This window comes from Lontra canadensis, unplaced genomic scaffold, assembly GCF_010015895.1.
Source record: "Lontra canadensis isolate GAN:19392208 unplaced genomic scaffold, GSC_riverotter_1.0 scaffold19, whole genome shotgun sequence".
NCBI lineage: Eukaryota > Metazoa > Chordata > Mammalia > Carnivora > Mustelidae > Lontra > Lontra canadensis.
Genome location: NW_022631013.1, coordinates 6,888,480 through 6,960,568, shown reverse-complemented (window position 1 = coordinate 6,960,568; position 72,089 = coordinate 6,888,480).

The following is a 72,089-nucleotide window of genomic DNA, read 5'->3' as shown; positions in this document are numbered from 1 at the left end:
TAAAATATACATTTATAGAAAAGAATTATAGAATTTTTATAGAAATTTTATGGACACGTGTAGATAATCTCTGAGCCAACTAAAACTAATCAGAAATTTGATTCTAGAATGAACAAATACATAAGATCATAGAACATAGTTAATAAAAAATTAAAAACATGGCATTCTACCATGAAAAATTCAAAATGAGGTTATAAACTAGTCAGTAAAGTAAAATAAGTATCAAAAATAAAATTTAAAAGTAAATATTACTAAATTATGAGAAGTTATACTAGGCACAGAGTCCTGTTGAGCAACTAACATTTATCATATATACTTTTTTATTTTTTATTTTTTAAAGATCTATTTATTTCAGAGAGAGAAAGCATGAGCAGGGAGGAGGGGTAGAGAGAGGGGGACGTGCAGAGTGCTGAGTGCTGAGCACACCTCCCAAGGGACTCCATCCCAGCACACAGAGATTGTGACTTGAGCCAATGTCAGATGCTTAACCTACTGAGCCAGCTAAGCACTACAGTTTCTTAAGATTTTGGACTTAACTTAATGCCCCCAAATACTGTTCATCTTGATAAACATTCTTTGTACAGTTGAAACTTATGTTTATTTTTTAGTTGTGGATTGTAGTGTTTTATAATAACAGGCATTAGTATTTTTTTTTTTTTAAGATTTTTATTTATTTGACAGAGAGTCACAGCGAGAGAGGGAACAGAAGCAGGGGGAGTGGGAGAGGGAGAAGCAGGCCTCCCGCCAAGCAGGGAGCCCGATGCGGGCCTCGATCCAGAACCCCGGGATCACGACCCGAGCCGAAGGCAGACGCTTAACGACTGAGCCAACCAGGCACCCCAGGCATTAGTATTTTATACTAACATATCTAATATGTCAGGTTCGTTAGTATAACTGTTCAAACCGTCTTTATTCCTAATGATTTTTTTGGTCTACTTGTTCTATCTTTGATATCTTTGATAAGAGTGGGAAGTTAAAATCTCCAACGAGTATGAATGTTTGTGGTTTTGCTTTTATTTATTTTAATTTTTTCTTCATGATTTTGAAGTTCTTTTATTAATTGTATATACACCCACAGTATGTATTTTTGGTGAACTGACCCCTCTTATTTTTGTGAAATTCCTCACTTTATATCAGGTAATAATCTTTCTCTTTTGCACATAATTTTCTGCTTTATTTTTATTTTCAAAATTTTAAAAATCAATTAAATTATTTTTTAGGAAGAGGGAGAGAATGTGAGCATCTGAGCGTGGCCTGACTTCTCATATCTCTGTTGAGCTCTCAGACGCATTGCAGTGACTCCCGGTTTCGTCTTGCCTATTGCCATATGATTTCTGAAACAGTTTCACTGTATATTTTCCTGTCATATGTATTATTTCATTGCAAACCTACAGCTTTAAGAGACATCCTTGCCATGTCACAAAAAGAAGAGCAGCAAAGTGACTCACTGTCGTAGTTATATCCAGTTCAAATACGGCTACCAGGTTTTGAAAAATTCTAGTGGGAATATCGATGCAGTTGCTACTTTGTCACGCTCTAGATGTTTAAGCAGCTGAAAACATGCAAAAGCTGTTGGTAGCTCCTAAGCCTTTAATGGTATCCCATTTTTACATTATAGTAAGCAAAGAGTTTAAAATTATTCAAGTGCCCTCGTTAGTATGGATGTAGATTCTGCTACTTTGTTATATGCCCTTGTAATTGCATTACCAAACAAGATACAGAACGTTACCCCAGAAAGTTCTTTCTATCCCTTTGCAGAAAATTCACACGCATATTAAGTTAATCCTGATCAGATTTATATCACTATTGTATAGTCTTGCATGTGTAGAATTTCATCTTAATGGAATAATAAAATATGTACCCATTTGTGCAAGGGTTATTTCACTTAAAATATGGATTTTGAGATTCATCCATGGTATTGCCTGTTCATTTCTTTTTACAGCTCAGCAGTATTTCATTGTTTGAATAAATCAGTTTGATTAACAACTATCCAGTGATGAACATTTGACTTGGTTCCTATTGTGGGCTATTAAAAGTAAAGCTGATATAAACATTTACATACAAGGTTCCTTTCTTCCTTTCTTTCTTTCTCTCTCTCTCTCTCTTTTTTTTTTTTTTTTTTTTTTTAGTAAGCTTATGTTTGCATTTCTCTTGGGTAAATACCTAAAAGGGGAATTATCTTACCACAGATTTATGCTTAAGTTTTTAAGAAATTGCTAACCTGTTTGCTAACCTAAATTGCTAACCACAGAGTGGTTTTACCTTTTCCTTCCCTACCAGGAATCACATTGTCACAATTACTTTTTATTTGTTTGTTTGTTTGAAGACATCCTTCCGGTGTGAAGTGGCATCTCATTATGATTATAATTTTCCTTTCTCTGATGAGTAAATATATGAAAGATTATGTGCTTGCTGGTAATCTGTATAGCATCTATTATTAAGTTTCTGTTAAAGTTATTTGCACACTTTAAACTTAAAAATCTTTAAATTTTTGAGTTATAGGGGCTCTTTATATATTCTAAATATGAATCCTTTGTCATATGTATGCATATACATTGAACATATATGTGTAGATATGTTATATATAATTACATATATGACACATATATAACATATACATATTTAATTTACATAGTTATATATATGTATATATAATTTTTCCGTTTGCCTTATTTTCTTAATTATTTCTTTGAATAGCAGAAATTTTAAATTTTGATGAATTTCAATTTGCCACTTTTTTTTTCTAAGTACTTTCTGTGTGTTTAAGAAGTCCTTGGTTAGGGCGCCTGTGTGGCTCAGTGGGTTAAGCCTCTGCCTTCAGCTCAGGTCATGGTCTCAGGGTCCTGGGATCGAGTCCCGCATAGGGCTCTCTGCTCAGCAGGGAGTCTGCTCCCGCCCCCCCCACCTCTCTGCCTACTTGTGATCGCTGTCTGTCAAATAAATAAATAAAATCTTTAAAAAAAAAAAAAAAAAAGAAGTCCTTGGTTATACCAGGGTCATGAAGACAGTCTCACATGTTGTCTTCTGAAGTTCTTGTTACTTTAGCTTTCGTAGGGATTCATAGGTTGGTGATTTATCTAAATAAAATGTGTGCATGGTTGATGCAGAGGGTGGAGATTTATCATCTTTCAGTTAAATATCCAATTGTTTCTTCTCTGTTTCTGGAAAGAGAATTCTTTTTTCATTAAGTGACCTCAGTGACCTTGTTGAAAGTTAATTGACCATATGTTTGGATCTATTTCTCAAATTTCTATTCTATTCTACTGATCTAGGTGTTTATGTTTCCACCAATACCAGGCTGCCTTAATTTTAGTTGCTTTATAGTCTTAAAATCAGATGATGTAAATCCTCTCAATATGTTCTTTTTAAAATATTGCCTTAGTTATGTGGGTCACTTGATTTTCTGTATATATATATTTTTTTCATTTTTATTTTATTTTTTTTACCAATTTCTACACCCGATGTGGGGCTTAAACTCATGACCCTGAGATCAAGAGTCACACACTCTTCTGACTGAGCCAACCAGGGGCAGAGAGCCAGATCTGGGACTTGATCCCAGGACGCTGGAATCATGACCTGAGCCTAAGGCAGAGGCTTTAACCCACTGAGCCACCCAGGCACCCCTGGCTTTGCCTTCTAAACACAGGTCTACAAAGAGGGCAATGAAGATTGTAATATTGGCACTTCAAATCTGTAACAGTGGTATATATCTACTCATATTTTGGTATTTTAAAAACCTTATCTCTCTAATGTTTTAAGGTTTTCAGAGTAGAACTCTTGCACATTTCTCTTTGAGTTTATCACTAAGTATTTTATGAAACTGTTATAAAAGGTACTGTTTAAATTTTTTGACCATCTGGATGTCTTCTTTGGGGAATTATCGGTTCATGTCTTCTGCCCATTCTTTAATTGAATTATTTCATTTTTTTGGTGTTGAGATGTAGAATTCTTTATGTATTTTGAATATTAACCCCTATCAGATATGTCTTTTGCAGATGCCTTCTCCCATTCAGTAGATTATCTTTTTGTCTGTTGATGGTTTCCTTCACTGTCCAAAACCTTTTTATTTTGGTGTAATTACAGTAGTTTAATTTTGCTTTGTTTTGCTTTGTTCCCCTTGCCTGAGGTGACATATCTAGAAAACTGTTTCTATGGCTGAAGTCAAAGATATTACTCCTTATCTTTTCTTCTAGGAGTTTTATAGTTTCAGGTCTCATATTTAGGTCTTTAATCCATTTCCAGTTTATGTGTATGGTGTAAGGAAGTGGTTCAGTTTCATTGTTTTGCATGTAGTTATCTGGTTTTCCCAACATCATTGGTTGAACAGATGGTCTTTTCCCCACTGTATGTTCTTTCTTCCTTTGTTGTAGATTAATTGACTATAAAAGTGTGTGTGTTTATTTCTGGGCTATTTTGTTTCATTGATCTATAGGTCTATTTTTGTGCCAGTACCATACTGTTTTGATTACTATGGCTTTGTAGTATACCTTGAAATCTGGGATTATGATACAGCCAGGCGCCCTTACCAGTGGATTTTCTAAGTAAAGCAAACACCAGGCAGATCTGTCTTCCATGGGTTTCACGCATTTTAGAATAGAGCATCTTATTGGAGGGTGTGTTATAAGGTTTTCTGTTTGAAAGTCAAGAAATGCCTTATTATAAGACTTCCTGTTATGTTCTATTTATCAGACCTGGGACAGGGGCAATTGAGTGGCTCAGTCAGTTAAGTGTCAGCCTTGGGCTTGGGTCATGATCCCGGGGTCCTGGGATTGAGCCCCTCAGGTAAGGCTCTCTGCTCAGTGAAGAGCCTGCTTCTCTCTCTCCTCCCCACTTGTGCTCTCTGTCACTATCTCTGACTCTGTCTCCCTCTCTCTCTTTCTCTCTCAAATAAAAAAATAAAATCTTTTAAAAAAAGAACCAAGATGCCCTTCAACAGACGAATAGATAATGAAGTTATGGTCCATATATACGAGGGTATTATGCCTCCATCAGAAAGGATGAATACCCAACTTTTGTATTAACATGGATGGGACTGGAAGATATTAATAATAATAAGTCAAACAGGGAGAGTTAATTATTATATGGTTTCACTTACTTGTGGAGCATAAGGAATAACACAGAGGACATTGGGAGATGGAGAGAAGTGAGTTGGGGCAAATCGGAGGGGGGAGACAAACTATGAGAGACTGTGGACTCTGAGAAATAAACTGAGGGTTTGGAGGGGAGAGGGGTGAAGGGGTGGGTGAGCCTGGTGGTGGGTATTAAGGAGGACACGTATTGCATGGAGCGCTGGGTGTCAGTATAAATAATGACTTATGAATCACTGAAAAAAAATTAAAAAAAAACCATCTAGGACAGGTACTCATTCCTTGAGTTTGGGAGGGGAGTTTTACTTTTCTTGAGCTTGTACAAATAAACATAGCTCCTTTTAGCTAAGATAAAAGGAGAAAATGACAGCCATAGCATTTAATGATTAAACTATAGTGTCTAGAATTCATCTTTAAAGGTTAATTATAGGAGAGTAAAAAGTATTTTCACATTGTCTCTTCTTTTACAAATTAAAAAAATCTATTTTCCAAAATGTATAAATAAATAAATCAGATTTGGTTATATCTCTGAAAATCCTGAAAGTTTTTAAAAGTCCAAAGAGATAAAGCTTGATTAGAGTATAAGATGAAAATTTATGCAATTGGTTGCTTCATATAGCTTATAATAAAAATAAGAGGAATATTCTTTGACTTCTGAGCTAGCATATTTCCAACTTGTTGATTACTAGAAAATTCTTAGGTCATTTAAATTTGTGAGTCTTCTATTTAGTTATTTTAGATACTATACTTTATGAAAATTAGCTATTATACAATTAAAAAATGAATGGCTAGGTTTGTTCTTCTGATTTTCAACATTCCTTTGATGTACTAATGTAAGATAAAAATGTGTGTTACTGTAAAAGTTCACAAGGTCTACAACTGTATATAAATATAAATATGTTTCTTAAAAATATATATAATATAGGGTGCCTGGGTGGCTCAGTGGGTTAAGCCTCTGCCTTTGACTCAGGTCATGATCTCAGAGTCCTGGGATCGAGTCCCACATCCGGCTCTGCTCTGCAGAGAGCCTGCTTCCTCCTCTCTCTCTCTGCCTGCCTCTCTGACTACTTGTGATCTCTCTGTCAAATAAATAAATAAATTCTTAAAAAAATATATATATATATATAATATATTAAAAGTAGAATTTACTAACTTCAAGCAAACTAACCTTGGCTTTCTCCTATTTGATTTCAATCCTAAATATATTTTTAAAATACATGCACAAACTATGTACAACATAAGTTTTATGTAAAGTTAACAAATGAATATACATATACTTCAGTGAAATCACAGAAATAATAAAAATAGAAAATATATTGTTGGTGATTGTTTTTTAACATGATGCTTTATTTTATATCACCAGAATAGTAAATAAGAGAATGATATATGCCACAAAGTGATTTTTGTGAATGAAACTTGATTTAAATTAGGGACTACAAGAAATACAAGAAACATGAAAGCAAAAACAGATAGGATTTGTGACTAGCTGTTTTGTATACAAGAATAAATTGGCCTGTTCAAGCTGTACAGAATATTTTTCATATAAATGATATCACTGTGAATAAGTAATGGTTTTCTAGATAACTTATGCTTTGTATTGCAAATAGCCTGTATTTATAGTGATTATGTATCAAGAGAAATGAAACAGTACATGCACTGTTGGTAAATGTATGCAATTTGGGGCATGAATTCAATTTATTTGTCATATTGACTCACCAGAATATGCTTGGTTTATGCAAAGTCTTTATTAGTCTGGAAGAGAAGCAGAGTAGCTGTGTTCCTCAGAATTTGTTTGGAATTAAAACCTTCTTCTATTGTGATCACTTGTTATCAACCCTGAAATATAAAACTTTGTTTCTTATATCAAATTTAATCTCACCATGAAAAATGTAGAAATAAACCAATATAAAATTATCCAAATTTATTTTGTAAAGGGTGGAAGTAGACTCACATGTATACCTTTAACAACATACGCAAGTTGAAAAAAATTGTTTTCAAAATGTTGTGCTTCTTTTCCCTCTCTTATTTCTTCTTATATATGGTGGCTTACACTTATATTTTTTACAAAGTCATTTTAAAATATAATTCCTTGTAAGGATGGGCTATATCAAGAGGTACCACAAAAGAATTCAAATCTCATCCCTATTAAATTAAAAGAATACTTCGAAGGGTTTTAAATATTTTATTCTGAGTAGATGACAAATTAAGCAGATTGTGAATCATTTAAATTACAACTATGAATATTATCTTTTAATTAATGTTCCAGAAATTAGTTTATAAAGAATATTTTGTTTAAAAATAATCTCTCAAAGTCTATCAATAGAGTGTGAGAGGATTGGAATATGAGGAATAATATATTCAATATAATTTTAAAAGCTTTTAATTCAATTATGGATATTAATCGTAGATAACAAACCTCCATCTGCATTTCAAATGTTATCTGCGAATTTTGCTTCTGGTTTCACTGAGTAGCTCCTATCAAAACAAACTCACTGAAGATAACAACTAAAATTTTGGAGACGGGGGCCTACTTGAAGGCATCAGAGAGTAAAAAACGAACAAACAACAACAACAAAAAAACCAATGGAAGAAACTAAAAGCAAATTGACTCTTGGAAGAAAGGAATGCCACTGGGTAAGTTTCTCATCTTTTATGGCTCAACCTGAGGGCAGGCCCAAACCTACACTATTCAAGGAACTTAAAAGTAATGCACAGCCCACAGTCATGCTGCCTGGAAGAAATAGAAGACAGATGGGAGAGCCATTACAAGAAATCCCAGAAAAGTGAAAGCCCGAGAAGGAGAGAAACAAGCCCTGTGTGTAGTCACTACATGAATATCTGGCTTAGTGCTAGATCATTCGTGAGTAAAATTAATATCAAGCAACTCAGAAAAAAATAATTCAATTGAAATTTGAGCTGCTACCCATCACTGGGGAGATGAGTTTTATAATAAGTCTGATTTCAGTCTGCTTAAAAAAAAATCAATATTTTGGGGAAGACCATCACAGATTCCAGATTTTCTACAGTATACCATTCACGATATGAAAGATACCATGCAAAGCTACACAACATACAGGGAATTTAAAAAAAATCAGGGAAGCATGGCCCATTCTCAACAGAAAAGACAATCAACAAAGACCAATCTTTTGTTAACTGCAATGTTAAATTGAAAAAGGATTGTAAAGCAGCTAATAAAACTGTGCTCAATACCATAAAAGGAAATATGCTTGTAATACATGAAAATAGAGAAAATCTCAGCAGAGCAATAAAAAAATCTATTAAAAAATGGAAATTCTGTTGTTAATATAATATCTAAAATATCAGCTAAGTCTTAAACGTATAAAACCCAGATTAGCAAAACACACAAGACGTGGTGTTCCTTTTACTAACTATAAAGGTAATTCACATGGTCCCAGTCAAAGTTTAACTTGATGACCTTATTCCAAAACTGTGTTCTGGAAATAATGTAGCTGGCATAAAAGATGAATGTGTACTCATTCCCTCTTCACTATTTAGGACAATCTGCCTACCAGTTCCCTGTTCAATTTAAGTTCAAGTGTCCAATAGCTCAGTCAATTGATTAAATCTGTGTTGCTGCAGAAAAAAAATTAATCTAAGTAGATGTCCCCAACAGATATTTCTCTAATACCATTTGCAGGTGATGGATTAGCTATGTTTCTGCTGCAGATCATGGCTTTGCTGAGCATGTCTTCTTATTTTAGGACTCAGTCTAAATGAAAACAAAATAAAATTTTTAAAATTTAAAATACAAAGAGAGGCTGCATGATCAAAAAAGGATATATTAGATACTTGGACTGAAGTAGAACAAGGTAAAAATGAATAAAAACATCAAAGTATGTCAGGGAAATCCCAGGACTCAGAGAGAAAGTGTACCACCAATTATACACTCAGATCATCTTATCAACGTCTGCATGAAGATCTATACACTTAGATAAAGAGGAAATCGATAGTTATTCTCTTAGACGATCCTGTATAGTGCATTGAAATAGGTTTCTAATTGTCATAGCTGCTTATTATGAGCTTCACGTTTATTTTGGTGGTAAGACTGAGATTTTATAAAAGGAAAGAATTGTGATATTGTTATTTCTTTGTGCTGGACTTGACGCAGACTTGGGTTACAAGGCAAATGGAACATCCTAAAATTCAGCTAGGCAAACTGGCCTTTGTCTTCATTATATCTCCAACAACCACCAAGCAAAAGCTGGGGTTATGATGGGTTATATGCTACTTGTAAAGGAACATAAACCTCTCAGATCAGTTTATAAACCTTGCTGAGGTGTCTATTTTAACACCTGCCCTGGATCACAAGCTAATTCAGGGCTTCTCCACATCAAAGTAAAGAAGCAGACAAGCCTACTACTTCTTTGTAGTTCTATCAGAGTTTTTCTACACAGTTGCAGCATGTGACCCCAGGGATTTAAATGAGCCAAGATCCTTTTTCACCACACATCTACTTGAGAAGTTATTGCCTATGTCGCTTGGATTATACTTTCTATACATTTCTTTAATTATTTTTGCAGTTCCTTACACAAAACTGGAAGCTACTCAAGGGAAGAGAGACTTTCATGATTTTTGTAGCTCTGTTAGCTGTAAACAAAGCATTCTATTTAAAGCAGGTTAATAAATGTTTGGAGATTGATTGATTGTTTGATATACACTTGTTTTTTAATGCCCGGATATTGTGTTCCTGCCTGAGTATGAGTCTAGGGGTCTACTCACATTCATGGAACAACACACCAAGAGCCATGTATACATATTAAGCATAAATTTGCATGAAAAAATAACAAAAGGTAGCCTGAATCCATGTATATGAATCAAGATGTAACATCTATAAAGGTTATCATTAGGAAGGTTATATGTCTACTACAACATATGCCAAGTTACAGATTATATATTTTTACTGTAAATTTGTAAAATTTGTAAAATCTTTCCTCCATCCAGCAGCAGACTTTGTCAGTAAAATAATTAAACACCAAGTGGGGATTACATGAAGCTCTCTTAATATAGTCTTTCCCTTTTGGCAAGAAGCAATTAATGGGAATTTCTTGCCTTGCAGCCAGTTTTGGTAGTTTCTATGTGGCTCACAAGTTGGATTAGATACTGAGAAGCATTACAGAACTCAAAAAGTATGTCAGTTTTCACAAAGATAAGAATTGGATGATATACTCAAGATTTTTGAGTTAGAGATTGAAAGATGCAGAAAAGAAGATGGCGAGTTTTGGAGAGGATGACATAGTCTACTACTCAAATGCCATCAACTTTTTGTCCCTGTATGATCAAAATATTCTTTTCTAGCAGGGATTATATGATGGCTTTAAATTATGACCCTGAAACATTTGGCATTTCTGCCATCAAGAGGTGTGCCCCTGACACTGCTTCAACGGTGGCTGCTTTGAACAATGGCTTATGGGGACAGTTCTACTTCTGATACAAAAGGCCATGTAGCTTCTGTCTCATTCCTTGCTCTGGAAGAACATGGCTGCTATTTCAGAAGTTGGATTGTTGTGAAGCAGTAACATTGAAAAAGCTGTGTTGACCCTCTTATCAACATCACTAGGTGAATTCATAAACAGTAACCAGACAAACTAACCAAACAACTAACCATGTGAAGGAGCCATCTTTACAGTCTAGGGAAGCCTTCAAATGAACACGTTCCAGCCAACCTCTGATTGCAACTGCAGAGAGATCTCAAGGGATCTGCATGCTTTCTGAAGTCTTGATCCACAAGATTATGACCCCAGTGATCACTATGTTATACCTCTACATTTCACGGTAATATTTTATACAGCAAAAACTATTTAGAACTTTCCACCATGTTTTGGGTTTAACATTTGTCGCCACTTTGACTTTGTGCCTCCTATGCTTACTAATTTACACATGAGGAAACAAAGATGCAAAGAAGTTATGTTACTTGCACAAAGTCTTACCATTAGGCTAGTACAGGAGCAAATGGGAAATGTATGTAAAGTATTAGTAACAATGCTTGACACATACTAGGTACATAGGAAAGACTAGGCTTTACTTTGACTTTACTATGACTATCGTTGTGATTATTATTTAAATTAAAAGCTTCAAGCAAAGTGCTAGTTGTATATCAGGATGCAACTGAGAATGCTTTGCTGAAAAACTTTTGAAAAACCTTGCACCACCTTGTATTATTGAAGTAAATGGAGGATGGTGTCCTGCTGTTTATAGTACTTTGTAGGAAAATTTGGAAATGTCTCATTCCTCTCTCGAAGTGCTAAAATAAGCAGATGAAAGACAGTCAGATCATGTGTTCTGTTTGATCTCAGCTTTGCCTTTAACCTGGGCAGGTTTCAGGACTTCTCTGGTTCTTGGTTTCTTCATCTATAAAATGAAAGAGCTAGTTCTCCAGGTAATATCACATCTCTTTGGCTTAGTATGTTTTAATTTCCAAGATTGTGTTAGATACAGATATTCCTGGGATGAAAAGAACATTAAGCCATCTCTTGTCCATGGCTGATGAGAACTCAGAAAATATAGGTGCACCAGGTACCTAGGAAAGGGATGATCTGGAGAAGAAACGTTGACAATGGAGTAGACGTTAAGTGGTAGAAAGATAATCCCCAAGAAACGCTTGAGCTTCATCTACTTCCCGAAGCTCTGATGCTTCCAAGAGCCCAGATATAAAATAAAAATGACTGCAGCCTGGGGTACAATGTTAGTCATTTCTACAGGTGAGAGAATGTAATGTGTAACTGCACAGGTCACATACCCATGAAGCCAGCCTTGCCTGGAAGAGGGCACAAGATTATGCCATTGAAACCTCTCACTTCATAGGTAAAGGAAGCGAGATCCAAAGTGAACTGGTTTACTACTGATCACTCTAATAGCAAGGCTCACAGAAAGATCTAGAACCTAGAAATATGGGGGCCCTTTATAATTGCAATTTGTATAATTTTAAGACAGTGGATTACAAATACGTGGCTTGAGAAAAAGGCCAAGAAAACTGTAAAACATTCCACAAGACATTCTAAATGAAAATGGAACATACAGTGGGGAAAAAAGCAGTGCGTTTGCTCTGCAAACATATTTTCTCGACAAATGTCCTAATCCACTAATATCCAAATGTATTTATGCCTCTGTGACATGTTTATGTTGAAGAGAGGTCAGCAATTTTTTTTTTTTCTCGGAGGGGACAGATAATAAATGTTTTTAGCTTTGTGGGTTCTGTGGTCCCTTTAACTACCTGACCCACTAATATAGCTTGAAAACAGCAGTAAACAATTTGTAAGTGTTGGGCATGGCCAGGTTCCAATAAAGCTTTATTTACCAAAACAGACAACAAGGTAGGTGTGGCCCACAGGTAGTAGTCTTCCAATATAGATAGACTTTCTAAAAGTTACATTAAATAAATACCTGAAATAACTCATAAACTCATAATCTTAGAGAAGTAACTTGTAGAACTATCATCTAGTTAGTGTATTCTAATGTTTTTGCATTTATATACACACAAACATGTACAGACACACAATCTATTTAACAGCTCGTGCATGAAAAATATAAAGAAAAATGTTAAAATCCATTGTTTATTTGTTTTAAAGTCCAATATATGTGTTCAAAGAAACAGAAAAATAATTCAGTGCAGTGTGTTTTAATGGAAGAGAGTGACTTCCTGACATCAAGTGAGATTTTGGATAAGACTCTAACAGAAGCGGTGACACTTGAGCTAGAGTTTGATGATTAGATAGGAGATTATCAAGTGAGTAAGGATAATGGTATTTTTTTAAGAATAGGCATCTTTCCTAAAGGAGTATAGTCAATGAAGAAACTTGATACTGTAAATCATGTAACTCTCAAGACTGATTTGTCCATTTAGATTGTGGCATTTTCCTTGGCCCTTCTGCTTTAGCATCATCTTTCTTGGCAGTTTTTGCCAAAGTTTAGTCTTCTCTTACTTTCCCATGAAATTCACCCATTCGCCAATTTTAGAATTAACTGGAAGCTACTGTGACAGGAAATCCTTTTTTAATACCAATTTAAGTTTGAAAATCACTTAAACCTTTTGATGGGGTAATCATTGCTATTGCTGCTGAAAACTCTTTTCTGCATTTACTTTGCCTGCTTAGGATACACATACAGATCTACAGCACTGGTACTTCTGTTCTTCCTACCTTGTCCCAGCAATCTTTGTTGTGTTGTATTTTGTCTTATTTCTTAACTTACGTTTCCTCTCAGGTGATGTCTTTAGATAGGGACAGGAAACTAGGTTTCCTAGCATATGTTAAAGACGATGGCTAATAGTCATGTGGTTTATTGCCTTAAAAAGTCTTCTAAATTTCTTCTATCCTGAAAGATAAGGAGTACTTTATTGCAATGTCCTCAACAGATAGAAGAAGGGAGAAATGATAGTGAAGGTGTCACATATTTGCAAGTTATGGTTTAAAAACAACCTAGTTCTTCATGGACTTTCTATATTATCTGTTTGATATTTTCACCCTCTTTTTGATATCAAACAATTAACCATGGCTCAAAGTTGCCATGTTTGCATGTGATTGCATATTTTGTATGCTAATACTAATTTAATTACTAATATTATTATGCACTTCTACAGATGCACGCATGGAGTTCTAACGTATTAGTGTTTTTCTTAATTATATATTGGTTCATTTCTTAATCTATTTAAAGTAATACTAAATGAATACTTTTATACTTGCTACTCTTCATAAAATCTCTAGGAAATTACTTTTTAAATGCTGGGGTTTTTTGTTTTTTGTTTTTTGTTTTTTTATTCAAGTTTGAAACCAGGATGAAAAAAAAAAAAATTGGAATCAACATCCTGGCACCAAACTTAGGAATTCAAGTAGGAAGCCAATCTCTCACAGATGGTGAATAAAGATCATCTCTTGCCATCTAGAGTGTCCCAAGAGGAAGACAGGATAGAGGCATTGGTGGTCCCTCTATTCTATGTAGGAATTCTTTCTTAGAGTAGCTATGTTTTTAATTTTCCTCTGCTTTATTAGAACTTTGTATGTCCCCCATAGTTCTTTCTGAATTTATCTGGCTGCCCCAAGAGTAACAGTATAGAATGAAACAAAATCAATGAATTTATCTAAGTAAATCATGCTTAATCTTAATTTAGCTGCTAAAAGAGGAAAACGATCCATGAGAATTTACTACATAGTCTTAGATCATTCAATGAAGAAGATTCTAACTTTCATTGAAGAGCTCATTTTAAGTGTTGGCATTAAGAGAAACTATTTTACCAATAAAAACACATGGAACAATAAAATCTAAGAAACAAATTGGAGAATTTTTTTGAATTTTACTATAATTGTTCAGTGTTTCAAGGACAATGAGAATAAGTTGTCCTCAACCTTCATTATACTAATAAGTAAATAAGTTAAACCTTATGATGTTTTTCTATAAGTCTATTTTAACTGCCCAAGTTAGTACCTCATATTTCACTATTATATTTTTTATAATTTTATTTTTTTTCAGTGTTCCAAAACTCATTGTTTACACATCACACCCAGTGCCCCTTGCAATACATGCCCTCCTTAATACTCACCACCAGGCTCACCCAACCTCCCACCCCCCTTCTCTCCAAACCCTCAGTTTGTTTCTCAAGAGAGTCCACAGTCTCTCATGGTTTGTCTCCCCTCTGATTTCCCCCAACTCACTTCTCTTCTCCATCTCCCAATGTCCTCCGTGTTAGTCCTGATGCTCCACAAGTAAGTGAAACCATATGATAATTGACTCTCTCCACTGGACTTATTTTATTCAGTATAATCTCTTCCAGTCCCGTCCATGTTGATACAAAAGTTGGGTATTCATCCTTTCTGATGGAGGCATAATACTCCATCATATATATGGACCATAACTTTTTTTTTTAAGATTTTATTTATTTATTTGACAGAGAGAGATCACAAGTAGGCAGAGAGAGAGGAGGAAGCAGGCTCCCTACTAAGCAGAGAGCCCGATGTGGTGCTCGATCCCAGGACCCTGGGATCATGACCGGAGCTGAAGGCAGAGGCTTTAACCCACTGAGCCACCCAGGCGCCCCGGACCATAACTTCTTTATCCATTCATCTGTTGAAGGGCTTCTTGGTTCTTTCCATGGTTTGGAGACTGCAGTCATTGCTGGTATGAACATTGGGGTACAGATGGCCCTTCTTTTCACTACATCTGTATTTTGGGGGTAAATACCCAATAGTGCAATTGCAGGGTCATATGGTAGCTCTATGTTTAACTTCTTAAGGAATCTACATACTGTTTTCCAAAGTGGCTGCACCAACTTGCATTCCCACCAACAGTGTAAGAGGGTTCCCCTTTCTCCACATCCTCTCCAGCACTTGTTGTTTACTGTCCTGATAATATTGGCCACTCTAACTTGTGTAAGGTGGTATCTCAATGTGGTTTTGATTTGAAACTCCCTGATAGCTAATGATGATGAATATTTTTTTCATGTGTCTGTTAGCCACTTGTATGTCTTCTTTGGAGAAGTGTCTGTTCATGTCTTCTGCCCATTTTTTGACATGATTATCTGTTTTTTGGTTGTTGAGTTTGAGGAGTTCTTTATAGATCTTGGATATCAGTTCTTTGTCTGTAGTGTCATTTGGGAATATCTTCTCCCATTCCTTTGGGTGTCTCTTTGTTTTGTTGACTGTTTCCTTTGCTGTGCAGAAACTTTATATATATATATACATATATATATATATATATATATATATATATATATGTATATATATATTTAAAGTTTTTGTTGTTGTTGTTTGTTTGTTTTTTATTTGACAGAGAGAGAGAAAGAGAGATCACAAGTAGGCAGAGAGGCAGGCAGAGGGGGAGGGGGAAGCAGGCTTCCTGCTGAGCAGAAAGCCTGATGCAGGGCTCAATCCTAGGACCCTGAGATCATGACCTGAGCTGAAGGCAGAGGCTTAACCCACTGAGCCACCCAGGTGCCCCCGGAAACTTTTTGATCTTGATGAAGTCCCAAAAGTTCATTTTTGCTTTTGTTTCCTTTGCCTGTGGGGACATAACGTGAAAGAAGTTACTGTAGCCAATGTTGAAGAGGTTACTGCCTATGTTCTCCTCTAGGATTTTGATAGATTCCTGCCTCATGTTGTGGTCTTTCATCCATTTCTAGTTTATCTTTGTGTATGGTGTAAGAGAATGGTCGAGTTTCATTCTTCTATACATAGCTGTCCTATTTTCCCAGCACCATTTTTTGAAGAGACTGTCTTTTTCCCACTGTATATTTTTTCCTGCTTTGTCAAAGATTATTTGACCACAGAGTCAAGGGTCCATATCTGGGCTCTCAACTCTGTTCCACTGGTCTATGTGTCTGTTTTTGTGCCAGTACCATGCTGTCTTGGTGATCACAGTTTTGTAGTAAAGCATGAAATCAGGGAACATGATGCCCCAGTTTTGTTTTTCTTTTCAACATTTATATAGCAATTTGGGGTCTTTTCTGGTTCCATACAAATTTTAGGATTGTTTGCTCCAGCTCTTTGAAAAATGTCAGTGAAATTTTGATTGGGATGGCATTGGAGGTATAGATTGCTCTAAGTAGTATAGACATTTTAATAATGTTTATTCTTCAGACCCATGAGTATGGAATGGTCTTCCATCTTTTTGTGTCTTGTTCAATTTCTTTCTGTAAGTGTTCTGTAGTTCCTTGAGTACAGATCCTTTACCTCTTTGGTTAGGCTTATTCCAATGTATTTAATGGTTCTTGGTGCTATAGTAAATGGAATCAATTCTCTAATTTCCCTTTCTGTATTTTCATTGTTATTGTATAAGAAAGCAACTGATTTCTGTACATTGATTTTGTATCCTGGCACATTACTGAATTGCTGTGTGAGTTCTAGTAGTTTGGGGGTGGAGTCTTTTGGGTTTTCCATATAATGTATCATGTCTTCTGCAAAGAGAGAGAGTTTGACTTCTTTGCCAATTTCAATACCTTTTATTTCTTTTTGTTGTCTGATTGCTATTGCTAGGACTTCTCTTACTATGTTGAACAAGAGTGGTGAGAGTGGGCATCCTTGCCATGTTCCTGATCTCAAAGGAAAGGCTGTCAGCTTTCCCCCATTGAGGATGATATTCGCTGTGGGTTTTTCATAGAGAGAGTTTATGAAGTTTGGGAATGTTCCCTCTATCCCTATACTTTGAAGGGTTTTAATCAGGAACAGATGCTGTATCTTGTCGAATGCTTTTTCTGCATCAATTGAGAGGACCATGTGGTTCTTCTCTCTTCTCTTATTTATTTGTTCTATCACATTGATTGATCTACAAATGTTGAACCACCCTTACATCCCAGGGATAAATCCCCCTGGTCATGGTGGATTATCTTTTTAATGTACTGTTGGATCCTATTTACTAAGATCTTGTTGAGGATCTTGGCATCCATATTCATCAGGGATATTGGTCTGAAGTTCTCCTTTTTAGTGGGGTCTTTGCCTAGTTTGGGGATCAGGGTAATGTTGGCTTCATAAAAAGAGTCTTGAAGTTTTTCTTCTGTTTCTATCTTTTGAAACAGCTTCAGGAGAATAGGTATTGTTTCTTCTTTGAATGTTTGCTAGAATTCTCCCGGGGATCCATCAGGTCCTGGGCTCTTGTTTTTTGGGATGTTTTTGATCACTGCTTCAATCTCATTACTAGATATTGGACTATTTAGGCTGTCAATTTCTTCCTTATTCAGTTTTGGAAGTTTATAGGTTTCCAGGAATGCATCCATTTCATCTAGGTTGCTTAACTTAATGGCATATAACTGTTGATGAAAATTTCTGATGATCGTTTCCATTTCCATGGTGTTAGTCGTCATCTCTCCCTTTTCATTCATAATTTTATTAATTTGGGTCCTCTCTCTTTTCTTTTGAATTAGTTTGGCCAGTGGTTTATTGATTTTATAGATTCTTCAAAAAACCAACTTCTACCTTTGTTGATGTGTTCTGCTGTATCCCTAGTTTCTATCTCATTGATCTCTGCTCTAATCTTGATTATTTCCCTTCTTGTGTGTGGGGGGTTTGCTTACTTTGTTATTTAAGGTATAAAGAAAGTGGGTGTATTCTGGATTTTTCAATTTTTTTGAGGGAGGGTTAGATGGCTATGTATTTCGCCCTTATGACCACTTTGTCATATCCCATAGGTTTTAGACCAAAGTTTCTTTATTCTCATTGGTTTCCATGAATTATTTAAGTTCTTCTTTGATTTCCTGGTTGATCCAAACATTCTTAAGCAGGGTGGACTTTAGCTTCCAAGTGTTTGAATTCCTTTCAAACTTTTTCTTGTGGTTGAGTTCCAGTTTCAAAGCATTGTGGTCTGAGAATATGCAGGGAATAAACTCAATCTTTTGGTGTCAGTTGAGCCCTGATTTGTGACCTGGTATGTGGTCTATTCTGGAGAAAGTTACATGTATGCTCAAGAAGAATGAGTATTCTGTCGTTTTAGAGTGTACTGTTCTGTATATATCTATGAGGTCCATCTGATCCAATGTGTCATTCAGAGCTCTTGGTTCTTTATTGATTTTCTGCTTGGATGATCTGTCTATTACTGAGAGTGGCATGTTGAGATCCCCTAATACTAATGTATTCATATCAATATGACTCTTTATCTTGCTTAACAGTTGTCTTATGTAGTTGGCTTCTCTCTTACTGGGGCCATAAATATTTACAATTGTTAGATCTTCTTGGTGGATAGACCCCTTAAGAATGGCATAGTATCCTTCTTTATTTCTGACTACAGTCTTTAGTTTAAAATCTAATTTATCTGATATGAGAATCACTACCCCAGCTTTCTTTTGAAAGCCATTGGCATAAAAGATCCTTCTGCATCCCTTCATGTTCAGTTTGGATGTATCCTTAGGTTCCAAATCAGTCTCTTGGAGACAACATATGGACGGATCTTGTCATTTTATCCAATCTGCAACCCTGTGTGCTTTTATGGGCACATTTAGGCCATTCACGTTGAGAGTGATTATTGAAAGATATGTTTTTATTGACATCATGTTGCCTGTGAAGTCCTTGTTTCTATAGATTGTCTCTGTAAATTTCTGTTCTATGTCAGTCTTGGTTTCTTTCTTTTATAGAACCCCTCTTAATATTTCTTGTACTGCTGGCTTGGTGATCACATACTCTTTTAAACCTTGCTGGTCTTAGAAGCTCTTTATCTCTCCATCCATTTTTAATGTCAACCTTGCTGGATAAAGTATTCTTGGCTGCGTGTTCTTCTCATTTAGTGCCCTGAATATGTCTTGCCAGCCCTTTGTGCTTGCCAGGTTTCTGTGGACAGGTCTGACATTATTCTGATGGGCCTTCCTCTGTCCATAAGGAATCTCTTCCCCCTAGCTGTCCTCAGGAGCTCTTGTCTAAAATTATGATTCATCAGTCTCACAATCAAGTGTCTTGAGGTCTTTATAGATTGTTGATCTTGGGGGTTGATCTTTCTGCCTTTCGGACACAAATCCTCATTCCATTCCCCAGATTGGAAAAATTTTCCTCCAGAATTTGTTCAACTATATCTTCTAGTCTCTCTGTCACCCCCTCAGGGATCCCAATAATTCTGACATTGGAATGTTTCATGGTGTCACTTATTTCTCTAATTCTGTTTTCATGGTTTCTAAGCTGTTTCTTTCATGCCTCCTCCTGATCCTTTTTCTCTATCAGTTTTTCCTCTAGATCACTAATTCTATCTCTGCCTCGGTTACCCTAGCTGTTAGAGTATTTAGATTAGGTTAGATCTCCCTGATAGCATTTTTAACTTCTTCCCAGGCAGCTTTCACTTCTGCCCCTTGAGATTCTATGTTGTCACTAATGGTTTTCTTTAACCTAGCCATTGCCTGGATAATTGTTACCCTGAATTCCCTTTCCAACATACTGTTTATGTCCATATCCGATAGTTCTGATGGAGAGGGCACAGTCTCTGAATTTTTCCTCTGTTGGGTGTTCCTCCTCCTAGTCATTTTGGTGAAAGATGGTTGAGGGGATGTATAGGTGAATATATCAACTGCAATCCAGGCAAGGTTCACCTTGGAATGCTTCTGAGCAATCGAAGTCACCACTCTCCACTAGTGTCTTCTGCCCCTGTAGAGATCCAGACGTGTATAATCCTATATCTCAGGCTGATTCCATGGGTGTTCAGAATGTTCTGGTAGATAATTAGCTCACTTTAGGGGACCAGTTGAAACATGGTCTCCTATTTCTCTGCCATCTTCCCCCTCCCTCACTATTAATTTTGAGTCTAAATGATTAAGCTAATTTTTTTGCTTTTCAAGGCATTATATAGTTCTAGAATCTTAAAGAAAAATAATTTAGACATTACATTGTCTCTCAAAATATATGTACACTCTTAAGTACATTTTATTTATCTTATGAATAGAATTTGTACTTTTTTTGGAGAACATTTTGATAAATCCTTAAAACTACTGTAGGATGTCATTATTTTCTGTTATCTAGTAATAATTTTTGAGGGATATCTATAGGAATGAGAGCTTTATTTTTTGTTTCATATAATATAAACAATGTAGGTATAGAAATTTCTTATTATTCTTATCAAGTAAACAACCACAAGGTCTGACTAAGGCAGAAACAATGACATCTTTTTGATTTGGTTTGGTTCTTGTGGTTTTTCCATCACCATGTAACATAATATATAGTTGCCTGGCATAAAATATATATAAATATTTTTTTGAAAAAAATTCCCATGATTTTAGAGATAAAGAATTTCAGGCTCACAAAAATTTGAAAAGTTGCTGAAAGTGACACTATATAAGAACTCTAAATTCATTTGAGGAATAAGTAAAGATAATTTGTCTTACTGATTGAGTCTTGTCTTTATAGTATATTTGCCTTAGAAGATAGATTACATGAATTCAATACAACTAACTACTATATAATATCTATGTAGGACATAATTATTTTTCTTTGTAAAAGTCACAAACTGTATACTATATTTAATGGCTGCTATTATGAGATAATGCTTGTTTCTAAATATCGTAATCCATTTTGCAGTCATCAACCTGTAACTGAGAATACTGATGGACTGTAGACCTGTCCTAAATGAGGATCTTTTGAGATATTTTATCAATACAGACAAACAGAACAGAATCATAGTCTAAAACATTACGATCCAATTTTCCAGGGTATTTAATTATATCATTCAGTATATGAGAAGTTTTGTACATCTTTTTAATTTTTATCTCTTATCTTACAGTTCATACTTCTGCCTAAGGTGCCTTTTTGTAAAAACACCTCTCTTTCTCCTAAATGAATTAATCTTGAGCAAATCTACTAGATACAGTTTTAGTCATTTTTCTTTCTTACTGCTGGTTTTGCTGCTAAGTTAACCTACACAATAGCTTTTTGAATTTATTCCTTGGCATCTGCAGCTTTAACGTTTCTTTCTCACACAGTGTAGGTACCAGTCTATAACTACATTGGAAACCTCAGTGCTCCTGTAATCATATTAGCTGATAATGGTTTAGAAATTTCTGTGATTTTTAAAACATTTATTTCTGTATATTGAATAGCACTCATATGTTAAAAACTTTAAAATACTACCTGTCCTATCTTCATTTTCTAAGAACAAGACTAAAAATAAAAATGTGACTGGTGTGAATATTTGGACATACTGACAGAAAATTTGAGTACCAAATAACAAAGTTAAGTCATAGCATATTATCAGAAAACTGTCAAATGATTAATATTATAGAGCCGACATTGCACCACTGAGGAAGGAGAGTTCTATTGACTTCTTGGGGGAGAATTTGCGTATATAACCTGTCTAGAGCTTGTGTGATTAGTAAAGAGATTTAAAAATGAGTATAATAAAATACCATGGTTGTTGTTCATCACAGATAATCACTTTTACCAGAGGAGTCATCCATGGCTTAGGCAGAGGGAAAAAAGCATGGCATTAAAGTAAAAAAATCAAAATCAAAATCAAAACTAGCTTCATTGAGGCACCTGGGTGGCTCAGTGGGTAAAGCCTCTGTCTTCGGCTCAGGTCATGATCCCAGGGTCCTAGGATTGAGCCCCACATTGGGCTCTCTGCTCAGCAGGGAGCCTGCTTCCTCCTCTCTCTCTGCCTGCCTCTCTGTCTATTTGTGATCTCTGTCTGTCAATAAATAATAATAAAAAAAACTAGCTTCATTGACTAATTAAATGAATGGCTGTGGACACCCATTATTTTATAAGACTCAATTTCGTTGTATGTGAGATTGAAATAAAGGTTCCTATATTATGGAATTGTTACCAGGATTGAGATGCCACACATATAGAGCATTTATTTTTTGTTGGAATGAATGTTTTATTGTTTTAGTTTATAAACAGGAGGAGTTTAATATAAAAAATAATTACAGTCTGATAGAAGAGTGGCTACAAGATACAAAAACCCTATCATACCTTAGTGCATAGGAAGAGTACTAAAGGAAGGATGAACTGAAAAGTCCCCCAATTACTCACCACACCCCCCAGGTTGGGGTTCAGATTTTAGTGTAGAAGCCATAGCTTAACCCGTGGATAGTAGGGAGATTGGCTGGTTTGCCCCAGCTACAGCTGGTGTGCCCTCATGGGGCATGGTGTACATGTAGAGTATAGGACATTAGCTGATGGCTGATGGTGTGGGTGTGCAGAGAGTGGCAGCTCAGAGGGAATCTTTCAGGCATATGTGAGTCACTTACTTGCCAGGAGGTGGAGTGCCAGAGTGGTCAGGAGGGCTTCAGGATGCTGTTTTTGTGGGGGGAACTATGAGAAAGCCATTACCAGACCAGGCAGAGGTTCTGGGCATGAACCTGGGGACAGAGCTCCAGTAGAATCCTCATCTACACATTGCGGACCTACTGTGCAGTTGGGACCCCTTCCCCCTGCAGTGTCTGCTTCAGTGCGCTGTCTTGAGAACGTCTACTATGGTGCTCACTGTGACGAAGAGAAGCTTAAAAGGATGATGTCCATTGGGCAGAGCATGCATGGAAGATGTGCTCTGGCATGACCCTGAAAACTGGAATGTGCAGTCACCTTTGGAACCTGAGGTAGTTAGTAGCCATGTTGGCCCTTTGTGTAGAGGAGTGACTTTAGAATGGATTGATTCTCTATAAAACTGAAATTGTGTCCATTTTAAAGTCAAATAATAATTTGTAACCAACAGTTCAATGTTTTCTGGGTGTTTGAGAGAATTTTGAGAGGACTATCTTTCCCCTTTCCACTACTCTTTCCCACTTAGCTTATCCTCCTTCCTCAGGTTCATACCATTTTTTTCTTACAGTAACTTATAAACTGTTAAAGAGGCAAAGCCATTTACACTTTTATGTGATTTATTTAATAATTCTCCACAAATGATTAAAAAATCAGTTGTGTTCCTTAGGTTGTAGATATAGTTTTACATGTGGAGGCTCAGAAGATGTGCAAAACTTGAGAAAATGTCATAAATATCCTGGCTTGTGTGTAAAATGAATCAGCATTGCAAGATAGCTACTAAAGGAGAAAATGATATAATCGAGAAGTGTGTATGTGGAGTAAGCGTGGTTGGTGACAATCTTTTTCTGTTGATTGTTTCATTCTGCTTATTCAGGTGCAGCTCTGGATGTCACATATGGAGGGACATAAAGCAAATAAAATATATCTAGAGGACAATGACCAGGATGATTAGTGGGGTCATGAAACCATGTCAGTGTAAGAAAGATACATACCAAAATATTTATGCCATTAATGCTGTTATGTCTGGAATGTTCTTATGTCTGGAATTTGCTTCATATAAACCAGAGTTGTTTGGGGTTGGTAGTGATAATATTGAAAAAACAACCTATTCTAACTCTGCTAGTTCTTGAAGCTAGTCATTTAGGACTCAGTAGGCATTCTCTTTTCTCTTATTTTTGTTTTTAATTAATCTCTACCCTCAACATGGGGCTTGAACTCACAACCCTGACATCAAGAGTCTCATGCTCTACCTACTGAGCCAGCTGGGTGCCCCCATTCTCTTTTCTTCTGCTTATGTTTGGATAGTTCTGTAGTTGACAAAAACATAAAAGATATAATTCAAGAAGAGAATGAAGAATTAGATCAGTGCAGAAAAGAGATGAGTTTGAGCTAGATTCATAGTTCTATGAAGGAATATCTTTAAGTTATTGGAATAGTTTTCCTATCTCTAAATTATTACAAAAGAGAATTCAAGTTTTAAGGTCCTAAGATAATATCTAGGATAAAAGAGGAGGTGTAAGGAAATAGATTTCAGTTCAGTAATCTGTATTTTTCATTTATTTATTATTCCTTTATTGAGTACCTCTTAGGCACCAGAAGAATTTTACTATGAGAAAAGTAGTGCCCAGTCTACTTGTGAAACAGATATGATAGGAAATGTATTCATAAAAAAGTTAGAACTTGACAATATTCCTGAAAAATCGATGATATTCATGATGCTAGCACATTTTGGTTATATCTCCTTTGCAGTGAGGATAAATTAAAGAGATTTAAGCAAGTGAGGGATGGAATCAGATTCATAATTTATTTCGTTCTTTTTAGATACCGCAGAGAAAGAGTTTGAGATCCTTGAGACTAAAGAGCAACCAATATTTTAAGATACTATTTCACTTATCCAAGTAAAATGTAATGTGTCCCTCAACTGCAGCAGGAATAGGTAGGATGGAGTATAGGGTATGAATACCAAGCATGTTGAATACCAAGATCCAAGGGACTCAGTTAGTGAAAGAATTAAAAAATGAAGTGATCAAAATTTCTGTTTTGGATGATTGCATAGATATTATTGAGCCAGAGAATACGATATAAAAATTTTAAACACAACAAACATAGGTCAGTCTGTGTTATAGTCATTTTGAGATACCAATAAGACTATCAGGTTTTAAAACAAAAAAAGGGAGAAACTTTACAAGGGAATTTCCTATAGTCACAATTACAGAACTTAGGATATGGAAGGTAAGTCAACTTTTATTCATCCATCCATTCATTTACTTTTCTGTTAATGAAACATGCTTCAGTGTTTGAGTACATACTATTGGTCACATGAACACTTAGATGCATAAATATACAGGTCCCATTAGTTAAAATGAGGGAGTGCATTTGCTAATTTCTGTCAGGAGAAAACTCACAGAAGACCAGCCTGCTTTTAGTCTGGAATTTGCCCCCTCTAGAATGTGTCTTTAGTCAGGATAGTCACAGTGGGATTTCTATGACCTCTCTTATACCCATTCCTTGAGGTTTTAAAAACTCTAGCAAGATTGGACTCTGTTCTCTGTTTTCATAAACCGGGGCTAATGGTTACATCTCATAGCAGTCTGCATCTGAGACATCTGCTCTCGCCCTTTTCAGTGCTGTATTTATTTGTCTAAGGATCAAAAATGAGAGTGGACCCTGAGGTTGGAGGAGAGGGGGTGCTGCAGCACTCAGACTGGATGTGACACATGCGGACTTTGACCACCATAGATCTTGATGCTTATACCTTGTGTTTGCCACACCCGCCTTGGCAGTTATGTACCTAGACATCTTATGGGAGAATAAGAGAAAATATTGCATTAGCCCTAGGTGTTAAAAGAAAACGTGCACATTATATTTTCATCAACCATCCCTCTGAGAGAGAATTTCATAATACATTTTTGGGCACTTCAAATATTTTCCCCCTAGGGGAGAGATTTAACATGTACCAGAGATCCAGAAGCAAAGCTGTCTACAAACGGTAGTGTTCAGTAGGTAGAACAGTGGCCTTAGTCTTTATTGAAAGAAACATAGGTCAGAAAGGAAGCACCTACATGAATCAGGAAACCATCGGAAGCTACAAAATTTTGCTCAAATATGAAATATTTATTTCCTCTTAAATTCACCCATGCTGTTAAAAAGATCCCTGGATACTAGAATTTCTATTAAGAATTTCAATATCCTGGTTATAAACTTCAAGTAACTCCCAAGTAGCAACATATGTAATAGATGATAGATTGAGGAAATACGTTTTTAATAGTGTAATCAAAAGAATCTGTACTTCATATGACTATACTTCCAAGTCATAAAAATGCATAATAAAATATAAACTGAAGGAATTTTGCTTTAATTCAAAACTTGTATTACAAAGGTTTCTGCTAAAAAATCAAGTAACATTTCCCTCTGTGATACCATAGCAATATCCCTGTTCATGATAATTGTTTGTAACACTTACCTTCCTGATTTATGGATAAATTAGGAAAGGAGGAGGAAAGTAGGAAGATGAAACGGAGATAACAAGGGATTCCATTGTGGGGTGGTTTTTCCTTGTCTAAATATCTGGAATGCTACGGAAATGGGACAGAAGGGAACCATGGTTTGCTGTGGTTCACCACCCTGAATTTATACCATATATATTTCTTATTTTATGTAGTAGAGATCTGGAAACAGGAGACATGAGCATAGAAGAAAAATGTTCTCTTTTGATCAGGCTTTGACCACCATAAATCCTGACACTAACTCCATGTGTTTGCCACTCCTGCCTCAGCAGTTATGAACCTAGAATATGGGAGAATAAGATGGAAACAGAAACACTGTAGAATTTGTTTCTTCGCCATCTCTTTCTCATGAGAAAACTGCTTATTTGGAATGTTACAGTTGCTGGATGCTATATGCCAAAATGAACACCTTTGATGACAAAGCAGGTGATTGGGCTTTGTAATCATGCAGTATTAGTGGATGGACATTGGAATGCTTTTCACATTATTTTTTAAGATTTGAATATAGTGTAGGGTTACCAGGTTACATTGCACTAAGGAGCAACCCAGAAGATGCTGTAGCAGACTTGAAATAATTAAGAGTCTATTATTCTTGTCAATGAAGCATGTGATATATCAATATATTCCTTACTCAACCAGCTGTCATTCTTCCAGTCATATCATGTATTCTAAGTGATGCTTCCTACTTTTTAACCACTTACAGAGGTGAAAAAAATGCCAGCTTTCCTGGTCTCTTTCTCAACCTCAGAGAAGGTACATGGTTTAGTTGTAGCCAATGGAAGACAAAGGGAAATCATCTGGGGCTGGAGGAGAAAGATCTTTACTGCTTTCCTCAACCGTGTATTACACTGCCCTGTCAACATAGGGTGTTTGAAGAGACACTGTCAAACTGAAGGTAATTTAGCAAAAGGACTAGAAAATCTGGGGTCCAAACTGGCCTTTGCAAGTCGTTGAACAAAACTCTGAATCACCTGCCTACTGATATGCTAGGGCATCCAGTGATTCAATTAGTAAATGAATTACTAAAGGGACCTGTCATGTTTCGTAAGTGTGGTTTTTTATTTAGTAGTTTTTTTAAGATTTATTTATTTGGGGCACCTGGGTGGCTCAATTGGTTAAGTGTCTGCCTTCATCCCAGGTCATGATCCCAGGATCCTAAGATCTAGACCCCATTCAGCCTGACTTGCTAACCCACCCTCTTAATCATTGCATTATACCCACTAACATGTGTATACAGTTGTTTTGTCATGCAGTAGTTTCTGTTATTGCTGTCTAGTCCATTCTGCTATCAATTTAACTACTATTATCAGCTTTAACCAACAGATAGGACATTAACCTACCTAAATCTCAGAGCTCTCCCCACATTTGTCCTTTCTGAAGTCTATTTTAGTTTTATCTTTGATTATTAAAGTTTAAGGTATTATTAAGAGTGAATTTATCTAAACCAAATATCCAGAGTAACAGGCACAAAGATTTACACTGAATTTCATGCAACAGACCATCAGTGAAATTTATATTTATTTATAATGGGCAATGGCATTGAAATGCAGGAAATGACATTGAGATTCCCATTAACATTCTAGAACTAGAAAGTAACTGCCCCAAGGTAATCAGCAGTATAACAGCTAATTAAGTATTTCCCTGTGGTCACCTGGAACCATGTGTTCAACATGAGCAAAGCTTTGGGTGACTAACTGCTGTCCTACAACAGCTCAGAAAGTTTGAATAATTCTGTAAGCATGGGTAAGGAGAGTTGTTAGTGACAGTTTTCCATATTTTAAAATATTTTAAAACCATATTTTAAAAGCAAAAGAATGACAAGCTCATATCTTAAAATCCTTGCCTCAAGGCACAGACTGAAACTCAGGGCCTTTCTGTGACAGGCTGAAAAAAATCTCCTTTTATATACAGCCTTAGGGCTGAGATCACCAAGAAACAAACAAACAAACAAACAAAAAACAACATGTTAGGGGGTGCCTGGGTGGCTCAGTGGGTTAAGCCTCTGCCTTCGGCTCACGTCATGATCCCAGTGTCCTGGGATTGAGCCCCGATCGGGCTCTCTGCTCAGCAGGGAGCCTGCTTCCCTCTCTCTCTCTGCCTGCCTCTCTGCCTACTTGTGATCTCTGTCTGTCATATAGATAAATAAAATCTTTAAAACAAACAAACAAACAAAAACTTAGAGATTAAGTCTGTAGATTGCTGAATCAAAAGTCAGTTCAATTTATAGACTTCACAGTTCTCTTATGTAAAATTCAAGCACAGCTCTAGAACTAATATATCCCAATCACTGGGACAATTATGGTGCAGTATATGAGAATAAGATCAGTGGGAGAACCCAGATCTCTTGAATCCTCATGAAATTATCATTTTTGAAGGAAAGAAAATCCATGTTTCTTATGGAAGAGAAATCAAACGATATCTGTATTGTTGAGAGACTACTGACCATAATCGTGAATACATACAGAGAATGAAATGCAGAATTAGAACAGTGAAGCTAGGAATTAGTAGCAGAAGGATTTACAGGAATTTGCTAATTTGTGTAGTCAGAGCCTGGAAATTATTTGTAAGATTGGATTTTGAGAAAGCTTAGCCCAGGAGGGGCCTGGGGAACATAATTTTGGATCAGGCTGGATTTATTGAAATAGTTACTCTCAATGGAGTTTCTGCATTTATTGAGTGAGCTTAAGAAGCCAGCTGCTGCCTCTGGTTTAGATAAAGCCAAACTGGATCCAGTTAGTTAACTAACATTGAAATAGCAAAAATCCCGGAAAGACCAAATATCTAGAAAGAAGTATTATCACGGACTTTGAGATATTGCAATGCTGGATTGGATCTTTTATGTTCATCAGTTCATTCATCATGGTTATTATATTGAGCATAGCAGATTGAAAAGTAACCAGATCACGTGGAAAATTATTATCTGCAAATATACTTGAGCCAGGAGGTTACTTGAAATAAATTACAATTGTTATGGTCTCTTAAAGGGGAAACTGTATACACATTTACAACCACAAATACATACCGTGAATGTATCAGTAGCTCTCCATAAAGAGACCAGGATTAATAGCCAGAACAACTTTATACGGGATAACGAGAAATAGTTCACAATTTTGGAAAGCACTGGGTATGATGCATCCGGTATTACCGTGGCCTACTAGGAAGAGGGGGTGCTTGCAGCATTTGCGTGACAGAGGAGGACTGATTATTACCTTAAACTCATCCTAGATTTTTTTTTCCTTCGCATATTCTGAGATGCATAATATGAATACTCTGAGAAAATGGAAGAGGGCATCACTGACTACACTGTAAATGTCATTATTGCAGGAATGGTCAGGATGAAGCTTTAGGAGATTCTTCTCCCTCCAGGAGTAATGACATACCCTCAGGAAATTCAAAGATATTAGTGCCATCACTGAAAACCTACAAAAAAAAAAGGGGGGGGTGAAAATTTCCATACCATTCCTGTTCAGATTTTTAATCTGACCCCTGAAAATTCCTGATAAGATCTAGAAAATTATGGGGGCACCTGGGTGGCTCAGAGGGCTAAAGCCTCTGCCTTGGGCTCAGGTCATGATCCAAGGGTCCTGGGATCGAGCCTGGCATTGGGTTCTCTGCTCAGCGGGGAGCCTGCTTCCTCCTCTCTCTCTACCTGTCAAAACAAAACAAAACAAACAAACAAACAAAACAAAAACCTAGAAATTATGGGATTATTGAAGCTTAACTTAATAAAAAACAACTTCAACTATAAACACTATCCCTGATCTTATTGCTTTAGGTGATAAAATAATGCAGCTCCTGGTATTAGCTATGGAAATAGTTTATTTTCCCCAGTTAAGCCAGTAGTATCCTTTTACTACTTGTATACATTTTCAGCTCCTGCTTTAACAGATTGCCTGCAACAAATTTCATGGCTTAAAACAGCAAAAACATTTTAACTTTTTAGCCCTAGTTGTCAGAAGTCCACAAGGTTAAACAGGACCATGTTCCTTCTGGGGAGAATCTTGTCCTTGCCTTGTGGCCACAGGTTGCTCCTCTTCTCCTTCCTTGATCACATCTTGTCTGACTTTGACCTTCCTGTATCCCTCTTGCAAGGACCCTTGTTATTACATTGGTCCTCCCTGGATACTTCAGGATGAACTCCCATCTCTAGTTCCTTAACTTAATCACCTCTGAGAAGACTTTTTGCCATGTCAAGAAACATATTCAGAGGTTTTGGGGACAAAGATATGGACAGTTTTGGGGCCAATATTCAGTCTACCACACTCTTGTATTCTTTCCCTGAGAGTAAGAGTTTGTACTACGGATAGGAGTGTTAAATGGGGGCACCTGGGTGGCTCAATGGGTTAAGCCTCTGCCTTGGGCTCAGGTCATGGTCTCAAGGTCCTGGGATCAAGCCCCGCATTGGGCTTTCTGCCCAGCAGGGAGCCTGTTTCTCCCTCTGCCTGCCTCTATGCCTACTTGTGATTTCTCTCTCCCTCTGTCAAATAAATAAATAAAATCTTAAAAATAAATAAATAAAATCAATCTTTCCCATTTAAAAAAAAAAAAAAGTGTTAAACAAGAGTACCACAGAGTAGGAGATCATAAGCCAAAGAAAACATTTTAGATTTCACTTTAGGAGAGTTTCTGGAGTTGGAGTAGTCTGGAAGCATACTGGGATATTACCTCTAAAGTCAATGAAATACTGTTTATTTTCTGTTCCTCCATCACTAAGAAGGACCAACAATATTTCAAAGGCTGTTCAGCAGTTTGAAAACATTTTGGTTTTCAAACCCATTTCCCAGATGAAATAAGAAATTGTGACATTTGGGTGCATGTCCTGGAGCAAGAAAAATCACTACCAGTTTATGTTGTGACTGACTCTTTCAACTAGTCTGAACTTTGAGCAGATGCAATGGTTCCCAAAGTGTCCATGACAGAATGGATGGAACATTTGACCAGTATCATTCTCACAATGGAAGAGCTGGGTCCTAACACGGGGATGAAAACCATGATCCTTTTAGTAGTTAACTGCAGAGAAAGAGCTCTTAACATGCTACATGGCTCTGATAAAAAAAAATAACAAATGACAGGACAATGCTACCGACACCATTTGGTTGAGAGTGCTATTATGGGGCATATGCTGTGTTCTCCAAACCATGTATCTATATAGTGCTGTTTTTATTGCCAGAATATGGAAGTCCAGGAACCAGAGAGCAGATGTGGGAGCAGTGACTTAGTAAAGTACACTCTTTGATCTTCTCTAAAATTAATCTCATTTTTGCCACTCTGGGTTTATCCTCCACCAAAGCATACAAAAATGGTTATATTATATTAGAAGCTGATAATATCTTATATCCCTTTGAGGCATTATGCCACTGGATCTATAGACAAAAAATAATTTTATCATTGGTAAATAGGTTTCTGTTAGGTGAAGGGAATAGAGCAGAATATAAGATCTTCAGGGTATAATGTTTTAAATTAATATAGCAGTTGCAAATTTTAAAAGAAGACCACTAAAGTTGTATCTAAGCAGAATCACCAGAAAATCAGATTCTTTAAAATTGAAGTTTAGGGAAAGTATTCCAGTTACCTAAGTTTGCATGAAGAAGGGGAATATCGGCAGGAGGAGGAGCACCACAAATATAGGTTATAGATTTGAACAATCACAGAAGCAGACATGGTGTTTGCTTATTACATTATACCCAAACAACAAAAATATATTTCCCCCCTTCTTTTCCATGCTATTAATAAAGGAAATACTGTTTATGGATACATATGGCATAAGTTGTGGGATATCTAGAAAGAAAAAAAAAACAGGATTAAAAAAAACAAGAAAAAGAATGCAAGTCATTTAGAGCTCATGAAGCTATTGAGTTTATACCTTGGGTTTATGCTTGCCTCTCTTTTTGGGAAGCAGGGAGGAGGGGTGTGTGTGTGTGTGTGTATGTTGTGTATTTAGATATACATTATACATTCATAATACATATGATATTGTGATATATATGATAGGAAAGGATGCTGTGCACATGTGTTAAATTGTTAGTGTGAAACAAAATGATGTATTTATGCTAAGCAGCTAAGGAAAGCAAAATGTTGAATAAATTATTTTTGTAGGCACATCTTTCCTTCTGCTCACTTTCAGTCATAATGCCTGTTAGGAAACTACCCTGTCCAATTATATGCTGGCTGCTCCTCTCTCCTTTAGGTCTCATGATATAAGCTTATCAAATTAAATTCTTGTGAAAGTTAATTTTTATGAGACAGATAAATGACATAAAATCTTCAAAACTGGGCTATTCTATAGAAACAGAAAGAAGAACGTGTATGTGATTTCTTTTTCTTTTCTTTATTTTTTTTTAAGATTTATTTATTTGAGAGAGAAAGAGAGAGAGAGTACATGCAAGTGGTGGGGAGGGACCAAAGGGGGGAGAGGGAGAATATGAAGTAGATTCCATGCCAAGCTCAGAACCTGACACAGGGTTGGATCCCATGACCCTGAGATCATGACCTGAACCAAAACCAAGTGACTGAAACTTAACCAACTGAACCACCCAGGCACCCCATGTATATGATTTCCTCCCTACAAATCCTCAGCCTTTCTGTTTCCTGCCTTTTCTTAGAATCTATTATAGTTTTCTCTGCTACCATTTGCCCTCAAATGAATTTGTTATATAATGAAGTTGACTAGAAATATTGTTATTCTACTGTTCATAAGAAAAATAGCTCTACGTATATACGAAAAATATCTTCAAAATTTTAAAAATAAATGATTTGCTCATGAAATAACATTAATGAAACATCTTAATTTGGTTACATTTGAGGTTTTCTGCTTTTGGACAAAATAACTAAATTGAGCAGTGTGTGTAGTCATTCTCTTTTCCTCTCTTAGTCATTGAACATAACATGGAAGGAAGCAGTTTTTAGACTCCCTGTATTTTCTCTAGCTTTCCTTTTTCATATAAGGTTCTGATCTTCTATGTTTTCCTGTCAGAATGTCCATTCATCATTTAAGGCCAAATTCTCTTCTTTCTAAGGGAATCAATTATTCCCTTGCTCATATTCTTATATGTGGGGTACACATATAAGATTTTATTGGAATTGAATATGTGTGCTTTTTTTTTTTTTTTTTTTGCTCACTGGACTCTTAGTTCCATGAGGACTTTATGAGCATATTTTTCATTTCTAGTCTTTAAGAGATGCCTCATACAAGGTAGATGGTCAATAACTGAGTATTTATGCAACAACATGGATTGAGTTAGAGAGTATTATGCTAAGCTAAGTAAATCAGTCAGAGAAAGACAAATACCATATGATTTCACTCATGTGGAATTTAGGAAAACAAAACAAATGAGCAAAGGGAAAAAAGAGAGAGAGGCAAACAGACTCTTCTTACCTGTAGAGAACAGTTGTTTACCAGAATGAAGGTGGGTGGAGAGATGGGTGAAGTAGGTGATGGGGATGAAGGAGGGCACTTGTGATGAGCCCCAAGTGTTGTATGGAAGTGTTGAATCACTATATTATATACCTGAAACTAATATTACAGTGTATGCTAACTAACTGGAATTTAAATAAAAACCAACCAAACAAACAAAAACCAAAATTCAAAGCAGCAAAATAAAGCAGAAAAGAGTGATTTAACCTCTACTTACCAGTATTATCCATCTCCTAGTAAAAAAAGAAAATGAAGAAAAAAGAAATTTGCCTATATAATTTATTCATAGTAGATAAGAAAAAGCTAAAGGTAGATTACTTTTTATCAGCAACTGTAAGATTTCAAAGCAAGTTGGCATTTTTTTTAATATTTTATTTATTTATTTGACAGAGGTCACAAGTAGACAGAGAGGCAGGCAGGGGCTGGAGGGAAGCAGGCTCCCTGCTGAGCAGAGGGCCCGATGTGGGGCTCGATCCCAGGACTCTGGGATCATGACCTGAGCTGAAGGCAGAGACTTAACCCACTGAGCCACCCATGTGCCCCGCAAGTTGGCATATTTTGATGTATGTTCATTTTTTCCCTTGCTCCATACCTAAGGGGGAACATTTTCAAAACCAGATACAAGAAAACTACATGGAGACAGAATTTCTTTTATTGCTGTTCGGTGTGCCTTTTGCAGAATGCTTGTTTTTTTTTTTTTTCTAACTTATAAAGTTTATGTAGATAGAGAAGTTAGCACAACTAGAATCGAAGAAAAGATGTAAACAATGGAGTCATGGACTTTGTGACAAGGAGATCAAAAGTGTTATTTTAGAGCAGTGATCTCAAATGGAATCAGTACATTCTCAAGATTATACAAGACTAACCATTGAAATGAAGAAAGAATATACAATATCAATATCTTTGCCCCATCTCTATCTATACCTGTACCTATATTGACATATTAAAGAAATAAAGTTTCATTTATAATTAATAGAAGGCTTGATACTTGATATGTTCCCTCATTTAATTCACAGGTGACCCTGTGTCAAACACATCAACACATGGGAGGCAATCTGAGTAAGGGAAGAGAAACCTACAACTCAGGAATTCAGAGGCTCATACTCACTCTGAGATTCTTTCAGTTTATTGAGACATTGAAATTTACATGTTCTAAGCTGAGAGGGTTTATAGACTATGCTATCTAACTTTACATTTACACTCACAAAAATGGGTTTAAAATACTTATATAAAGACATATAGATTAAAAACTAAACTAATATAAGTAGAAGCAAATAATAAAACGAGAGCAGAATTGACAGCTTTGCTCCTATGCCCAGGTGTGTTATCAGCAATATTAGGAAACAAAAGGTTTTTCACTGATGATCTAATCAGATATGAGTAGAAGTTGGGCGAAAAAACAATTAGTAGGGGCACCTGCATGGCTCAGTGGGTTAAAGCCTCTGCCCTTGGCTCAGATCATGATCTCAGGGTTCTGGGATCGAGCCCCACATCGGGCTCTCTCTCAGCCGGGACCCTGCTTCCCCCATTCTCTCTCTGCCTCTCTGTCTAGTTGTGATCTCTCTCTCTGTCAAATAAATAAATAAAAATATTTTTAAAAAAAATAGTAGAGTAGTACACATATATCCACATGTACAATTACATACCTCTATATACAATTATTTTACTGCTGGAAACATATAGTCCAAAAATTTGTCTGAAAATCGCTGTCTTGAAGGACTGGGTAGACTGAGATCCATTCTTGAGAAAAAACTGGCCAATGATGAAATGATGAAATAAATACATTGGTGAAAACAAATGTAGGTCAGCAAAATAATTAAGTAAAATGAAAAAAAAAAAAAGAGAAGACTGAGGTGGGTGGTGATGAAGCATTATAAGGGAATAAGAGAGAGAATTGGCAAATAAATACAGTCAATGTAGTCTTGAGATGGGAAGAAACAAATGAATCAAGAGCAGAAGCAAAACAATACTTTCATATTTAGTGTAGCAAAGCCCTTGCAATAAAACTTTGTATTACAACGTATGCCTTTCATACCCTGAAAGGTATACAAGAAAGTCAAAGTTAGACAAAACAATGAGGTCCAAGATTAGGTGGGCCTGAGATATTTACTTATTTACTCAAAGCTAGTGCATTTTAAAGAGCAACCTCATGAGCAGGGATTAAGGACATATGATCAGAATCAAGACAATCCATTATCCTTGTTTTTATTTGCAAAGTTTCCTTTAGTTATTTAGTGGATATGCATGTATCTCTATTCCATATGATTTGATCAGTTGCAAGTATTGTATTGGGTCTGGATTTCCAATGAAAAGCCCTGTTTTGAAAAAGATTTATCATATCCTTTATAAATAGGATAATGACTGGAACTACAAAGTACAGTAAATACGTCTTATATGATGCCTTGGGAAAGAGCCCATCTTACCTGGTGACAAGTGGGATATAGTGCATGCATGTGTGCACAAACTTGTGCCTTTTTCTTTCTTTCTTTCTTTCTTTTTTTAGTAGGCTCTGTTACTAGCATGGAGCCCAACATGAGGCTGAACTTGAGATCCTTAAATCTTAACCAGCTTAACTGACTGAGCCACCCACCTGGGTGGCCCCCAAACTTGGTTTTTATTTCTTGTTGTCTTTGCAGACAAATGCAACCCCTCTATGTTTCAGATCAAAAAAATTACAGAAACCATAGGAGTTCTGGATGGTATTTCTTAATCTGTTGACAATTTTTGGTGAAGGGAAGAAAGCAACAGTATCAATGTACAAAGAATTGACAGCAACTTGGGAGAAAATATCAAGGACAGTACTAAGCACTGTTTTAAACATAGTATATTACCAATTCTCTTGGTGTCCCAGGAGACAAATTGTGTAGAAAAATATAGACTTTTTTACACCAAGTCAGAGATTATCTCAAAAAACTTGGGTTGAGAAGAAATTGTAGATATCATTTGCCCAAACAACTTTTCTCATGTTTTTATTTTTTGCAGATATTTAAGAGAGATATATGACAAATATGTTTTTCAGAATATGTATAGAAAAAGTTCTTTCAATAGTTATAAAACAAAGTTTCTAAGAGATAAAAAAATACTGAGTGAGTCACTTTGGTTGTGGTAACTATTAGTTAAATAATAGACAAAATCCTACTTCTTCCCATCAGGTGTGATGCAAAGACATCTTTGAAGTGCATCTACTGTTCTGTCAAGAATATCTTGCTGACATCTTGAAAATCTTGAATTCTCATTCATGTTGTATTGCCAACAGGATTTCAATGCTCATTCTCTTTTTTGTTGACTTCTGGATCAATAACTTTGCATTCGTCTTTTTCAGTTTAGCCTCCTCTCTCTGTTTTGATGGCTGGAGCTCTCAGTATAAATGTGGGAGTACTGTACAAACATGATTGGGCAAGTATGCCAGAAAGGTTGAATTGCAAATGGAAGGAGGAATCACACACAAATCACACACATTAGGGTAACAAATTATAAATATAAGCTCTTAAAAATGAGAAAATATACCTTTTCCACTTTTTATACAGCAAACATGGAGCTACTGAAAATTTATATTAAAACAATCTAGCAACATCAGCAATAACTTCTACCTATCATTGTATCGTCCAACCTACCTTTCATTATAGTTTTGCATTGTAAAATTTATCTAATCTCTCTCCATTCTATCAGAACATATGCTGTCTAACAATAGAATGCAGTAAGCTTTAGTGCTTCTTATCAAAATTTCCATTTCAGTATGCCCCCTGGTAATATAATTATTATCATATTGGAAAAATTCATGTTCAATGTATCCAAAGCTATTTCACAACATCAATTGCAATAGAAATATGAGCAGAATATTTCATGCTTTTCTTCTCTCTTGAGGATAACACCTTTAGTAATTTCCATATGTCATCCAGTTAATGTGACAAACAAAGAAAGTTGAGGATTTCAAGCACAATAACAGAAGTGAAAGATTTTGATTGACTGGTACATTATAACTCTTATTACATACTGTGGACCCAGGATGTTCTAATAATTAGCCTGTCAAGTCGATTGTTACTCTTCATTAAAAATGAATATAAGGCAGCAATTAATCTCACAACTTCAGCCTCATTAGGACATTTTGTTTTTGCAGTTGGCTGCAGTTCAGTGTCTCAATCTAAAGGATGTATCATTTTCTAATAAAAGGTTTCACCTTCATTATTTTGATTATGTACTTGAATAGCAAAATATAAGCTTATGTAATAACTGGGTGAAAATTCTGAGTTATTTATAATTTGCCTCTTGAAATTCATTGTAGATACAAGAGATTTTCCCTATTCCTTTTCTTTACCTTCACAGTATGAGGCTATGGACTCAGTATTTCACACTCCTTGAAAGTGATTCTATCCTCTGTGAATTATGTCTCTGAAAATGCTGACACCCACAAAAATAGGCAAAACTCAAGGACTTTTCTACAAGTCTAAAAAACATTGCAAAAAAAATGTGAAATGAGAGTTGAGTTTTTCTTACACAGTAAAGGTTAGATGAGTGATAAGAAATGGTAATCAGGTTCCAATGTAGCCTGTGGACTGATTGACTGCTCACAGTGATTTAAACCTGGCAGGTGAAAGTTATAGCACAGATCACAGAGAAGATGATGGTTCTGCCCTCTTTGTTCTAATGCAATAAAGACAAGAAATAACAACAGTTGGAAATCAGCAAATTCCTTCATTTGCTGACAAGGAATCCCATCGGTTAGAAAATTAGGCAGAGAAAGAAGACTGTATGGCCAGTAGACATTAGAGGGAAACACTGAACCATAGACTAGGAAGAGGAGAATGGACTCTGAAAGGCAAGTTGTTTTGTCCCATCACTCTTACTCAGTCTTGAAATATACAACTCTATATTGGAAATGTCATGATCTCCCTTGAGAATATACAGAACTTTCACTGTAACCTGATGATATTACTGCTGCTGCTTATGTGAACCAAGGTTCCCATGGTAAGGCAAAAGCGCATTTACTTAGATTAAACAATCTCTGATTGGATCATATTCTCTACTTCTATCTAAGTCTGTTGACTTTAGACAAGTACGTAATTCTGGGCTTCATTTATAATATGTATTAGTTCGCTAGGGCCACCATAAGCAGTCTGGTTTAAACAACAGATTTTTTTTTTCTTTCTACAGTTCTGGGGACTGTAAATCTGAAATTAAAGTATGGGCAGGTTTGGTTACTTCTGAGACCTCTCTCCTTGGCTTAGAGATAGCTGCTTCCTTGCTGTGTCCTCACAGGATCTTTTCTCTGTGCATGTTTATCCTGATGTTCAAATTTCCCTGTATTGTAAGACTGGATTGGATTAGGGCCCACCCTAATAGCCTCATTTTAACTAAATTACCTCTTTAAAGGCCTTATCTCCAAATATAGTTACATTCGCCTGGGTGACTCAGTGGGTTGGGCCTCTGCCTTCAAGGCTCAGGTTGTGATTCTGGGGTCCTGGGATCGAGCCCCACATCAGGCTCCCTGCTCAACAGGGCTCCTGCTTCCTCCCCTCTCTCTGCCTGCCTCTCTGCCTACTTGTGATCTCTGTCAAATAAATAAATAAAACCTTAAAAAAATAAAGAAGGACTTCAAAATAGGAATTTTAGAGGGATACAATTCAGTTCATATTTCCATATCTACATAATTGCAACAATAGTATTCAACTCTCAGAGTTTCACCTGGCCTAAATGAATCAAACCACAGAAACTATCAGCTAAAATTCCTTTTATATATGGTTGATCTATTATATCTGGTAGATATTCAACAGAAATTACTTTCTGCTAATCCTCCTAAAGCTATAGATCTGACTGTTGAGTTTCTCAGGTTAAGGATTATTCTTTATTGGCCCAACAATCAGAATATAGCAATTGAGGGTAATGGTGAAATAATGCAATTGAACTAGTTTCTTAGGTGAATCCTGTATACCCCAAAATTTATGAACTTCTGGAGCGGACTCAGAGGGAAAGGAATGAAGACATTTGGTCAGGCAGAAGATAAAAGAATCTGAAGAATTTATTTCTAGGCAGGAGGAAAACATACTAGTCCTTCAAAGAAGTTTATCGAGGCATATGGGATAAATGTACTAGAGGTGAGCAGTGGACAGGACAGCCTAGACACATCACCATCAGTATTAGGTAGGTTATCAAGAATGTTTAACAATGGGTTGGGACAATCTGGGATTCAAAAACAGAACTCCAGTTACTTAAAACAGGTTATTTCAGGAGAAATTAGTAAAATAAAATAGGAAGCACAGGCTACAAAGGGATAAAAAAATTAATAAGTGAGTGAATAACTAAGTAAGACAGTCACTACTGTGCTAACATTTTTTGATACATTTGCTCATTAATTCACAATTTTAGGCATGGAGTACAATTTCTGCCTTATGCATGAAGAAACAGTAGTTTGGAGATCTAAGCTTCATGAGGCCAGAGGCCATTATTTCTATCTGCAGCACCCATCAAAAGGCCTGGCACATGGTGGGTAGTAAATAACTGTTCATTGATTTAACTAATGGACTGTCAATTAATTTGTAGAACAATGATAAAGCTAGGATTTAAACCAAAACAGTGTTTTCCATCAACACAGCAGAAACAGAATATGAAAGAAAGGAAAATAGTGTAATTTGCTGTATATGGGAAATAAAAATGAAAACAACAGTCCACAGGGTTAAGAATGATGTCTCCCAAGTTGTTGATTTCATTGTTGTAAAAACAGCAATACATGCAGAGAGCCAAAGAATGTGTCTTCTGTTTTCTCTTATTAATTGATATCACTTGATTAATCCTCTCTGAAAATTGGTTGTTCATTTGTCTGTTAATAAATTTGTTTTAACACCTAGCCCATATTTTTTATTTAACTCTAACACATATTATTATACTTATCATATCTCTAATAAGATTAGGCAGTATAACATAATGGAATAGTAATGCACTTTGGAGTTAGTGTATTTAATTTTGGTGTTCAGCTCTAATGCCTACCAGCTTAGTTACCTTGGGCAAATTATTATTATTTTTTATTTAAATTCTATTAGCCAACATATAATATATTATTAGTTTCAGATGTTCAATGATTCATCAGTTGTGTATAACACCCAGAGCTCATTACATCACATGTCTTCCTTAATAACCATCATCCAGTTACCCCAGCCCCTAACTCCCCTCCAGCAACCCTCAGTTTGTTTCCCAGAGTCAAGAGTTTCTCATGGTTTGTCTTCCTCTCTGAATTCCTCCCATTCAGTTTTCCCTCCCTTCCCCTATAATCCTCTGTGCTATTTCTTATATTCCACATATGAGAGAAACCCTACAATAATTGTCTTTCTCTGATTGACTTATTTCATTTAGCATAATACACTCCAGTTCCATCCACTTTGATGTAAATGGTAGGTATTCATCTTTCCTGATGCATGAGTAATATTCAATTGTATATATGAACCACATCTTCTTTATCCATTCATCTGTTGAAGGACATCTCAGCTCCTTCCACAGCTTGGCTATTGTGGACATTGAGGCTATGAACACTGGGGTGCCGGTGTCCCTTCATTTCCCTACATCTGTATCTTTGGGGAAAATAGCCAGTAGTGCAATTAATAGGTTGTAGGGTAACCTTATTTTTAACTTCTTGAGGAACCTCCATACTGTTTTCTAGAGTGGCTGTACTAGTTTATATTCCCACCAACAGTATCAGAGGGTTCCCCTTTCTCCACATCCTCGCCAACATTTGTTGTTTCCTGTCTTGTTAATTTTAGCTATTCTAACTGGTGTAAGGTGGTTTCTCATTGTGTTTTTTATTTTTTTTTTTAAGATTTTATTTAATTGTCAGAGAGAGAGAGAGCACAAGCAAGGGGAGCAGCAGACAGAGCAGGCAGAGAGAGAAGCAGGTTTCCTGCTGATCAGGGAGCCTAATGTGGGACTCGATCCCAGGACTCTGGGGTCATGACGTGAGCCAAAGATAGCTGCTTAACTGACTGAGCCACCTAGGTGTCCCTCTCATTGAGGTTTTTTGATTTGTATTTCTCTGGTGGTTAGTGATGTTGAACATCTTTTCATGTGTCTGTTAGCCATTTGTATGTCTTCTTTGGAGAAATGTCTGTTCATGTCATCTGACTTCTTGACTGGGTTATTTATTTTTGGGGTGTTGAGTTTGATAAGTTCTTTATAGATCTTGGATACCAGGCCTTTACCTGATATGTCATTTACAAATATCTTCTCCCATTCTGTAGGTTGCCTTTTAGTTTGGTTGACTGTTATCTTTGCTATGCAGAAGTTTTTATCTTGATGAGGTCCCAATACTTCCTTTTTGCTTTTGTTTCCCTTGCCTATAGAGATATGTCTTGCAAGAAGTTGCTGCAGCTGAGGTCAAACAGCTTGCTGCCTTTGTTCTTCTCTAGGATTTTGATGGATTCCTTCTCACACTGCAGTCTTTCATCCATTTTGAGTTTATCTTTGTGTGTGGTGTAAGAAAATGGTCCAGTTTCCTTCTTCTGCATTTGGCTGTCCAATTTTCCCAGGACCATTTATTGAAGAGACTGTCTTTTTTCCATTGGATATTCTTTCCTACTTTGTTAAAGATTAGTTGACCATAGAGTTAAGGATCCATTTCTGGTCTCTCTATTCTGTTCCATTGATTGATCTATGTGTCTGTTTTTGTGCCAGTACCATGCTGTCTTGATGATCACAGTTTTGTACTATAGCTTGAAGTCAGTCACTGTGATGACGCCAGCTTGGTTTTCTTTTTCAACATTCCCCAGATGATTTCAAGGTCTTTTCTGGTTCCATACAAATTTTAGGATTGTTTGTTCCAGCTCTGTGAAAAATGTTGATGGTATTTTGATAGGGATTGCATGGAATGTGTAGATTGCTTTGGATAGCGTGACATTTTAAAAATATTCTTCCAAACCATGCTTTTCCATCTCTTTCTGTCTTCCTCAATTTATTTCGTATGTGTTCTGTAGTTTTTAGAGTACAGATCCTTTACTTTTTTGGGTAGGTTTATTTGTAGGTATCTTATGGCTTTTGGTGCAATTGTAAATGCATTAACTTTTGTTTGTCTGGAAAATTATCTATCCCTCTATTCTGAATGTTAGCTTTGCTGGATCGAACATTCTTGGGTGCAGATTTTTCCCACTCATCACTTTGAATGTATCATGACATACACTTCCAGTCTGCAAAGTTTCTACTAAAACATCAGTGGATAGCCTTATGGAGTTTCCCTTGTACGTAACTGCTTTCTTTTGCTGACTCAAAATTCTCCCATTATCACTATTGTTTGTCATCTTATCTTCTGTGTGTCTTGATGAGAACCTCCTTGGGTTGGTTTTGTTGGGGGATCTACTGTGCCTCCTGGATCTGAATTTCTGGGACATTTTCAACTTTGGGAAATTTTCAGCTATTTTTTTTTTTTCAAATAAATTTTCTGTCCCCTCTTCTTTCTCTTCTTCTGGGATCCTTATAATGCAAATGTCATTACAATTGATGGTGTTGCTAAGTTCCCTAAATATAATCTCATTTTGCATATTTTTCTCCTCTCACTGCTCAGCTTGATTACTTTCAATTAGTGTGTCCTCCATCAGTGTTCACTGAATCATTTCTCTTCTTCATCTAGTCTACTATTTATTCCATCTAGTGTATTTTAATTTCACTTATTGTGTCCTTCATCTCTAATTGGTTCTTTTAAAATTATTACATTATGTTAGTCACTATACAGTATGTCATTAGTTTTTTATGTAATAGGTTCTGTTTTAATTTTATTGTTAAGGGTTTCACTAATGTCCTCTACTCTTTTCTTAAATTCAGTGAGTATCTATGATCATTACTTTAAATTCTCTATCAGGCATATTACTTATCTCCATTTTGCTTAGGGCTCTTGCTGTGATCGCCTGTTCTTTCGTTCGGGACATATTTCTCTTCTCTCCTCATTTTGTCTAACTCTCTATGTCTGTTTCTGTGTTAGGAAAGACAGCTATGTCTCCTGCACTTAAATGTAATGGTCTTATGAAGAAGGGGTCCTTTAGTGCCCTGTCATGCAGTGTCCCCTGTTCACCAGGACCTGTCACTTCAGGGGTGTCTCCTATTTGTGATGTGTGTGCCTTTTCTTGTGGCTGAGCTCCTTTTTCCTTCAGTCCAGCCATTTGCAGTAGCTCTTTTTGCTGGTTGTGGGCAGTGTTTGGTAACTCTAGTGTTAGTGGGCTAGTCTACTTGAGTAGGTGTTTATCTGAGATGCAGTAGCACAAAACTGGAGGGCACTTTCCCCGTGTTGTCTCCTGAGAAATTTTTATTGGCAGGTGGGGCCTACAGCCAGACCAGTTGTCTGCTGCCAGCCCACAGTGTGGCTGTCTTTCCCTCTCTCTGGGTCAAGAATCATTTTGTGTGGTGCTTGCCACTGTAAGAGCTGCTTGCTAACTATCAGGTCTGTGACACTACTCTGTATAGGCTCCAGCCAAGAAGGTACTAGAGAGGGTAGATCTGCCAAAGAGCAGTGCAGGGGGCAGTGATATAGGGTAGGAGTGCTGGGGAAATTTGCATGAACCTGCCCTTTGTGGGAGGGGTCCTGCTGTGCAGGGACTGGGGCAGCCTGTCCAGAGCAGGGATATCTCCAGAAGCATAGCATGATGGGACAAGATGGCAACATGAGCAAGTTAGGTAGTGAGTCCTGCAGATGGTCATTGTTTATGCTGGGGCATATGGAAGGAAGATAACACTTGCTGGTCCCTTTGTTCCTGGTGGAGTACCCCAGGGATTTTTTCCCTACAAGACATGCCCTCAGATTAATAAATAACTCTCCCTCCTGTATGCCCCTGGCACCTTTCCGACTGCTACTTCTATGTTGTGTCTCCAGGCTGTTTGTTGTACTCTTTATGGGCAGGGACCCAGTTTCTTTTTGCGCCCCCGCCCCAGCTCTCAGAGTGAGCTCACTGATTTTTTTTAAATTCCATGCTCTAAGTCCCACTGGTTGTGAGAACTCATGAAATGTGGCCCCTCTGGTCTTTAAAGCTGAATGTTATGGGTATTTGCCTCCCCCACGTGGGCTCCTGCAGTAGTCTCTCTTCCTTCTCTGTGTCTGTAGAATCCCTCTCTCCTGCAGAGAGTCCCACAAGTCCCTTTAGTTCCCAACTGCATCTCCAGCCTTCCTACCCTCTTCATTGTGCCCTCTTCTCTACCTTTACTTGTAGAACTTATTCTGCCAGTCTTTTGGCTGTTTTCTAGGTTATTTATTGATATGAGTGTTACCTACTTGTATCGATGCGACAAGGTGAGCCTCTGCTCCTCCTACTCTGTCATTCTCCCTGGAAGTTTGGAAGACTTTCTTTTGAAATGTTCCCCCTCAATCTTTGCACTTAAAGGTCTTTGCACTCAATCTTTGCACTTTTTCCCTTTTTATGTGCTTTAGTGGCACTGCTAGTGGACTCCAAGTCCAGAGCCAGGTATACTATCAGTAATTAAAGTCTTTGTCTCATAGTAATAATGTTAATATTCCAGCCCTAGTTATTCAACCAAGGGATAGCTTGTACCCAAGCTTCATCTGCAATAATTTCTCCTGCAACCACAAGTACACTGATTTGTATCAGATGTCCTCCCAGGCAGCATTTCCCGTTTATTTTTAGCCTCCTTAATTCAAATAGTCAGTTTTGATCCAGACCTTGCCACTCAAAGGTTTTTTTAATATCTACTACTGATATACTGTGCTACTCTGACCCCAGTATACTTCTGTGCATTTAGAATCCATGGGAATTTTTTTTTTATTGAGGTTGTGCTGTTTTTATTATTATATGTATAGTATTATAATTTATTTGAACACTTTTATTGGAATGATCATTATTCAGCTGTATTGGAAGAAAATTTCCCAGTGCTAAGTTTACCTCCTTACCTTGATCCAAAGTCCATAAATGAGTTTTCCAGACCTTGTCATAAATACTCAGAAACATAGCAACTGTTGTTCTTTGAATTGCATATCTCTACAGATGAATAAAAGTTCTTCTGACTAGCTTCTGTGAAATTTACCTACACCAGTTAGAGCCTTCTTGTCTACATGACATGTGTGGTAGCTTACATAAGCATCTATCATAAATACTGTGAGCTTGGCATAAAATGTCTATGAGTTCTCTCACCTTCAAGTCAGGTTATGCATGAAGAAAAGGTGGATCTACCTCGCCTTCCTTGTTGTCGTTTTTTTTAAACTTTTTGTTTTAAAGTAATGATAGAGCCACAGAAAGTTGTACAGAAATGTACAGAGTTTTCTGCCTTCTTCGTAAATGTACTATAGTACTGGATTTTCTTGGAATTATTTTTGTTACTATCTCCCACATTCTCTTCTAAATATTTGATATACATTTGTACATAAAGATAGCTGGGTTCAGAACATATTTGCTTGTAAATTCTAAGTTTTCCTTAAATGAAAAACATTGTTTTTCAATGATACTAACTAAAATTAGCAAAAGCTCTGAAGTATTTACTATATAATGGTGCTTTTCCTATACTGAGATATGCAGAGTTAAACTTTATTTTCATACGCACTATGACAGCATACACACACATTCCTAGGATAGCTTTGGAATTTACATAGATAAAACTGTACGATAGCATGTTTTTCAAATTGGGAATTACTATCTTACAGACTTGGACAGTGAGAACACCATCACTTTCCTGTGGACTTTTGAACAGAAATGGCAGGATCTTCTGCCTTCTTTTCATCCTGGTTATAACTCATTTCCTTAATATTGTTTTCCCTGTATCTTACCATATTTTTTTTCTCTTTTTTCTCTACCAGTACTTTCTGTAACTTCCTTTCTAGTATTCATTGTTAATTACTTAATAATTATTAAGTTAGTTATTCTCTTCATAGTACAGTTCTTTTCTCCGTCTCTCTCTGAAACAGCAGGCCACATACATAAAATATCATTTATTTATTCATTCATCAATGAACACTGTGTCTGTCCTGCCAATTAATAGCTATTGTGAGTGTCATTAAGTCCCATAGAGCTAGGGACCCATAAATGGGAATGTGTCCTGAATATCATCAATAACTCTCATGTGGGAGCTTTAGCACAGGATCTAAGAAAGAGAAAAAGAAAAGTTACCCATTAAAGAATTTCAACATCCGAAATAATGAAATCAGTGTCCTTTCAAAATGTATACAACATCAAAATTCCATTTGTGTTTTTGAGAATTTTTGCCTAGGTATAAACTTTAGCCAGTTATAACAATTGTTTTGTTAGTTATTATTGCTGATTTTGTTTCTAAAGGGTATACATTTCTTTCTTCATTTGTATTTCTTTCTCCACTGAATTTTCTGCCAATATTATGTAAGAATGAAAAAAAATGGAAAAGAAGCTAAAAAGAAAAGGTATACCAGCGAGAAAGGCAGAGGGACATTTATTTTTAAAATGAAACAGAGTAATTTGTGTTGCTCACAATGCAAATGTTGCTAATAATAGATATTATCATAAATTGTTCGTAGACTTACAAATATTTAGAAACTGTTTTAGAAGTATAGCAAATAAACCTTTAGAGTGATATACAGTTACTCAAAAACACATTAGAGAATGTGCTTCAGAAGTTGCTTTTATAAAAATTATCTTAAAGATAAATATAAAGCATCTCCTAAATTTCTGAATTTCTGATATACATGAAATATTTCCTTTTTCTTTTTTCCTTTTCTTTCTTTCTTTCTTTTTTTTTTTTTCTATTGTATTAACAAAGAAAGACAGCTTTGGGGAAGAAACTGCCCCCCAAAGAAAGAGATTGGAAATGTTTATCACAAATCGCAGATGCTGCTTTTCTTGTATGTAATATGTAAATTGTTAAATGTTTTGTTAATGCATAGGTAAAACTATTGTGGTTGTGTTTGTTTATTGTTTACTTATTTCTCTTCTGATTGGCTTCTGTGTTTCCTCCGAACTCATCTGAATTTGGGGTCTCAGAATTTGTGCAAAGACAGAACTTGTTTGTGCCATTAACTGATTCATAAGACTAGGTTTTTAAAAATTTTTTTGAGAATAATACTGCCTTGAAAAAAATATAGGTATACTTAGAGATTTTTGCAATGGCCCTGGAATTTATAGAACACATACACACATGAGATTAGAAACTTCTTAAGATCGACCCAGTTCCTGGGGAACATAAAAAGTCATGTAAGACAGGCTAAATGCATTTATGTAGGGCATAGTTGTTACAGCTGTGCACACCTCAGCAATATCCTCTTTGCTGAGCTAGAAAATACCAGAGGCCAGCATACTTCATATCAGTACCCACTGATAACATTTTATACTTTAAAGAAGCAAAAAAAAAAAAAAAAAAAAAGAACACCGGGGGAAGAAAACAGGCCCTCAAGACATTGTTCTTGTAATTCTACTTTCATCTTCACATCTTCACCTTAAACTAACAATATTTTGCAGCCCACGGACATTCTATTTAATTTTTATGAGTCATTCATTTTGATTGATACACTAGACCAAAATGGATAACTGAAAAATAAAGTATCCAGTTTTTCTGTGTGTAAAGACTATTGGAATCTTTGCTATCCAAACCCACAACTGTCTAAAGCTACATTTGCCAATCCATCTCTGTGGGTGGCCTCTTGCAAAAAGGGTATCTTATCTAACAACCTCATATAAGAAGTGGAAGAGGACAGGGGAGAAAAGAGAAGAGGGATATCTTCCCTATCCAAGGACCATCCTTCATCCTGCTAATGAGTTAGTTTTTCTTCAGATTTCTCGACCAAAATATTCCCTATACCCTCCATAGTCCTGGTAACTCAGAACTTCAAGGGTTTTATTTATTTTTTTCCTCTTTCTTTCTTCTTTAAAATTTCTATCCATTGATGTAGAAAATCATTCTAATTCCAAACCTGATAAACTTTAATGGACTTTGAATTATTTTATATAATACCATCATATTAAAAAAAAAACCTTAGATATGAGCGTTCCACATATGTTCTCAAAGGTATGAGTCTTTCTATAGGAATAGTAGAAGAATATGTCTCTCACCTCGTGTAGCAGAATCCCTGATGTGCTCCCAAAATGGAATTGAAAGAAGACAAGGCATTAGAAAAGTATTGAAACATAGAAGAGAATTCGGTTGATATAATCTCAGGAAGTTTCAGTAAGGTATACTTTTGATTTATGAGAAGTTATGTCCAGCAATAGCAAAAGCTTGGGACCTGTATTATTCTAGGAATGCTTTTAGGCCTGACCAATCAGAGATTCAACTGGACGGGGATGACCATCCTCTCCCCTCTTGGGTTAGATTAATGGAGATCTCCAAAGACCCAAGAAGCAGCAGCTGAACTAGAGAGTGATCCATGGTAACAGTGACCCAGGGATAACAGGGGATCCTGTAGGAGTCATGTTCTGAATCTGGAGGAGAAAAAAAAGGGGTTAGGAAAGAGGAAAGAGATTGTGGCAGTAGATAGGCCACTCAACTAGTAGCTTACAAGGGGCTCACCAAAGAAGTTCAGTCCTGACTACAAATTGGGATGTAATGTGGGACTTGGAGCCCAAGATTTAACAGTATTTATCCTTCAAGCTTTTCAGAGAATCTTTATTAATAAAGGCTAGTTAGGGAAAGAGAAATGAGATTGGGGACTATAGCTGAAATCTAATGCCTAGTATTAAACATATGGAAATGGCCAAGGGTAAAGAATAAAATAGGAAATTTGGAGCTGGGGTACCAGCAGGTACCTTGCAGAGATGTGACACTTTTGCCCCATGCCAGAATAATTTCACATTACTCTCAACTTCTGGGGAGGCAGAAGTTGCCTTTGGTTATGCTCTTGTGAGTCTTGTTTAGCCATGGAAACTGAGTGATGCTGACATTGAAGGAAAGGAGCTCAGTTGTATTGAGTATAAAGAACTGGGGGTGACAAAGTCAGGGGCTAAGAATCTGGTAAGGGCTTATCAACCAAGGATGCTTTTGGGAATGCACTGGCCTCTATGGTATTTCTCCTATTTTCTATCTTTGGAAATGTGGCTCATGTGTTTGTTGCAATTAATTCATGCGATGTCATATTTTATGAATGTATGAGTCATGTATTGAACACTGAATTTTATTTTCTTTATTTTATATGTTATGGTTAATAATCTCTTCTGTTTTCAATTATTTTGTAGGCCCTTGAAATCCTAGAGGATTAGACACTATGCTGACCATGTCTAATGACAAAAAAGGCCTAGACTAAATAATTAGGAATTCACAACACATTATCCATGTGACTATTATATTTCCCCCTCCTTCTTTAAGTACACTGGTCCTGTGATATGAAGTCCATGTGTGTTCAGCTCCACTTTCCGTGGCTGATGAACTGTCTCATATATTATGACAATAACTGACCTACATATCTAATCTTCTAAGAATTTTGCTGTGTGTTTTCACACTTTTTTGTGCCTACACAGACATTTTAATGGGACATTGGCAGGGATTATCATGAGTTGCTAGCCCATTGCTTTCTTAAAAATATTTTTTTCTTTTTTAGTCATTTATCATTGCTATAAAGATGGTTAATAGGTAAAACTAATAGTGTTTGAATGGCTCCCAGCTTATAGATTTTTTTTTTTTCCCTTTTTACCTTGGCTGGAGAATCCTTAGGCTAGAATCCAAGAGATCCAGGGGTAGATTGGAGCATTTAAAAATCTGATGTTGGAACCAAGCTGTCTGGATTCAAATCACCATTTGTTTTATTTGTTTATTTGTTTTGTTTTGTTTTGTTTTACTAGATGTACAACACCGGGGACCTTGGGTATGTTTCTGTTCTCTAGGCTTTATTTTCTTTATCTGTAAAATAACATCAGTGAGAGGATGTGACAAAGTGATGGGGAAAACATTTAGAGAAACACCCACATAGAGTAACTCTGTAGAGCTATTATTATTGTTGTCTTTGAAGACCAACAGTATAATTTTATACAATTGCTTTGAAACTTATGTTTAGCATTTTTTTAATTATACTTTGATCATACTTAGAGCCACAGAAGCCAAAGATATATGCCTCTCTTAGTAAGATTTCAAATGATACTGATAATTATAAAAATGAATAAATGATAAATACTATGGTTTATTAACATGGTTTTAAATTCTCTATCTTTGTTTGATAAAACAAACTACTTGACAAGCTCATGACTACTATGGTTGTTTGAATCAAAACCATGTTAACAATCATTCAGGATACCATGTGTTTTAGTTTAAAAGTATTGAAAGATGGAAGCCAAATATATAACTGTCAGGACATTTGTTGTCAGTTTACCAAAGCTCATCTCTCACTGTGATCAGGCTTAGATTTACAATTGTCATAACAAAGGGTGCCAAAGACTCCAAGGGTGAAGTTGCTTTGCTTAAATTTTTTTTGTGTGATTTTTTTCTGATTTTTATTTATTTGGCATAATTTATCTTTTTAATGTTTTTATCATTTGTAATACTTTTTCCTCTGGTGCCTGGAGTTTGCAGTTCTTAATGGCTCTGGGCCAGAGAGGTGAAAAATAAAGAATGAGCTCTCTAAAACACTGAAACTACAAGCTTTTGTGTACAGTTTTTGAGGTCCAGCAGGTGCTGGCAGAAAAGAAAATAGAATCCTTGCTGTCTCACTATTGATAGAAAACTAAAATCAGTGGCATGGAGAATGAAATCCCAAAGTCTACAGACTTCTACACATCTCTTATTTATAACAATACATCTATATTAGGCAAAGCCTATCCAGTTTTTTATGACTTAATTGGTTCTCTCTCTTTGCATTTATAACACCAATCTACTTTCTGTCTTTCAACATATATCCCAGAGAAAGGAAATAGAAAATAAAACACATTATTCAGTAGGATTTCATTGTGCACCAAGGGTAAAAAGCAGGCATGTATAAATGGAAAAACATTTAAAAGCCTTCCCAACTGAAATCTGGCAGGAGGTAAAACACTTCATTAGGATTTGTAACATCGATGGCGAACGGCTTCACACAATGTACTACATTTGCAAATAAGGCACAAAATTGACTGTCAAAGAGATGTAAGACGGGAGCAGATTCCAATCCATTTTATACAGGGGACTCAATGGGAACCCTGTACCTCAGCAACTCCAAGACTTAGATTTCATAAACTGCTGGTGGAGATTCACCATGGAATCTTCATTTGGTTCTGAAATAAGGTCTCTCGATAATGACACCGTGTAAAGGGCACAGCTACATCCCGGAAGTCAATGGGCTTTTTACTGATATACTCTGAGAATTGCTGGCAAAAAAGCAATCCGCATTTCCTAAATTTGAAATGGAGACATTGACATATCCTAATGTTATAATGGTCATAATTATGTCACTCGGCAAAATGTATGGTTAAAGATAATGTCAGAGGTGCATTTTAGAATTCAGGGTCAGACACACAAAAAAGCAAAGGCTCTCATCTTCCACTCATATTGACTTCCATTATTGACCAGCTTATTAGCATGTAATAAGTATGTTCGCTTGCTGAGTTACAGACACATGACTTGCAAGCACCTTTTAAAAACATAAACCACTATTCAGTATTTAATTGTCTCTTTACCAACTCCTTTCTCCAAACCACTGTTCTTCCTCCCCGCTGACATTTTTTTGTTTCTCGGATCAGAGTCAAAACCATCAGGAATGACCCTTTTTTCTTCTATCCATAAATGCGACTTATGTAATTTAATATGTAAAAACACTATGAATTTAATTCTTTGCACTCTATGGGTGAAATAAAGATTTGCTCCAGAGCACCAATTTCCACCTCATCCTATAAAGAGAAGTATATGACTTGATATGCTTCCTTTTAGACTTGAAATTTAAGAATTCTAAATAGAATTATTGTGGAACTCATATCCCCGCCCCTATAAGATTCTTGATACATCTAATTCTCCTTTGCTGAAGGTATTTTTTCCACCATTTTTACCTGCATTTGAACTGTGTTGTCGGAGTATGAGCTCCTCAAGGACAGGAGAGATGTCTGACTCATCTGGGTCCAACGTCTTATAGTGCCTGTAGCATAGATGTGTTGCATTTCATTTATGCAAATATTAAAAATATAGTCTTTTTTAAAGGAAAAGATATTGCTTATTAGTAAATTGTGTGGAGTAAAGTGGTTCAAAATTTAAATGGCTTACAATGGAGAACTACATGGTACCACTGGTATTTCTAGATAGTATTTCAGCACAGGCCTGGGTTTAGGTTGTCCTCCTGGGATTTTGGAACCTTGTGGAGAAGAATTACCTGAGATACTTGTCAGACATACAGATTCTACAGAATCAGAATATATAACAGAGGAATTTCGTAATCTTAGATTACCATGGGGGCAATTGTTGAATAGTGCTTAAAGAGAAATCTGGAGATGGGCAATGAAAGAAGAAACTGATGTGAAAGCATCCAGGACTTGAGGAAGAAATAAGTCATCATGGAAAGCAGCTGGGAGGGGCGCCTGGGTGGCTCCGTTGGTTAAGCCTCTGACTCTTGACTTTTGGCTGGGGTCACGATTTCTGGATTGTGAGATCATGCCCTGTGTCAGGCTCTGCACTAGGTGTGGAGTCTGCTTAAAATTGTCTCTCTCCCGGGGCTCAGTGGGTTAAAGCCTCTGCCTTCGGCTCAGGTCATGATCCCAGGGTCCTGGGATCGAGCCCCGCATCGGGCTCTCTGCTCAGCGGGGAGCCTGCTTCCCCCTCTCTCTCTGTCTGCCTCTCTGCCTACTTGTGATCTCTGTCTGTCAAATAAATAAAAAAAAATTTTTTTAATTTAAAAAAAAAATTGTCTTTCTCCCTCTGCCCCTCCCCACCTCTCTGTCTCAAAACAACAACAACAACAACAACAACAACAACAACCAGAAAAGCAGCTGGGAGCTTCTGACTCAAGTAGCACCAATGGTTGTATTCCTGGCAGTTTTCATCAGACAGAAAAAAAGCCAACAGAAGTTTGTATCCTCCACTGACCAGGGCTCTAGGTGGACTAGAAGTAGAGGGAGTGCCAGCCTGGGAAAACCATATTGATTAAAGGTCCCTTTTCCTTTCTATATCAGGTGAGTCACTCCTAAAATCCAATGAAGAGGTAATTGAAAACATAGGAATGGAGAGGGAAGGTGAATGGAGAGCTAGAAACTCCAGGTCTTTCAACATCTATTTCCCTGAGAAGAGAATAAGTGTAACTTCCCAGGACATGTGGGACTTAGGAGCCTGGGCTCTCAGCAATTCTATCACCCAAGCGTCAGAGTGCTGCCTAAGGCTCTAGTCTTATAAAACACGTAAAAGGGTTAACTATTTTATCATCTATTTTATCATCTATTTTATCAATCTATTTATCTATTTATCAACTATTTTATCATCTGTTTCAACATGGTTTTTACCTTTCGAGATTTAATGAACAAACTATACACTTTCTTTTATTTTTTCATACCTGTTTACTCAGTCTTTTCAGTCTCTCTCCTGTATAAAGAACATAGGGCTATGAAAGAGATACCAAACTCAGTTATGGAAGGTAATTTTTTGGTTATCTATTGCTGCATAATGAAATACCCCAAAACACAGCAGGCTAAGCCAATGCAGCTTCTGTTGTTCAAAAGTCTACACACTGTACAGTATAGTAGCACACTATACACGATATGTAGCCAGGTCCTCTGACTCAGAGTTTCTCCTAAGGCTGGAATTAAGGTGTAAGCTACAGTTGGAATCCTATCAAAGCTCAACTGGGGTAGGATTTGTATCCAAGTCCAATCGCATGGCTGGTGGCAGGAATCAGTTCCTTGAAGGCTGTTGGCCTGAGAGCCTAATGCCCTTGCTGGCTGGTGGCTAAAGGCCTGCCTCAGTCCCCTCCCATGTGGTTTCTGTGTAGGCCAATGCACAACATGTCAGCAGGCTTCCGTCAGAACAAGCAAGCAGAAGAGCAAAAGAGGACAAGCAAGACGGAAGCCAGAGTCTTACTGTAACCTGGTCTTCAAAGTGTCTTTTGTCCCATTCTATTTTTAGTAGAGAGTTACCAGTGGAACCCACAATTAATAGGAGGGATTAACAGTGTCATGAATAACAAGAGACAGGAAACACTGTGAGAAATTTTAGAGGCTCCCTACCACAGATGTTAATAACAAGTATCAGAGGACAGCAAAACAATAAAATCGCTAGGTTTTGTTGTAGATTCAAGCATAATAATGGAATACAACACATTAGTAGTAATGATAACAGTAGTGTGGCAATTATGCTAATAGTTGTAAGAACAGAACTAGTAACAACAGTTCCAATGATAATAGTAATCCAAGAGAAAGAAAACAATACTATTTCAACAATATAATATTTAATGTTAACATATTCTAGATACAGGGACTTGATTCATTTCAGAGGCAGACTCTTTGATGTTTTTGGGAAAAAAACTTGTTTAGTATTTTTTGTGTGTGTGATATCTGAAGGCTGTGAGGCATGACTTGAATATGTTTTTTGTACACTATAAGCCAGCACCCATTAGTGTATTATGAAATCAATTAAGAGACTTGAGACTAGGATGCAGAAGACAGAGACTGAAAAAGTAAATTATCCAGGTTAAAAAAGACAGATCAGGAACATAAAATCTTTTTTTTTTTAAGATTTTATTTATTTACCTGACAGACAGAGATCACAAGTAGGCAGAGAGGCAGGCAGAGAGAGAGGGGGAAGCAGGCTCCCCGCTGAGCAGAGAGCCCAATGTGGGGCTCGATCCCAGGACCCTGAGATCATGACCTGAGCTGAAGGCAGAGGCTTAACCCACTGAGCCACCCAGGTGCCCCAGGAACATAAAATCTTAACTGGAAAAGGAAAATCATATGGGAGGAATATTGAAAGGAAAATTGACCTGAGGCAAAGGAAGCAAATTATGATATGGTTCTAGTTAGTTTGTTTGTTTGCTTTTTTAATATTTAAAATTTACTCTAAGTTCCCGTATATTTAGTTGTTTTTTTCTGTACACAGCAGCTTGTGTTAGCAGTGCATGGGGAAAATGAAGGAAAAATGTGTGTGGGGTGAATAGTACAGAGAGAAATCAGCATCATGGAAGCCAAGAGTAAGAACTGGGATCTTGCTTGGCAAGGAAACTGGCTGCTGGGGAACAACTCAGAAACAGACTTTGAGACCCAGTCAGGTTGCCTTTGATGTCCTCTGAATGAGACCCGAATCCACAGCCAGTGATATCTTCCATCAGACCAGCACTGCACTTAATGCCGCACTGCTAGAGATGAGAGTTGGAGAGTAGATTCAAAGTATTACGGTAAAAAATGGGACTTAAAATCCAGGATTAAAGTAAAAGTAAATGTAATCTGACACAAAATCCTGGCACACTGAGGAAAGGATGAGACGGCTCTCATTTCACCGGTTTAGGAAAGCAAGGCTGCCATGAAACTTCTGGGATATGGGAAGAATTCTGTGCCTTAGTAAATAATATCTCCTTATATGGTTTCACCACACCACTCTTACATTTGTGTGTCAGAAAATGTTTTGAACTTTTACATTCTCTTCACCATCCATGACACCTTTAAAATACCCATGTTCATGGAGGTACTGTTAGTCTTAAATTTTTTCAGTTTCTCTTTTTTTTAACCATAACTACTTCAATATAAATTACTGATTTTTAAGGAAATTCAAAATACATGTTCTCTTAAAGATCATGTACAATTCTATTTAAAATGCCCTTTATATATTTAAATTACAGATATTTTAGGAATAGCATTTTTTAAAATTTCAGAAAGGATGATTTATAACTATAGTTTATTTGAATTCACATATTATTTTGTGATTCATTTCTTAATATGTTAGATAATATGTTATATGTTAATATGTTATATATATGTTCTTAATTTTATACACTTAAATTTTGAGACTTTTTGACAAAAATATAATTTCTAAGAAAAATGGGATCGTGGGAATAGTAGCTCCTGTCTCTCAGCTGAAGCAATAATTGGTGAAATAAACTCATACACAGTTCATGTGATTTCAAGATACTGAAGGAAACTAATTGAGGACAAGTGTTTAATAAAATCAGAATTGGCTCTGTTTCTGGATCTTTTTCCTGCTGAGGGAATGTAGTTAGTTGCTCTATACAACAGGGACATAAAATAGTCTCTTATACAAATGAAAGTTCTAATAATGTTTTTTTTTTTCCTTTGGATTAGCAATTAAGCAAGCATAAACATTTATCAAATTGTGAGGAAAAAAGACTTAAAAACAAATGAAAAATAATACTAATTTTAGTGCAAGGATAGAAACAATGAACAGACAATGAATATAGGAACACTTGAGCTTTCCTATAAAGGAAGGATAAGAGAAACAATGTATTTAATTTACTCAGGAGAGAATTATGCAAATGTGTACTAAATTGTCTCTGGGCGATTTACAATTAGATACAGGGTATAAAATACAGTCAGCAGTCACACCAGGCTAGCATCTGGGAACTGAGACTAATGATTGTAACACAGTTGTACTAGCTTTCTATTGCTGTGTAACAAATTATCACAAATTTAAGTGTTTCATACAACACCCATTTATTATCTCAGAGTTTCTGTAGGTCAGAAGTTCAGGTACTGGTTAGCTAAATCTGCTCAGATCTTATCAGGCTTAACCCAGGATGAGAGCTGCAATTCCATTCCTTTTTGGAATGGAATCAGGTTCTCTTCTAAGCTTATGTAGTTATTGGCAGAATTCAGTCTCTTGCTTCTATAGGTTTGATGTTCCCTCTTTTCTTTCTACCTGTCAACTAGAACCACGTTCAACTCCTGGAGTCACCTGTCAGATCCTAGCCATGTGACATCTTGCATAAGCAGTTTAGCATATGCTTTTGTCCTTTCTTCTAGTCCAGCAAGAGAGTTCTCCTTTTAGAAACTCATCTGATTAGTTCAGTCCCACCAAGGAGAATCTCTTTCAAAATCAATGAATTAGAGATGGGAATTATGTGAAAATGCCTTTACCTTTGCTATGACTAAGTAACCTGATCATGAGAACAACATTCCCAATGGAAGGGGATATTACCAAATATATATTACAGGTGGCAGGAATCTTGGAAGCTATGTTAGAATTCTGGCCACCACAATCTGCCCTCTGGCCCCCAAAGATTCACATATTTCTCAAATGCAAAATACATCCACTCTTTGTCACGATTCCCAAAGCTCAGTGCATCACAGTATTGGCTCAAAGTCCAAAATCTCATAATCTAAATCTAAATCTCATAATATCTTCAACTTAGAGTCTAAAATCAAATATAAATATCATCATTTTAAGGTCCAAAATCTCATCATTGTCTAACTTAGATGTGGTTGAAACTCCTGGTTATAATTCTTTAGTATAGCTCCTTGAAGGCATGAATACTTTCTATCTGTTTCCTTCCACCTGGTCCCATCCATAGGTTTTCTTACAAAATGGAAATTTGCCCCTTCTTCCACCAACTCCCCCTGCCCTACCCCAGCTTTACTGAGGTAAAATTGACCAAAAATTGTAAATATTTAAAATGTTCACTATGATTATTTAATATGCCTTGTGAAATGATTACCACAATGAAGTTAATCGTGTGTGGTGAGAACACTTACCATCTACTCTCTTAGCAGATTTTAAATATACAATACAATATTGTTAACTATAGTCACCATGCTGTACATTCGTTCTCTAGAACTTACTTATTTCATAACTGATAGGTTATACCTTTGACCGACATCTCATTTTCCCCTACCCACATCCCCAGTCCCTGGCAACCACATTCTACTTTGCTTCTATGAATTTGACATTTTTCTTTCTTTCTTTTTTTTAAGATTCCACATATAAGTGAGATCATACAGTATTTATCCTTACTCTGTCTGACTTATTTAACATAATGTCCTCTAGCTTCATTCATATTGTTGCAAATGGCGGGATTTCCCTTTTTTAATGGCTGAACAATATTCCATTGTGTGAAATAGTTATTTATTTATTATGTTTATTTTATCTATTCATTGTTTCAAGGCTAACACAAGAGCATTTCTCTGAAATCTCTCACTCTTTCAAAGGGTTCACTTGATTAGTTCAGGCCCACCACGATACGATCCCTTTTTGTTAAATTAGAGTCACCTAATTAGAGATCTTAACTACATATACAAAATTTATTTTTCATATGACATAATTAGGAGTGTTATAGCCCATCATATTTACTGGTTGAGCTCACACTTGAAGGGATGAGATAAAATAGGTATGTAGTTGAAAATCTTCAAGGTCATTTAAACATTATGCCTACTATAATAGGCTATAAAAAATACAGTCATTTCCTCAAAGCTATTTTAAATTTAGTGCATGTAGGCAGGGGAAAAAAACTCATATGTCTTATTTTTAGGTAGTTCAAATATAATTCCAATATTGTCAATAAGAATCAATGGGGTATGTAATTTTGGATTAAGAGAGAGAGCTGAGAGTATGTAGATGGCATAATGTGCGAGAACTTAGAGCATCTTGTATTTAATCAATATATATATGAATGGGAAAGACCAAGGGGGAAAGAAATAATAAAAGTCTAAACTAATAGTTGTATTTCAATATTGTAAAGAAAAATTAGGTAGATATGATATAGCTATAGTAAGGATTAACAGTATTTTTAAAAAGATTTTATTTATTTATTTGACAGAGAGAGATCACAAGTAGGCAGAGAGGCAGGCGGTGGGGGGCAGGCCCCCCACTGAGCAGAGAGCCCAATATGGGGCTGGATCCCAGGACCCTATGATCATGACCTGAGCCAAAGGCAGAGGTTTTAACCCACTGAGCCACCCAGGGACCCCAGGGATTAACAGTATTTTAAAAGCACAGTTAACCTTGTGTGTGTTAATGAATGCCAAACAGGAGTTTCTAAAGAAAGGAAAGGAGGAAAAACCTGTTTTAGATGAACCTTGTTTCAAGACACAAAATTATGTACAGACAGTATGTTTAGAGAACAGTAGAGTAGGGACATGGGCATAATAAAGGGTGGCAGATGATTAGTGTATATTGTGGTCAGATTATGAAGGATCTCTATATTATTCTTCACAAATTACGTATTTTCTTTTTTCTTTTTTTAAATTTCTTTTCAACGTAACAGTATTCATTGTTTTTGTACCACACCCAGTGCTCCATGCAATACGTGCCCTCCCCATAACCCACCACCTGGTTCCCCCAACCTCCCACCTCCCCCACCCCTTCAAAACCCTCAGGTTGTTTTTCAGTGTCCATAGTCTCTCATGATTCACCACCCCTTCCAATTTCCCTCAACTCCCTTGTCCTCTACACAAATTATGTATTTTCATGTAGGTGGTAGCTTTAAACCTCTTGAAATTTTTTCTTTAAGCTTCCAAAACTTTTTCAAGTTAGATCTCATGGAACTTGGAGTAGATCAAAGCCAAGTTGCACTGATATTTAGGGGCTCTTAGTGTCCCACTGGGGGGGAATTTATTTCTTATCTCAAAGACAGGAAAAGATAGAGAGACAAAACAAAGTTTAAGTCTGGATGTACCGATTAACCAAGTTTCTATCTACTAAGTACACAGAATTGTTAATAGTCTAAAGACAAATAAAATGAAACAATGTTGCTGTTGTAGATTTTCTACAACAAATCTGTTGTAGATTTGTTGAGGGGGCTTCTTAGTTCTTAACACTCCTCTGCCCAGTCTTTTCTGATAATTGCATCTGGTACTGAGGGTAAGCTTCCAGAGACTGCCTGCTTTGTGTGGCCTTTCCCATCTGGCAGAGAACATTTGATCTAAGAGTATAAAACCAACTTCAAATAAGACAATAGGATTCTCTTTTCCAGCATTTTAAACCTTGAACCTTTGTTCAAAGGTTTGTTCAAAGGTTCAACTTTGTCAAAAAGTCTCAAAATTTAAATGTATAAAATTAAGAACATATATATATAAGAAAAGAGGTTGAAAGTCCTTGAAAGTTCCTGGCAGCCTCCTAGAGGAAAAGTGGACAGACTAAGACTTTGAGGCCAATCCAGTCTACTGCCTGTTTTGGGGTTTTTGTATTTTTTAAATGGTTGGAGAAGTCAAAAGAAGAATAATAATTCATGGCACATGAAAATTCTGTGATATTCACATTTCAGTGTATGTACATAAAGCTTTATTGGAGGCCAGCCATGCTCCTTCATTTATGCCCTGTATGTGATTGGCTGATTTTGCACTGCAATGAGAGCACTGAGTAATGCAACAGGGATTGTATGGCCCACAAAGCCTAAAATGTTTTCTGTCTCTTTATGGTTAAATTTTTTTTTTTAATTAAAAAAAAAAATGTGCTATCTCTGCTCTAGTCTAGAGGAAAGGACTATGAGTATTTAAGGTGGCCTCTGGCCTGTGTGGCTCAATCCCTTTGTCAGTCTTGTTTGCACAACGGTTCTTTTGATGACATAAACTATTTCCGTGTCTTGCCATTAAGGTTCCTGTTTGTTTGAGCTCACAGAGACAGCTTTCACTGCCCGCAACCAAAAGAACATTAACTAATATAATTATCTAATGACTTAGTCCAAGAAATCCATTAGCTTTGCATAATTATAGAGCTGGGTTGACCATTTCAAGTAAATTTACCAGTAAATTAGTGGAAACAAACAAGCAAAATATTCATTTTAAAAAATATCCAACACAGTGAAAAATTGCTTCAATTTGTTTTAAATGGACAGCTAAAAATTGTTAATGGAATTTATATTGTATGAATGGGTTGCTGTGAATTTTGAAATTATTGCTGTTTTCAGAAAATCAGTGATTTCTGGGGATCAGGGTTTATATGGAAAACCTATGGTTCCTAATATGACTTCTGCAAGAATCACATGGTGAAACAGGTGGATATAGTATATAATGCTGTCCTTTGAGCTATGCTACAGGGAAAAGCTGCTTTTTCAGCTTTGCTTGACTTTGAGCATGAAACTTAGTCATTCTTCAGATCACCCTACTTGACATCCTTTTTTCTTGTCTTTTTAAATTCTGACTTTATTTTTCCACAACAGGTGGCCAGTGGGCTCTTCTCAGCCGGTACATACTCACCCAATTAGGCACACACATGCCAGATACAAGCTCCTCCTCCTGTCTGCTTTTTGCTTTCATTATGAGACCATTATTCTTCTTTATTTTGTACAAGTGCAATTTCAGGATCAAATTACATCATCTTTTTTTTTTTTAATTTTTAGATATTACTTTATTTATTTATTTTAGAGCGCGAGAGTGCACACAAGCAGGAGAAGGGGCAAAGGGAGAGGGACGAGTGGACCCCGTGCTGAGCCTGAGCCCAAGGCAGAGCTCAATTCCAAGTCCCTGAGACATGAGCTGAGGCAAAACCAAGAGTCTGAGGCTCAACAGACTGAACCACCCAGGCGTCCCCTTACTTCACCTTTTCACTTGCTGCTTTTTCTCACTAAACTTATCACAAGAGTAAAACCTATTACAAAGTATCTATTTAATTGTTTCTTTTCACCTGTAAATCAACCACATTCTGATTTTATTTCTCAATCCAAACAGCATCAGCAATGTGCGACGATGTAATAACCCTATCCGTGGTACATTTGCTAGCACCAGAGATTCCCTTCCTCGTTCTAACACAACTGGTTTTCCACTTCCCAACCATGGGTCAAATATGTCTTCCACTTCTTCACTTTTTCTTCTTCTAAGAGCAGAATAAGGGACACACAAAATATGGCTTCCAAAGGTACTAGTGAATAAGGAATACAAGAGCACCAGTGGATACTTTAGAGAATCCTAAAATGTTTTTAGATTAAAGGGAAAAAAAAAACTGCGTTAAGTCTCAGAAAAAGTCATATAGATATTTGGATGGATTTCTCTCATAATCTGATTATTATGGATCCGAGACCCAAAAATATAAACTAAACTGTTTATTTGAGGTGTGCAATCACTCAAGATAAGGTGGTATTTCCACTTTTCCTCAACACTAGTGGGGCCAGCCCTCCTGAGCTCTGGCAAAACCAGGACAATGATGAAAAACGGCAAGCTGTAAAGAGTGTTCCTATCCTAGAATCCTCTATCCAAGACGAAGAATGCCAGTGCTGGACTTTTTCCAGCTTATGATGCTGGGTTTTCTAAGGAGCAGTGATGCTAAACAACTTAATATAGCAAATGCTTCCATATGAATGCAAAACTATATAGTTTATTACCTGGTCAACCTGACCAGAAGCCAAGATTGTAATACACAAGAATTCTGACATATAACAGTTTGGATTTACATAAATAGAATTTTAAGCTTCACTTTTAAATTTTTATTTGTCTTATCCAATCTAGCTTCACACTTAGAATCATCCTTGGGGTGGCCTAAGGTTATTAACCTGGAGTTATGTTAGGTCTGTTCTTCCTTTTTTTACTAATTCCTTTTAATATAAAAACTGGATTTTTTCCTTCCCAGTCTCTCTTGCTAATGGCGTTGGTACTAAGACTTTTGGTTTGACCAGATTGACTAGATTAATTTTAGACATGTCCATTCATTTTTAAAAGTTCCATGAGACTGGTTTTTAGGTTTTTCACTATCAATTTTACTTTCAATATCAGGGCTTTGGTTTTATTGAATGGGGTATGAAACATTGGATTATAAATAAAGAACCTATGAAGGCCTCTTTCTCAACTCCTTTTGCTATAGGACTGCACCTCTCCTCTGGGTGATTCTGCTTGAACCTCACAAAACATTGCTTTAGGATTCTCATTTTTTGTGTGCCTGAAGAACCAAATTATTGACCAGCTTTTCTCAGCTCCATGTCTAAAGCTGGTCTCATCCTCATATATGATCTTACCTTTCACTTAACTAAAATGTCCAAGAGTTAAGAGTTCTATTCCCTATCACCACTGTTCTTTCCCTGCGTTTTATGTCCCCTCACTTCTCCAATCTCCATTCTACAGGTGAGGCCGATGTACCACTCCTTTTAACCCCAAGCAAAATTTCTATTTTGTCTTTGACTCTACTGAGTCTCTTTGTGTAGTAGCTTATTGCCTTGTAAAAAAAAAAAAAAAAAAAAAAAAAAAAAAAAAACCCACTCTTCACAAATGTCATTGGTTCAGGGCCTATATATTCCTCAGCTGGATATATATTCTGCAATATCCTGAGCTGCAATATATTCCTGAGCTGGATCCTTGAACTGTCTTTCCACCATAATATGTTGCTTTTCATGTTCAACAAATGTTTAGTCAATGCCTAACTACCATATATTCAATTGGATCAAAAGGCATCATTGATCGTAACATGCACTAATATGTACGTTCCACTAAGAAGTTAAAAAGAAAAAAAAAGAAACTATGACATGCCATTGATTATAAGACATTCTAATTTCAGAGATGTTAAATTATTAAAAATGTGCATTGTAAAATTGATGAAATACATATGCTCTGCACTGAGGTGTACCAAAGATACAGAAATGACTAAGATCATGTCACAACTCTTTAAAGGCTCACGGACCTGCACTCTTATGACATTTCATGTTCTCTCAACAAATGAGAAAAATGTTAAAAACTAAGAAATGGTATTTTACTGCACAAAGATAGCTAATTTCTGATTGTGTGTTTGCACCATATGAGTTTTACTGAGCAGTTTTTGATCAGTTGTTCCAAACTCCTCAGAACAATTTTTATCTGTGGTTGTTGATTACAAAAATCCTGTCAGATTTGTATGGTACTATTATTCACAGTGGATAATCTGACTTTGTGTGTAAGTCAGCTGTGATATTTACTTAAGCAAATATAATTAGGAAAGTAAATATGCTAACAAACAAATTTTAAAAGCATTCTAGTCCCATGCATCAATATCAGTGAGGACTTTGTCTCCTATTTATTACTCAAGGATAATAGGAGACACGTGTGTTGGAGTTAGCTGATGGTAAGTTTTGTAATTGTAGAACCAGTGACAGGTTTCAGTTTGGAAAAGACGCAGATTATTTCACATGCTGGAAGAAATCTTCGGCATACATTGTACCCTACACTGACACTGACTATAGCTTCAGTTGAAAAGAAATGTTAATGTAGTTGTAATGATTAATCTCACTTCAATTCCTGAGTGAAAAAAGAATCAGAAATTCCTGTTTCTTCTACCATTTTCCACACCATCATAGACACAGACGCAGAAAATAAACTATGTCTTTCTATTGTACAATTCAGTTGAAATTGGATTGGTCACAGACCGGTTGTGCTTCTATTAATCCTTTTCCTGATACTTGTAAGTACATGAATCCTTTTTGATAACTGCAATTTGTGACAATCCAGGGCTAAAGCAGATAATTTACTGAGAAGTAGGGAATGGATACCCATGAGTAAAGTCATGAAATCAAAGAAGGAGATTAGCAGTGGCTGAGATATCCCCTCCAGAATCTCCTTCATTTCCTTGGACCCGAGGAGAAACTGAGAAGAGTTTTGAAACTAGTTTAGAGAGAGCAAAGGATGTGTATGAAACAGGAATAAGCTAAATACTATATATTTCTCTTATACTTGAGCAAGTCATAGCTAAGAAAGGTATGGGTCAATTTAAAACTTAAATTTGAATATAGAATATTTCAAAATAAATCTAACATATCTTGTAAACCTACCTACTCTTTATAATGTGAGCCTATTTCTCAATGAATTTCCATGGCGGATGAGTATATTCAAGAGGGTGATCTGTTTGTTTTTCTGTATCTGTGTTTAAGAGTATAGTTGAATGAGGTTCAGTTTTTAGCTCCATTGATAATAATTCATCAGATATTAGCAAAAGTGAATGTGATGAAACCATTATAATTTATTATTTTGGAAACTTGTCACTAATAGAATTCATGAAGTCAAGATAATTTATCAAATTATGACTTAAATCGATGGGCCTTTTAAATAGCATTGGATTTTTATTCCAACTTTAATGTCTCATTCACTTTACTCAGCTTTTAAACTATGGGATTTTTTAAATTTTTCATTACTAATAAATTACAAATCTATTTAAAATTTTTGGCATTAGACAAAGTAATGGATATTGTTTCTGATATTTTTTAAGAGGTTATTTACTTATTTATTTATTTAAAAGAGAGAGTGAGGGAGAACACGAGCAAGGGCAGGAATAGAGGGAGAAGCAGACTCCCCTGCTGAGCCAGGAGCCTGATGGGAAGCTTGATCCCAGGACTCTGGGGTCATGACTGGAGCCAAAGCAGACGCTTAACTGACTGAGCCACCCAGAGGACCCCTGTTTCTGACCTTGTGTAGTAAACTCTATTTAATACTTTTACTTTTTCTTACTGCCAGTATATTTAGGGCAGTATCTGGGAGTCTCTTCCTGAATCTGCATAAACTCAGAGAAACCATACACACTTAACTATAAGCTAGAAACCTATTTTCAGAGGAGTCTTAAGGATCTATTAGCCAATAGTCCTTAAAGAAATATCATATATATATCAGCGCTTCTTTCATCACTCAGCTTAGTTTTCCTTGTAAGGGGACAAGAGGTATATAAGTAAGTAAGTAACCTAAGGGTTCTTATTTGCATTTCATTTTTTTTTTTATGTAAAAGTGATCACATTCAATTCCTCGAAAAGGAGTTGCATAAACAGAAAAATTATGTTTATGCAAAAAAATCTACTCAATTTGCTTTTGGGTGAGTGTGCTTGAAGGACCTAAGACCCAAATGTAATGTGTACCCTTGAAAAGACGCTCTCTGTCACAGATGATCAAGTCCAGAAGGAAATACATTGTTCTTACCTGAGGCTTTTGTTGTTTCTACTGAAATCGTTTTTTGTTGTTTTTTTTTTTAATTTCTAATTCTGTGTTTATAAACATATTATGCAGTATTTTTATGATAAGCCACTTCAATATTTTAAAAATAAAGATTAAATAAAAATGAAATATACTTCCTTAACCCAGTACTTTTTTTAAAATGTTGCTATTGTAGTATCTCTGTAAGCAAAGTAAATGCCTGCTTTAAATTAAAGGTGCAGTTTAAAGCTTCTGCTGGGAATAAAAGATGCCTTTGAACACTAGCTTTCATTTTAGAAAATGCAGAGGAAGTTTGCATTTTATCCCATGTACTCTTAGAAGTAATTTACTCTAAAATTGATATTTCAGTTGTTTTATCTTTCAATGAGAGGGACAAGTGCACAGTCGTTCTAGGTATCAAGTCCTAGCATGCCACCCAGAAACCATGATAGGGATAACACCATTGTGTGAGACACACTGTGTTAGGCACTCAGTAATGTGGGCAAAGAGAAAAAATAATCGGTGTTGAAAGCGATTATAGCCACAATGTACTCATAGCCTGATGATTTTATTAACTATTTGTAAGTGACTGTGATAGGTAGAAATACATTGAGCCATGCATAGTATATATTTTAATATTACTACTATGTTCAAAAATAAGGGGAGATAGCTGAAGTCACACTGCATTCTAGCCTATATTTCATGGTTACAGACAAAGTTCATCTAAAACAGCATTTGCTATCTTTATAACAATTTGTTTAGTATATCATTACAGTACATATTCTTTTGCTTCTCTTTGGAAAAGCAACTCAGTGAGTCATAAGTATCATTATTGTACATGAAAAATGCGGAGTTAGTGACAATACTTAGTTGATGTCTTTATTATACCATTGGAAAATATACTGAGATGAGAATACCTTGTAAAGGGTAGAAGTGGACAGGTTTGGAAAATATTGAAACACACTAATATCAATCTTCAAAAATTAATGTACTGAACTTCTATTTGTGGCTGTATGGCAGACTAGACATTCTGAATGTTCTTTTCAGTGCAAAGCACCCAGATGTTAGATCATCTAAAACAAACCTTTACATGTATTACTGAAGTATTTTCTGAAAAATTGTTCTTATTCTCTATCTTTTCTATCTTAGAATCAAATTGCACATATATTTAATTTGATACTGTACCTAAGTCACTGACATGCTTCCTATTTTTCAATCTCCTTACTCTCTGTTGTTAGGTTGGGGAACATTACATCCATATGTCTTCAAGTTCAGCAAATACTTTGTTTTCTTCCTTGCTATGAAGCTTGGTAAATGAAGTTTTCATTTCAGAAGTTGAACTTTTCACGTGCAGATTTTGTCTTGTTTTAATTTACATTTCTCCATTTGTTTGAATTTATAGTTTTCCTTTTAAATTCTGCAGTTTATTCATTAGGATCATTTTTTCCATTACCTTTTTGAAGACATTATAATAATTGCTTCAAATTCAGTGTCTCCTAATTTAAACATCTGGGGAAACTCTTGGTCTTTTCTATGAACAGCTTTTACTTTTGAGTATAGGTTCCATTTTTCTGCTTCACCATATATCCGTAAGTTCTTATTTTATGTTGGTCATTTGAGTGATATATATTAAGGTGTCTGGATTATGTTGTTTTGCTCTGAGAAGTGTTGAGGTCTGTTTCTGCTCATGGTTAAATGACTGGAAGAGGGGGCTGCCTGGGTGGCTCAGTGGGTTAAGCCTCTGCCTTCAGCTCGGGTCATGATCTCAGAGTTCTGGGATCGAGTCCTGTGTCGGGCTCTCTGCTAGGCAGGGAGCCTGCTTCCTCCTCTCTCTCTCTCTACTTGTGATCTCTCTCTGTCAAATAGGTAAAATCTTTAAAAAAAAAAATTACTGGAAGAGCCTTTTGCTCCTCTCAGATGGATTTAATCCTTTGTTAGAGCAAGGCTTCAGTGGTGTGGGGCTCATTCCTAGGGAGTGGCCCTCACTCTAGTGTGTGCTCCTTCCTATTAGGCTTGCCTTTACCGGAGGATTTAATCTGGATGTACCTGGTGTTCCATGAGAACTCCCCACCTCTACTGGGTCAGAACTCTAGTATCCCCTAGTGATGGATAACCTCTGGTATCATCAGCAAGTTCTCAGCCCAGAAGGTAAGTGATAGGTGTAGGTCTCATAGAGTCTTTGCCTACACTTAAAAAGCACAGCCTTTAGTGAAGTCATTGTGGTGAATTTCCATGCAAAATCATTTTCCCTAGGATCTTATCATTTTAGTGGGAATGGAATCTAATTTCTACCTCCTTAGCTCAGCCTAGGTACTCCTTAACTCATTGCAGAAAAGCATCCCCATGCAAGGGGTTAAGATGAGTCACACGGGGTCACACCTTGTGTTTACCTTTGTGTGAAAATCAGAGTCTTAATGCTGCCTGTTGTTCTTTGCCCAACAGTAGTTGCCTCAAATATTTTGGTTTTTTTTGTTGTTGTTTTTGTTTGTTTTTCCTGGAAAAGTAAGTCTAGTACCAGTTGCTGTGTCATGATTGGAAGCAGAGAACTTCTGCTGTTTATTTTTCTATCTGACATCGTATATTGGTTATACAGAATGACGTTTTGTATACCTTTGCTCAGTAAAACTACTTTGGTGTCATCAAAATTCTCAAATAATCCACCTCAGTCCAGATGAGTTTATATGTATATTTTTTAACTAAACTAGCTGAGCGTAATTTCTCATTACTGCTGCTTTTCAAATTTTGTTCATGTATATTCCTAATCTAACTGCTTATTAAAAAAAAAATAGAGCCCGAAGAACAGAATTATAGTATAATTGCTTATATGTGGAGGCTTATGACTCTCTTCTAAATCGGTTCATTACAAATAAAATAAAATTTCTAGTTTAAGAAAAATAAGGAGATGATTTTTGCTGCTTTGTTTTAGTCGTGGCCCGATGAGAAGGCTTTTCTGCCTCAGGCAGGGGAAAAATGTTAATAGTTGGAAAAGGTCATTTAGTTTCCTTCATTAAGACCATGAAATCAAATTGGATCTCAATGGTTCTTTACTCGAAAATAATCCATCTAAGGTGATCTTTATAAGATCATTTTAACGGGCCTCTAGATCACTTCTGCTGAAAAATAGTGTGGTGTGTGTATGTGACCAGTTACATCAGTTTAAATAAAATCATTTAAGACACCAATATAGACACTTTGCTAATATTCAGGGGCATTTATAAGGTTTTTAATGATTACTTTTCATGATTAAACAAAACCACTCAGAAACTGGGTGTGACCTTTAAATTTTTTTTCAAGATTTTATTTATTTGACACAGAGAGAGAGATCACAAGTAGGTAGAGAGGCAGGCAGAGAGAGAGAGAAGCAGGCTCCCTGCTGAGCAGAGAGCCTGATATGGGGATCCATCTAAGGACACAGCCCATGACCTGAGCTGAAGGCAGACACTTAACCCTCTGAGCCACCCATGCACCCCTGCCACTTTAAATTTAACATTAACTCTGATTTGGCAAGTGTTATAAGTAGATATTTCATATCTTTGAAACTGAAGTTTTCTAAATCAAATTCAGGTAAGATTCTGATTACTGGAAACAGATGTCATCTATTTAAACTGATTTCTGTTACATTGTTAGAACAAATATTCTGAATCCAGGGGAATCAGTTGGGGTTCAGTCAGAGAAACATAGCCAATAGCCATTATATATTTAAAAATTATTGCCTAGGATGGACTTGTGTGATTGTGAGAGCTGACTAGGGAAGCCTGAAATCCAGAGGACAGGCAGCCCGAAGGGGAGGCTGGATCGTTCAGATGTGAACTAAAACTTCCTTCCACTGGCCTAGTTTCTGCTTTTTCAGGGAAGCCCCAGCTCTGGTCTTAAAGCCTTGCAGCTGATTTAATGACCATCCTGATGACCATTACTTGATTTCGGCAATCTTCCTTATTTAAGGCTGCTGAGTACTTTAGTGATAGCTAGAAAATACCTTTATGACAATACCTAGGAAGGTGTTTGATTGAGTAACTGGGGAGGCTGTAGCGGCTATCATCTGTATTTGTTCCTCCAAAATTCATGTTGAAAGCTAACCTCCAAGATGAGCGTGTTAGAAGGTGGCGACTCTGGAAGGTGATTGGGTCATGGGGTGGAGCCTTCATGAATGGGACTAGCTCTTATAAAAAAGGACTTGGAGCGTTCACTCCCTTGCTGGCACTGTGTGAGGCTTACAACGGGAACTCCGGGACTCCTCAGACCATGTTGGCAACCTGCTCTCAGACCCCGAGCCTCCAAAACTGTGAGAAATTTCTGCTATTTATAAGCTACCTGTTCTGTGGTGTATTGTTACAGCAGCCCAGACTAAGCTGATGATAGTCTAGATCATGCCTGAGCTTTTCATCTGCGCTTTATGGCAGTCTGTGCTATGAATTTCAGACTTGCCTTGGCAGCCCCACAATCATGGTGGCCAGTTCTTCAAAGTAAACATTTTAACATACATAAGCATTGGTTCTGTTTCTGTAGCTGAACCCTGACTAATACAGCTTTTAATATCTGGAGGTGGAGTGCTGCTATAACAAACACCTGGAAAGGCTTCAGTGGCTTCGGTATTGAGCCGTTAGTAGAGGTGGGGAGATTTTTAAAGGGCATGATAGAAAAGGCCAGGATAATCCTGAACAAACTGTTAGGATTATGGATGTTGAAGATTCTGCCACTAAGAACTCAGAAGGAAATGGGAAACATGTTATTGAAAGTGGAGGCAAGGGGATCCTTGCTAATTAGTGAAAGAAAGTTTCATTCGGTAGTGTCCCGCAGTTATGTGAAAATCCAAATGTGTAAGCAGTAAACTTGGATATTTCAGGGGATTTCCAAGTAAAGTATTGGAAGTGTGACTGGGGGAGGTCTTGCTGCTTACAGTATGAGGGAAAGGAAACATTGAGGGAAGAAATGTGGCATGAGTAGCTGTGAAGGCACACACTGGAACCATGTCACATGAACACTTGTCACACAATGACAACCACATTGTCAGCTTTTGTCAATCCTAAAGCAAAGGTAAATCACAGCTCTAAAGCAGATTCAGGATTCCAAACGCCATGACCTTTCACCAGGTGATTCAGTTTGGCTTCTTACACAGAACACAGAGTAAGTAGTACTGAAGACGGACCACACAGCAAACAAGACGACGGAAGGATGTAGGAAGTTAAGGAACCAAATGCAAAGTCAGTCTGTGGGCACACGGTTGGCTCTTGGCACTTCCTGCTTCTTATGGTCAAGCAGTGAGGGATCTCGGGCTCTGTTCCCAGACGAGTCAGGCAGAGTCTTTGGCGGCAGTTGCCTTTTTTAAGTGGTCAGACATAGAGGGGTCAGGTCTGAAGAGTCTGACAGTTTGCTGCCAAAATCCTTCCCTTTTTAAAGGGATTTAATCCGTTTTGGATCTCTGCAGGCTTCCTCTGGTTGTGCTCTTTATCAGTTCTGGATGGTCAGCTGACGTTGGTCCCGGCGATATCTCGTCACTGCAGTAACTTAACTGCTTGCGTCATTGCTTGACACAGGCTCCTGCTTGACATGAAAGACACCATTTTGCTCTCTGTGAAAAGGATTTGATGGTGAGGGAAACTCACAGCCTACCCGGGCTGTAAAGATACTGCAATTAGCAGATTATGTGCCAGAGAAGTGTGTTTTAAAGAGAAAGTCAAGGGAGTAGCTAGGTATACTTTTATTAGTACTATGGAAGAATCAAAGGATTCAGTCAGAAAGAGAGCTGTTGGAAGAGAATCGGAGTGTAACTCAAGGATCTCCTTCATCATCTCAGCAGAATCCAGGAAAGGGGATGG